Source organism: Lolium perenne, chromosome 2 (genome assembly GCF_019359855.2).
Source record: "Lolium perenne isolate Kyuss_39 chromosome 2, Kyuss_2.0, whole genome shotgun sequence".
In the NCBI taxonomy this organism is placed as follows: Eukaryota; Viridiplantae; Streptophyta; class Magnoliopsida; order Poales; family Poaceae; genus Lolium; species Lolium perenne.
Window position 1 is genome coordinate 211,095,083 of NC_067245.2, and position 72,089 is coordinate 211,167,171.

Below are 72,089 nucleotides of genomic sequence, written 5' to 3' on the forward strand. Positions count from 1 at the left end.
AACCATCACAACCATTTCCATGGTAAGTGCCTTACCAAGTACCATTACTGCACTTTTGGTAGTAAGGGAAAACAAAGACCTATTTTTTTCAAATAGGAGATTGTTATCCAATTAGTCCTCAATTAAGACTGTCAGGACCAGAAGAAGTCCTAATCATTGAATATTCAATGAGAAAGGAAACAAGATTATAATAGTTGGAAGAAATCAATGAATCAAAGTAAGAGCCATGGTTCGTAGACAGTATTATTAGATTCCCTAAGAAAATCATAGAACTGGAGTTAGAAACTAATGTTCAGAGACAAACCCTAATGGATTCCAGGAAGAATCTGGACAAGGGATATATTCAATTATATCCAGTGAGATCACCAAGGAGTTTGAGAAAAGATGTAGTCTGCACAAGACAGATCCACACTCCGAAACGTGAGAGATATCAAACTTCGAGGACGAAGTTTAGTTTAAGGGGTAGAGACTGTAATATCCTGTGCATCAAGTTACAAAAATAGAGGAAACAGATGTGTGCATTGCATACATGCATAGAAAATCTGGGGAATTTTCGCGCTTTAAAGTAAAACAGTCACAGTAACTGAAGTTTCACTTGACCTTGGTGGAATTGAAGTAGCTCATCAAGTCAAGCGCTATAAACCTCAATGTGACTTTACTAAAACCTTGTTTTGGGTAGAGATGATTTGATCTAAGGGGTTAGATCAAATGGAATTAAAACCAACACAAGAACATATGAATCAAGGATCAATTACTTGATCTTATTAAAGATCATAATATGGTAACCTTTGCCATAAAATAAGAACATCTGTTTAAGTACAAACCAAGTAACAATAAAATGGAGAAGCCATTCTTGACTATCTTCTCCATGCCTTAAAACTAATCCTAATCCTACCATGAAACCTCATGGTATTCATTCCACTTCCACATTGGAAATATAACAAGAAGATCCACTCCATAAATAGATATTCTTCTCCATTCCAAGTTATTACACATCAAACCTAGAGAGGTGAGAGTTCTATTATAATTATTAAAGAAGCAATAACAAACTTTGAGTTAAACCTTGGATATACATCCAAGTATTCAAATCATTATCTTCAAGACAACCCTAGATAGAGATAACCATTAATGTTAAACATAGATCTTGATGTTCACATCAACCTCTATGGAGCCTAATATTAGGTTAGTATTAAAGTCTTTCCCAAATAAGAGAGGGACCAATCATGCCAATCTTAGCTTTACCTATTTAAGAATAAAGGACAACCATTGCACTAAAATATTAGGAGTACACCATAAACCCTAGAATAACTATTCCTATATTAGGGAACTCAAGTTATGGTGTTACACTCAAATTAATGAGGCAACACTTGGACTTGGGAAAAAGAACTATCCATATACTCAGATGATTATATCATCATTCCCTGGAAAGAATCCTAAGAAATAACTCAGGCAATCTCCTGGGATATCAATTATAGAGGCCACCATAATAGCTCATCCTAGAAAATAAAATAGAAGTGCTACACCTTAGTTCATCAAGACAATGCTTGATCATGGAAGTGAGAAACCTATTTAATGAGAGATACACCAGGAATCCAAACATTGATCATTATAAATTGAGTGATGATCATAAACCCTAAGAACTTGAGGTAATGATATTAAGAACAAGTTGATTATGCCTAATCCATGATCATGCTCTTGAAGTATGTGAGGATAAGTTAAACCCTAATAGGATAAGCAGATATCATTAGCCACATGAAATTATAAGGAGATCAATAATAAGCAACCCTAGGCTTAGATCCCAACCTTAACTTGTGAACCACTTGGTGATCACAGGTATAATTCTACCACACTTACATTCCATCTATTCTTCATTTAAGAACCACATGAAAACCTCTAGAGTCAAACTCTATACTTTATATGGTGAGAAACCTTCCATCCATATGACCAAAGTTAACTATAAAAAGAATTATAATCAATGTAGTTACTTTAATGATAAATTGAGGATAATAATAGAAGTTAATTGGTAGAAGATAAAACCAATTCTCAAATCCTTAGTAACTAGAGAAGCACATGAAATATTAAGCAAGTAACCATTTTATCATGCATTGGGAAGAGTAAATCTAGCCAATGCAATATGGTGGCATTCCATCCCTATAACCAGAATTGCACCCTCAATACTATCTTATGCTTCAATTCATGAACATAAGAACCCTTGTGATATATTTTCTAATTAAAACCCATAAGTGGTGATCAACCACTTATCTCCATAACAAGACCCAACCATGATGAGGGTAATATCTACTCTTGATATTACATGGTGTATCAAAATATAATAGCAGTGCTAACCTTGAAATAGGGTTATTATAAACCTTACAAGACCCTAACAAATAAGTGCTCACATAAAATTATGTGCAAGTGCCAACATTCTCAAATAAGAGGTCAAGTTCTAAAGATAACTTCTAAAGTACTTGCAGTGGGAATTATCAACTCTTATGTTTCTAAATTGAATGGAATTAATAACAAAAAGGAAATTTAAGTGAAAATATCAATTCATGTAATATTGCTATTTTGAGTCAAGTTCACAAATATACAAATAATCTAATATAAGATATGAACTCAAAAGGAATAGTAATACAATAGTCAGTATACCAAATCTTGGTTGAATCATCATAATTGAAATATTTGCAAACAGTATTGAATTCAAATATGAATTCAAATAGGAAGTATAAAACAGAATTGAAAAACAGAAAATAAGAAGAAAAAAGAAAACAGAGAAAAAAATAAAGAGGGGCTCACCTGACTTACCTAGTCGGCCACCGAGCCCAGCAGCAGCACCGCAGCAGCCCACCAAGTACAGCCCATCACGAGCCCAACGCCACCACAACCCAGTCCAGCCCGACCCACGTAACGTTTCGTATAAAAAAAAGAAGAAAACCATGTTCTTCTTCTTCCCTGTGATCGACACGGAGGAGGAGCTCGCCGGCCACGTCCTCGTTGCCGATAAGGAGGATCCTGGACGCCAAGATCACGTCCAAAGTTCGATTCAAGTTGCTCCGGGTCCGTGGCTATCGCTAACGCGCCAAGATATGTGCCGAGACGTGCTCATCGACATCGCCGCATCCCGGCCGTCTCCGACGACGTGCCGCCGTTGCCGACTGTCCCAAGCCCTATAAATACTTCCCAAGCATCACCAAAGAACCCTAATGCCCCTATGCTCAATCAATTGCTCGCTAGTCCTCCATATCTTTCGCCACCACCTCACAGACGCCGCCGGTGCCGAGCTTGAGCTCGTCGGTGGAGGCCACCCTAGGGACCCATAGGTAGTCCATGAGAAGCGCACGAGTGTGGGGATCATTCTGGTATAAGGAATCAAGGAACGACGTGCTCAATCGGTCGAATTCGAGCGTTCCCTTCCGCCGATGCTCGCCGGAAATCATGTCCGTGAGGGCAACTCCGACCATCCCGGGCTTCGTCGAGCAGCCTATCACTTCAGGTGAGTGTGCGCTCCCATAGACCCCTTATTTGTGCATTTTCATCAATCGTAGCTCAATCTCGCTACTTGGCCGACGTGCGCCGCCGCAGTAGGGTTCACCGGAGCTACCTCCGGTGACCAATAGGTGGCGGAGACACCACCATCGTACTCGCCTTGAGTAGAGGATTCCAACGCAACCTCTCGCGCATCCCGTAGACCCCGGAATCGTCGTCGCCGTCAATCGCTGACCCGCCGGCGTTAGTTGACCGGCGAGATGACATGGCAGTGGGACCCTTCCGCTGGGTTGACCCAGTCATCTGCCAACGTGGCAGCTGACTCGGACCAGACCCACCTGTCTGTGTCTGGGGTACAAATCGAACCGGTATCTTTCGTATTTATAGTTAATTCTATATTCCTGAAAATAGTAGAAACTTTAGAAATTCATATCTAATTCATAAAAACTCAGAAAAATATAAATAAGATATTAAAATTCTTAGAAAAGAAAACTCTATTCAATAAAAATATAAAATGAAATTTTTATTTTTAATAAAAATTCACTTATTTAATACTTGTTAATTAAGCCTTTAATTTTAATTTCCAATCCAATTAAAATTCAATAATTAAGAAAGACTTCTAAAATTAATAAAAACCAGTAAGCCAATAAGGAAAATATTAAAACTAATTTTCCTTTGCTTATAATCTATTAAATCCTTAATAGGGGGATTTAAACCCTAATTAATAATTACCTTAATTATTAATTCTTTAAAAATAATAAAAGGACAAATCCAATATTATTTTAATTTCAAAGATATTAATAACCTCAACTTTATTAAGGAAGTTATTAATCCAAGAATTATAGAGTAATTAGGAAACCCTAGTTCAATTATAAAACAAAGTGATAACCCTATAATTCCATGTGGGATCCTAAAACCCTAATGACATTTAGAACCTAGCTCCACTATTTCATTTGAACCCTAATTTACTTCTAAAACCTAAACCCTAGATCCTCACATGTTATCATGGTGTTCTACTCTCATACATAGAATCATAATAGCAATTAAATACTTGCCATGCCACATAAAATGGTAGGAGCCCTATTCTCAATAATTTAGTACTCCATGTAGGCATACCTATCCAACCTAATTGATCAAATAAGGGCAACCAAATGCAAACCCTAACTCCTATACTTAGGGGCAACAACTTTAAATATCCATATTCATCATCACACCATGGTGATGAACCCTAATAGTAACCATACCTATTATTCTGCACTACATCCCCTGTTCCACTAAAACCTGCTAGTATGAGATATTTATTAAGCATCCTATTTAGGAAACCATCATTCCTATTTTAGTGGACCCAATAATAAAACCTAGTTAATTTCAACCCTAATTGATATACTTCTTATTATTTAAGAAGTATGTTCATCAAAAGTTATTCTTTTGAAGAAAATAAAGAATCATCATCAACCCTGCTTAAAAGAACCTATAAACCCTCGCTAGCAATCACCAGCCAGATGAATCAACCTTGATAGCAACCATGTATAAATACTTGCTTAGGATGCCTAGGCTTAACACAACCTTACAAGCCCTAGATGTTGATGAATCCAACTATGTTGTGATCCATCTAATACTTACTCCAGAAACTAACTGAAACCATAGTCAACCATAGAACCCCACCAACCTAATTATCATACTTGTTCTTTATTAAATAACATGTTCTTCAAAAGTTATTCTTTTAAAGAATATAACAAGTAATCATCAACCATGCCATATAGGACTTAAAATTGGCAACTGCTCTTTACTTATTATACAGCTACTATTCCTGGTAGTGTATGATTGTTACTATTCATTTTGCCATCTGCTTATAATTCTAAAACAACACAACCCTGAATAAGAACCTTGTTTGTGAATCACTTTAAAAGTGCAACACACCCTGAGCTAATCATTACAACTCACTGATCCTAAATCATCGGGGTTAGGTCACGCTTAGAGCGATTGCATCTCATTCTTATGCATTATTGCATCCTTGCCAATCTTTTAAACATCGTCCTTACCGGACGATGATGCTATTTCAGAATTTGGAGTTATTACGTATCGAAGACCTTGACTGCATAATCTTGCAGTCAAGAAAGGCAAGTTCATCACTTGCTCATGTCATTTGAGTATTTTTATCAAATTACTTGCAAAGTATTATGGTTATCACTATTGCACAAAAATCAAAACCACTACTTTCATAACTATGAATATGACTATGTGGTGGGCAATGGAACCATGGATTGTGTTGATATGGTGGAGGTTCCATTGCACGGGCTTATATCCATCTAGGATTAAACAACAAATGTCGCCAGTGATTCTTGTGCCGTAATATCCGTGTTAACCATAAGATCCGGAGTGGGACGGAGTAGTCAAAAGTGTTTCCACCTCTCGTTCATCAACGGATGCGCTTTACCGTAGACACTTGTATCTGTCAGGGCAAGCGGTGGGCTGGGGAAGCCTAAAGTCCCCACGGCATAGTCCGTAGACACTTGTCGCTCGAAGTGCAAGCGGTGGGCTGGGGAAGCCTAAAGTCCCCACGGTATTGCGGTCTATGATGGGTTGCAGCTACCGGCGAAGGAGTTTGGTTCGATCCCAGACTGTCGTCGTGGTCGGGGTCCACCCTGAAATATATGGGAATAATGGGACCGGCGAGGACCCAGGGTCGGGGCATGCAACAAAGGGTGGGTGTTCGAGGTAGCGGAGGAACATGATTGGCTAGACCTTATACCGGGCCTCACACCATAGGAAGTGTGGACAGGAATGTACACCTGGTTGGCACCAAGGATAAGATCTCTTATGGGTAAAGCAACACACCTCTGCAGAGTGTAAAGAACCGTGACCTGTCACTCCCTGTTCCGGGATATGGAACTGCGAACGCGGCCGGAAAGGAGCTCCATGAAGTTCTAGTAAACCGGTGAAGGCTGACGGACATAGTTCTTCTGAATAAAAGCAATCTTTTGAAGAAATGGTTACGAAAACTTGCATTGGTATTAGACTTTCTGGTCTAATGCTGTAGCTAGTGCATTAAACACCTCTTTCCTATAATGAACTTGTTGAGTACGCTCGTACTCATCCCACTCTTAAATCCCCTGCTTAGATATGGAGGCATCGAAGGAGGATCCACAGTGCAACTCGAAGGCCGAGGAGTCAACAACTACTTCAAGATACAGGACCCTGTCAGAGGAGTCAGATACCACATCCATCAAGGAGAAAACCTAGTTTAACCATAGAAGGGAACCAGCTTCCTAAACCTAGCTCCTAAGTAGCTAGAATCTATTCTTAGCCTCTGTAGCTAGTTAGATACTCTACAAATAGAGTTCGTGATAAGATTAGACTACGAGTCGTTCTTCTGGAGTTATTTGTAGTTTTACCTTATTGTAAAGTAGGAGGTTGTGATGATCTTATGTAACAGAGTCGGTGTTGTAATTCTATAGACATACCTTGGACCCGCATATGTTTCTGTTGTACCACTCTGAGCGATATAATACTAGTGGAACGGTGTTTCATTGGTGTTATATCAGACTTGCATACTACACCATGCAGTGGTATGCCGGGTCACCACACGCCCTAGATTAATTTGGCACTTAGAAAATAACATTTTGTTTTTGGCGCACTAACACAAATAGTAGTAGCACGGTCAACACTGTAGAGAAGTACAAAATAAATGTGTGTGGGAAAAATTGACTTAAAGTGACCATTACAATGAGAAAAAGGGTAGAACCAAGCATTGCACAGGGAAAAAGCAGTGTAGTGCCCAGAAGAAAAAAAACAAGTTGGGCTATACTCCATCCATCCTGAAATAATGGGTGTAGAGTTAAAATTTGTCCATAAAAGAGTGTACTTCTCGTTTTGCAATGCACTTCAAAATTTGTCCACAAAAGAGTGGTACTCCTAGTTTCTTCACGACTAGTACGTACTACCTCCATCACAAAGCTTAAGGGTTCCTTTGATTCAAAGGATTTACATAGGAATTGTGTAGGATTTGGTTCCTATGGGAAAATTTCCTATACATGTTGTTTGATTCATAGGAACATATCCTATAGGAAAAAATCCTAAAGGAATCTTGTAGTGTAATTCCTATAGGAAAAAAAGCATTATCTCATGCCTCATGGAAAAATTCCTTTGCTACAATCAAACAAACTTCATCTTCCTATAGGATTCAATTAGACATGCCATTCCAATCCTAAACCTTTCCTATTCCTATGCTTTTCCTATCCTTTAAATCAAAGGAGCCCTAAGTCTTTTTTTAAGAGTCAAAGCAAGTAAAGGTTGACGAAAATTTAGAACAATCTATCAACTAATATAATATTTTGTAGATGCCATACCAAAAAAAATTCATTGTCTATGTATTGATATTAATTTTGTATTTTGCATGATAATGATTTTTGGTAAAATCTTAGTTTACCTTGACATAGTTTGAGCTTCTAAAAATAATATAAGCCTTACGCTTTGGGATGGAGGTAGTAGTATTTAGCATAATATGGTTTTCTTATTTACTACATGCATTTAGCTCATTGGAGGTGGAAAAGTTGAAGAGGAAAGTGATGGTCGATGACAGTTTCCCAATGTAATAATAAAATCCTTAATATGCCTTGAAAACCCACACGTACGCTCTTTCTAGGACAGAGGCAGTATGAGGTAATGCACCCACGCGCTATCATCTGCCCGTTCGTGCTATGTCTCCCAAATCTTTAAATATCGTCAGTTATCCATTTCATGTCCACACTTCTCCCTCTCTCCACGGACTAGGAAAAAACCCTCTCTTCGCTTCCCCTTCCCATTCCACCGATGGAGAGCCCAACCGACGCCGTCAACGCAGCAAAAGCGAAAGCCGCGCGGCTGGCCTTAGCCGCAGAGGAGGCGTCCAGAGCCGTGACCGCAGCACGCATGGCCACAACGGCGGCGATCATCGCCGCAGCGGATGCCAAAGACGAAGCGGAGGCCATTGCCGAAGGTCGGGCCATCGGTCGCTCATCGGCATCTGATGCTGTTGGTAGATGGGTCCACTCTCTTGGGAAGCATCCCCTAGATGACGAGGACGAGGTTGAACTCATCTTTGAACCGCCGCCGCCGACCTTCGACGAGAATATCGTCGACGAGGGGGAGGAAGTATGTTCCGATTCACCTCTCTCCCTTATTCAACATAGCCCTGTATCGATTTGCGCTATGGTCTCTCCCTCTTTTTTTTTGCGCTATAGCGTTTTGAATTAGCGTTAGAATCTTTTTAGATTCATATTCAGTAGTTGCAACTGCTACATATTTGCTTCACATCCGATTCACCTCTCTCCCTTATTCAACATAGCCCTGTATCGATTTGCTCTATGGTCTCTCCCTCTCTTTTTTGCGCTATAGGGTTTTGAATTAGCGTCAGAATCTTTTTAGATTCATATTCATTATTAGTTGCAACTGCTACATATTTGCTTCACCTGTTTATTTGGCATGTATCAGGTTGCTACCGATGAGGTTGACAGCGATGTCGAGTCGCGTCATAGGAAGGCCAGGGCCACTCTCAACAAGCTTAAGGCGGGGAAGTTCGACAAGTATTGGAGTGAACCCTGGATCGGTGCCAGAACAGCCTGCCCCTTCGCACAAAGAGCATAAAGGTTGGCTTTCAAAGCGTCTGCCGCAAGATGCCGGCCGGTGGGTCCGGCTGTCTCAAAGTTGGGGAAACTGTTAACCGATCTGGCTTCATAGCCAACCACATGGCCTATGGGCTATTCCTAAGGAAGAAATTGAACCAAGCTATCGAGACCGGTTGTGTGCCTCCTCCCAAGCCCAAGCCACCAAAGATTAAAGGTATGGGCAGCAAGAAGCAGAAGAAGCGGGACCGGGAGGAGGCGACAGGAAGAAGATGGTAAATATACTCCGTAACTGTTGTGCATGTTTGTCTCTCCTACTGCTTCAAAAGCAGCATCTTTTGTTGAACTCTGTTTATGTTTGTCGCTCGCAGCCGTTTGTGGTGAACCTATTAGCTTAATTAGGGGTTGTTGAACTATATATGTCTGTGTTGAACCTTGCTTAATTAGGTTGTGTTGAACTCTGTTTGTGTTGGCGTGGGAAGGGGGCATGATGCTACCTGAATTTGCGGGACCCCAAAAAACTTGCAAATACGAGTGATGCATCCAAAAGGAACAAACTTTTACATGGTAGACCCCAGTCTGAAAGCAAGAAATGCGATCGGGTCCTTAACAGCCCACCGCCCTGGATTGATCGGGGATTTTGCTCGCCTACCGCATGTGACTTGTGCTCATCAAGTTTGGGACCTCATGCATGGGCACCACACGTAAGTGACAGACCTGTTGGTGTAAAAACTCGGGTGATTATTATACTGCATTAGTACAAAGTTTCCTATGGATTCAAGGGTTGGAAAGCCAAGTTAACTCATTTTCATGACTAAGAAGGAGCCAAGCTTACTTTTTCATTTGACCAGGATTTCATGTTTTAACTTGTTTAAATCTCGGTAAACAAAGGATTTGACCAGGATTCAAATGGGCATAAAAATTCAAAAAAAAAATAAAAAAAATCACATAAGCTTCTTATGTCATCTAGTAAGCATTACAGTTGATCAACAAAGTCTAGACATATTCAAACCAGAAAAATCATGTATATACCCCCTAACCCTAAACTCTGTCTTATGAAGTCAAGCATGAAGAAAAGTGGTTTTGGGTTTCAAACATTGGAAATTAAAAAAACTCCCAAAAGCTTCATTTTGGAGTGACTAAGAAGAATCCAGGCTTACCTTTTCATTTTCATGTTTTAAACTGGTTTAAATCTTGGTCAAACCTAGGATTTGACCAAGATTCAAATGGACATAACAAATTCAAAAAAATCAAAACCAAAACACATAGTCTTTTGATGTCATATAGTAAGCATTCAAGTTGATAAACAAAGTCTAGACATATTTAAACAAGAAAAATCATGTATATACTTGGCCCCTAACCCTAAACTCTGTCTTATGAAGTCAAGCATTAAGAGAAGTGGTTTTGGGTTTCAAACATGGAAATTTAAAAAACCTCCCAAAAGCTTCATTTTGGAGTGACTAAGAAGAATCCAGGCTTACTTTTCATTTTCATGTTTTAAACTGGTTTAAATCTTGGTCAAACCTAGGATTTGACCAAGATTCAGATGGGCATAACAAATTCAAAAAAAAACATAGTCTTTTGATGTCATATAATAAGTGTTCAAGTTGATAAACAAGGTCTAGACATATTCAAACTAGAAAAATCATGTATCTACCCCCTACCCCTAAACTTTGTCTTATGAAGTAAAGCACGAAGAGATGTCATTTTGGGTTTCGGACATGGAAAATTAAAAAACCCTCCCAAAAGCTTCATTTTGGAGTGAATAAGAAGGATCCATACTTACTTTTCATTTTCATGTTTTAAACTTGTTTAAATATTGGTCAAACCTGCTAGGATTTGACCAAGATTCAAATGGGCATAAAAATTTAAAAAAAGAAATAAAAAATTAAACCGAAAACCACTTCTCTTCGTGCTTGACTTCATTAGACAAAGTTTAGGGTTTGGGGTATATACATGATTTTTATTGTTTAAATATGTCTAGACTCCGTTGATCAACATGAATGCTTACTATAACTTAAGAAGCTTATGTGTTTTGGTTTTTCATTTTTTGAATTCTTTATTGAATTTTTATGCCCATTTGAATCTTGGTCAAATCCTAGGTTTGACCAAGAATTAAACAAGTCAGTAACATGAAAATGAAAAAGTAAGCCTGGATCCTTCTTGTCTCCAAAAATGAAGCTTTTGGGAGTGTTTTTGAATTTTCCATGTTTGAAACCCAAAACCATTCCTCTTATATGCTTGACTTCATATGACAGAGTTTAGCCTTAGGGGGTAGATACATGATTTTTCTGGTTTGAATATGTCTAGACCTTGTTTATCAACTTGAATGCTTACTATAAACCAAAAATTCATGTATCTACCCCTAACCCTAAACTATGCACGAAGAGAAGTGGTTTTGGGTTTCAACTGGATATTTCAAAAACCCTCCCAAAAGCTTCATTTTGGAGTGAATAAGAAGGATCAAGACTTAATTTTTCATTTTCATGTTTTAATCTTGTTTAAATCTTGGTCAAACCTAGGATTTGACCAAGATTCAAATGGGCATAATTTAAAAAAAATGGAAAATCAAGGCACATAGTCTTCTTATGTCATATAGTAAGCATTCAATTAAGTTGATAAACAAGCTCTAGACATATTCAAACCAGAAAAATCATGTATCTACCCCCTATATATCCCTAAACCCTGACTTATGAAGTCAAGCATGAAGAGAAGTGGTTTTTGGTTTCAATCATGGAAATTTCAAAAACCCTCCCAAGAGCTTCATTTTGGAGTGACTAATTAAGAAGCATACATGCTTACCTTTTCATATTCATGTTTTAAACTTGTTCAAATCTAGGTCAACAAGCCTAGGATTTGTTGACGAAGAATCAAATGGGTATAAAAAAATTAAAACCAAGGTCTGCTCATGTCATATAGTGAGCATTCAATTAAATTGATAAACAAGGTCTAGACATATTAAAACTAGCAGGAAAATCATGTATCTATATACCCCCTAACCCTAAACTATGTCTTATGAAGTCAAGCATGCATGAAGAGAAGTGGTTTTTGGTTTACAAGAGCATGGAAATTTCAAAACCCCTCCCAAGAGCTACATATTGGAGTGACTAAGAAGGATAGATGCTTAATTTTTCATATTCATGTTTTAAACTTGATTAAATCATGGTCAAACCTAGGATTTGACCAAGATTCAAATGGGCATAAAAATTCAAAAAAAATGAAAAACCAATGCACATAGTCATCTTATGTCATCTAGTAATTAAGTATTCAATCAAGTTGATAAACAATGTCTAGACATATTCAGACCAGAAAATTTATGTATCAAGCTACCCCTAACCCCAAACTCTATCTTATGAAGTCTAGCATGAAGAGAAGTACGTGGTTTTTTGGTTTCAAACATGGAAATTTCAAAAACCCTCTCAAGATAGAGCTTCATTTTGGAGTGACTACGAAGGATACATGCTTAATTTTTCATATTCATGTTTTAAACTTTTTTAAATCATGGTCAAACCTAGGATTTGACCAAGATTCAAATGGGCATAAAAATAAAAAAAAAACAATAAAATGAAAAACCAATGCACATAGTCATCTTATGTCATCTAGTAAGCATTCAATTAAGTTGATAAACAAGGTCTAGACATATTCAAACCAGAAAATTCATGTATCAAGCTACCCCTATCCCCAAACTCTGTCTTATGAAGTCAAGCATGAAGAGAAGTACGCGGTTTTTTGGTTTCAAACATGGAAATTTCAAAAACCCTACCAAAAGCTACATTTTGGAGTGACTAAGAATGATACAGGCTTAATTTTTCATATTCATGTTTTAAACTTGTTTAAATCATGGTCAAACCTAGGATTTGACCAAGATTCAAATGGGCATAAAAATTCAAAATAAATCAAAATAAATGAAAAACCAAGGCACATAGTCTTCTTATGTCATATAGTAAGCATTCAGTTAAGTTGATAAACAATGTCTAGACATATTCAAACCAGAAAAATCAAGTATCTAGCTACCCCTAACCCTAAACTCTGTCTTATGAAGTCAAGCATGCATGAAGAGAAGTGGTTTTTGGTTTCAAACATGGAAATTTCAAAAACCCTACCAAGATCTACATTTTGGAGTGACTAAGAAGGATATATGCTTATTTTTTCATATTCATGTTTTAAACTTGGTTAAATCATGGCCAAACCTAGGATTTGACCAAGATTCAAATGGGCATAAAAATTCAGAAAAAACAAAAAATGGAAAATCAAGGCACATAGTATTCTTATGTCACATAGTAAGAATTCAATTAAGTTGATAGACAAGGTCTAGATATATTCAAACCAGGGAAATCATGTGTCTACCCCCTAACCCTAAACTCTGTCTCATGAAGTCAAGCATGAAGATATGTGGTTTTTGGTCGGTTTCAAACATGGAAATTTCAAAAACCTTCCCAAGAGCTTCATTTTGGAGTGACTAAGAAGGATATATGCTTAATTTTCATACTCATGTTTTCAACTTGTTTAAATCATGGTCAAACCTAGGATTTGACCAAGATTCAAATGGGCTTAAAAATTAAAAAAAAACAATAAAATGAAAAACCAATGCACATAGTCATCTTATGTCATCTAGTAAGCATTCAATTAAGTTGATAAACAAGGTCTAGACATATTCAAACCAGAAAATTCATGTATCAAGCTACCCTTATCCTGAAACTCTGTCTTACGAAGTCAAGCATGAAGAGAAGTACGCGGTTTTTTGGTTTCAAACATGGAAATTTGAAAAACCCTCTCAAGAGCTTCATTTTGGAGTGACTACGAAGGATACATGTTTAATTTTTCATATTCATGTTTTAAACTTGTTTAAATCATGGTCAAACCTAGGATTTGACCAAGATTCAAATGGCAAAATTTAAAAAAAATGAAAAATCATGGCACATAGTCTTCTTATGTCATATAGTAAGCATTCAATTAAGTTGATAAACAAGGTCTAGACATATTCAAACCAGAGAAATCATGTATCTACCCCCTAACCCTAAACTCTGTCTCATGAAGTCAAGCGCATGAAGATATGTGGTTTTTGGTTTCAAACATGGAAATTTCAAAAACCCTCCCAAAGAGCTTCATTTTGGAGTGACTAAGAAGGATCCATAGGAAACTATGTACTAATACAGTATAATGATCACCCGAGTTATTAGAGCAACAAGTCTGTCACGTGCGTAAGGTCCCACACTTCAGTGAGCACAAGTCACGTACGCTAGGTAGGCAAACTCCCAGCCATCTTCTTTGTCAAGAGAGAGGCATCAACACACACACTCTCTCTCTCTCTCCAATTATCCACCTCCGTTGGCTGCCAGTTTTGGCAGGTCGTTTCTAGCTCAGCTCGTAGGCCATGGTGTGCAGGCTCTGTAGCCATGGCGATTTGGTCGAGCCAAGTGGTTCGTCCCCGGCTGGGACGAGGATCAATCCGGACGGTGGCTGTTAAGGACCCGATCGCATTTCTTGCTTTCAGCATGGGGTCTACCATGTAAATCTTAGGGATTTAGACGTAATTTCCTGTTAATTTTGTGTCCCGTCAGAACCGCGCTCTGATGCGTATTGGAAATCTGGGTCCTTCAGGATCGTTCGGTTGTCCCTCTAAAAAAATCTCTCTCATTCTCGGCCTTTCTCGCTCGCTCGCACGAGTTGCACCCCCCTGCGCACTGACAACCCTGCACAACAGTCAATATCACCAGAAAAAGGATAGACACCATAAATAAGTGGGGCCCCATGACTGCTCTCCCTTCATCTCCTCCCGTGTGATCCCTCTTCCTCCGACTCCCGACCTTGCGGAAAAGAAAAATGAAATGAAAGAGTTTCACTGGACGGGCAAACACATGTGCTGCCTAGTAATAATAATAATAACGTAAAAAAATCAACCTACGAATCTATTATTAAATAAGCTAAACTAGGGTTTTGCCCAGTACTATGGATCAATTTCTGAAAATCCAACTACGGGGTTCGATTTGGCCTGCTAATATAAAATTATATAATCCGAACTAGTATTCCTCTAAAAAATCATTTTGGTATGCATCGTTTGGTACTTTTCATAGCTAGAGTGCTTACTCCCTCCGTTAGAAAATAGTCTCCGTATGTCATATAGTAAGCATTCAAGTTGATAAACAAGGTTTAGACATATTCAACCAGAAAAATCATGTATCTACCCCCTATCCCTAAACTCTGACTTATGAAGTCAAGCATCAAGAGATGTGGTTTTTGGTTTCAAACATTGAAATTTCAAAAACCCTCCCAAGAGCTACAATTTGGAGTGGCTAAGAACGATAGATGCTTAATTTTTCATATTTATGTTTTAAACTTGTTTAAATCATGGTCAAGCCTAGGATTTGACCAAGATTCAAATGGGCATAAAATTAAAAAAACAATAAAATGAAAAACCAATGCACATAGTCTTCTTATGTCATATATATAGTAAGCATTCAATTAAGTTGATAACAAGGTCTAGACATATTCAAACGAGAAAAATCATGTATCAAGCTACCCCTAACCCCAAACTCTGTCTTATGAAGTCAAGCATGAAGAGAAGTACGTGGTTCTTTGGTTTCAAACATGGAAATTTCAAAAACCCTCTCAAGAGCTTCATTTTGTAGTGACTACGAAGGATACATGCTTAATTTTCATATTCATGTTTTAAACTTGTTTAAATCATGGTGAAATCTAGGATTTGACCAAGATTCAAATGGGCATAATTTAAAAAAAATGAAAAATCAAGGCACATGGTCTTCTTATGTCATATAGTAAGCATTCAATTAAGTTGATAAACAAGGTCTAGACATATTCAAACCAGAGAAATCATGTATCTACCCCCTAACCCTAAACTCTGTCTCATGAAGTCAAGCATGAAGATATGTAGTTTTTGGCCGGTTTCAAACATGGAAATTTCAAAAACCCTCCCAAGAGCTTCATTTTGGAGTGACTAAGAAGGATATATGCTTAATTTTTCATATTCATGTTTTCAACTTGTTTAAATCATGGTCAAACTTAGGATTTGACCAAGATTCAAATGGGCATGAAATTAAAAAAAACAATAAAATGAAAAACCAATGCACATAGTCTTCTTATGTCATATATATAGTAAGCATTCAATTAAGTTGATAACAAGGTCTAGACATATTCAAACGAGAAAAATCATGTATCAAGCTACCCCTAACCCCAAACTCTGCCTTATGAAGTCAAGCATGAAGAGAAGTACGTGGTTTTTTGGTTTCAAACATGGAAATTTCAAAAACCCTCTCAAGAGCTTCATTTTGGAGTGACTATGAAGGATACATGCTTAATTTTCATATTCATGTTTTAAACTTGTTTAAATTATGGTCAAACCTAGGATTTGACCAAGATTCAAATGGGCATAAATTAAAAAAAATGAAAAATCAAGACACATAGTCTTTTATGTCATATAGTAAGCATTCAATTAAGTTGATAAACAAGGTCTAGACATATCAAACCAGAAAAATCATGTATCTACCCCCTATATATCCGTAAACCCTGACTTATGAAGTCAAGCATGAAGAGAAGAAGTGGTTTTTGGTTTCAAACATGGAAATTTCAAAAACCCTCCCAAGAGCTTCATTTTGGAGTGACTAATTAAGAAGCGTACCTGCTTACTTTTTTCATATTCATGTTTTAAACATGTTCAAATCTAGGTCAACAAACCTAGGATTTGACGAAGAATCAAATGGGTATAAAAAAATTAAAACCAAGGTCTGCTCATGTCATATATAGTAAGCATTCAATTAGATTGATAAACAAGGTCTAGACATATTCAAACTAGCACGAAAATCATGTATCTACCCCCTAACCCTAAACTATGTCTTATGAAGTCAAGCATGCACGAAGAGAAGTGGTTTTTGGTTTTCAAGCATGGAAATTTCAAAAACCCTCCCAAGAGCTACATATTGGAGTGACTAAGAAGGATATATGCTTAATTTTTCATATTCATGTTTTAAACTTGATTAAATCATGGTCAAGCCTAGGATTTGACCAAGATTCAAATGGGCATAAAAATTCAAAAAAAATGAAAAACCAATGCACATAGTCATCTTATGTCATCTAGTAATTAAGTATTCAATTAAGTTGATAAACAATGTCTAGACATATTCAAACCAGAAAATTTATGTATCAAGCTACCCCTAACCCCAAACTCTATCTTATGAAGTCTAGCATGAAGAGAAGTACGTGGTCTTTTGGTTTCAAACATGGAAATTTCAAAAACCCTCTCAAGATCGAGCTTCATTTTGGAGTGACTACGAAGGATACATGCTTAATTTTTCATATTCATGTTTTAAACTTGTTTAAATCATGGTCAAACCTAGGATTTGACCAAGATTCAAATGGGCATAAAAATTAAAAAAAACAATAAAATGAAAAACCAATGCACATAGTCATCTTATGTCATCTAGTAAGCATTCAATTAAGTTGATAAACAAGGTCTAGACATATTCAAACCAGAAAATTAATGTATCAAGCTACCCCTATCCCCAAACTCTGTCTTATGAAGTCAAGCATGAAGAGAAGTACGCGGTTTTTTGGTTTCAAACATGGAAATTTCAAAAACCCTCCCAAAAGCTACATTTTGGAGTGACTAAGAATGATACATGCTTAATTTTTCATATTCATGTTTTAAACTTGTTTAAATCATGGTCAAACCTAGGATTTGACCAAGATTCAAATGGGCATAAAAATTCAAAATAAATCAAAATAAATGAAAAACCAAGGCACATAGTCTTCTTATGTCATATAGTAAGCATTCAATTAAGTTGATAAACAATGTCTAGACATATTCAAACCAGAAAAATCAAGTATCTAGCTACCCCTAACCCTAAACTCTGTCTTATGAAGTCAAGCATGCATGAAGAGAAGTGGTTTTTGGTTTCAAACATGGAAATTTCAAAAATGCTACCAAGATCTACATTTTGGAGTGACTAAGAAGGATATATGCTTATTTTTTCATATTCATGTTTTAAACTTTTTTAAATCATGGCCAAACCTAGGATTTGACCAAGATTCAAATGGGCATAAAAATTCATAAAAAACAAAAAATGGAAAATCAAGGCACATAGTATTCTTATGTCACATAGTAAGCATTCAATTAAGTTGATAAACAATGTCTAGACATATTCAAACCAGAAAATTTATGTATCAAGCTACCCCTAACCCCAAACTCTATCTTATGAAGTCTAGCATGAAGAGAAGTACGTGGTTTTTTGGTTCAAACATGGAAATTTCAAAAACCCTCTCAAGATCGAGCTTCATTTTGGAGTGACTACAAAGGATACATGCTTAATTTTTCATATTCATTTTTTAAACTTGTTTAAATCATGGTCAAACCTAGGATTTGACCAAGATTCAAATGGGCATAAAAATAAAAATAAATAATAAAATGAAAAACCAATGCACATAGTCATCTTATGTCATCTAGTAAGCATTCAATTAAGTTGATAAACAAGGTCTAGACATATTTAAACCAGAAAATTCATGTATCAAGCTACCACTATCCCCAAACTCTGTCTTATGAAGTCAAGCATGGAGAGAAGTACGCAGTTTTTTGGTTTCAAACATGGAAATTTAAAAAACCCTCTCAAGAGCTTCATTTTGGAGTGACTACGAAGGATACATGCTTAACTTTTCATATTCATGTTTTGAACTTGTTTAAATCATGGTCAAACCTAGGATTTGGCCAAGATTCAAATGGGAAAAATTGAAAAAAAAATGAAAAATCAAGGCACATAGTCTTCTTATGTCATATAGTAAGCATTCAATTAAGTTGATAAACAAGGTCTAGACATATTCAAACCAGAGAAATCATGTATCTACCCCCTAACCCTAAACTCTATCTCATGAAGTCAAGCGCATGCATGAAGATATGTCATTTTTGGTTTCAAACATTGAAATTTCAAAAACCCTCCCAAGAGCATCATTTCGAAGTGATTAATTAAGAAGCATACATGCATGCTTACTTTTTCATATTCATGTTTTAAACATATTCAAATCTTGGTGAAACCTAGGATTTGACCAAGATTCAAATGGGTATAAAAATTCAAAAAAAAAACAAAAAAGGTCTTCTTATGTTATATAGTAGGCATTCAATTAAGTTGATAAACAAGGTCTAGACATATTCAAACAAGAAAAATCATGCATGTATCTACCCCCTAACCCTAAACTCTGTTTCATGAAGTCAAGCATGAAGATATGTGGTTTTTGGTTTCGAATATGGAAATTCAAAAACCCTCCCAAGAGCTTCATTTTGAAGTGACTAAGAAGCATACATGCTTACTTTTTCATATTCATGTTTTTAACTTATTCAAATCTTTGTGGAACCAAGGATTTGACCAAGATTCAAATGGGTATAAAAATTCAAAAAAAACAAGGTATTCTTATCTTATATAGTAAGCATTCAATTAAGTTGATAAACAAGGTCTACACATATTCAAAACAGGAAAATCATGTATCTACCCCCTAACCCTAAACTATGTCTTATGAAGTCAAGCATGCATGAAGAGAAGTGGTTTTTGGTTTCAAGCATGGAAATTTCAAAAATCCTCCCAAGAGCTTCATTTTGGAGTGACTAAGAAGCATACTTACGTGCTTACTTTTTTATATTCATGTTTTAAACTTGTTCAAATCTTGGTTAAACCTATGATTTGACCAAGATTCAAATGGGTATAAAAAATGAAAACCAAGGTCTTCTTATGTCATATAGTAAGCATTCAATTAACTTGATAAACAAGGTCTAGACATATTCAAACCAGAAAAATCATGTATCAAGCTACCCCTAACCCCTAACTCTGTCTTATGAAGTCAAGCATGAAGATAAGTACGTGGTTTTTTGGTTTCAAACATGGAAATTTCAAAAACCCTCTCAAGATCGAGCTTCATTTTGGAGTGACTACGAAGGATACATGCTTACTTTTTCATATTCAGGTTTTAAACTTGTTTAAATCATGGTCAAACCTAGGATTTGACCAAGATTCAAATGGGCATAAAATAAAAAATATGTCTAGACCTTGTTTATGAACTTTTGGGAGGTTTTTGAAATTTCCATGTTTGAAACCCAAAACCACTTCTCTTCATGCTTAACTACACAAGACAGAGTTTAGGGGTAGGGGTAGATACATGATTTTTCTTGTTTGAATATGTCTAGGCCTTGTTTATCAACTTAAATGCTTACTATATGACATAAGAAAACTATGTGCTTTGGTTTTTCAATTTTCTGATTTTTTTGGAATTTTGATGCAAATTTGAATCTTGTAAAATCCTAGGTTTGACTAAGATTTAAACAAGTATAAACATGAAAATGAAAAGGGAACAATGTATCCTTCTTAGTCACTCTAAAATGATGTTTTTGGGAGTTTTTTGAAATTTCCATGTTTGAAACCCAAAACCATGCACTTCTCTTCATGCTTGACTTCATAAGACAGAGTTTAGGGGTTAGGGGGTAGATACATGATTTGTCTAGTTTGAATATGTCTAGACCTTGTTTATCAATGTTAATGTTTACTATACGACATAAGAAGACTATGTGCTTTGGTTTTTCATTTTTCTGTTTATTTTATTTTATGCCCATTTGAATCTTGGTCAAATCCTAGATTTGACCAGGATTTAAACAAGTTTAAAACATGAAAATGAAAACGTAAGCATTGATCCTTCTTAGTCACTCTAAAATGAAGCTTTTGGGATGTTCTTGAAATTTCCATGTTTGAAACCCAAAATGACTTCTCTTCATGCTAGACTTCATAAGATCGACAGGGGGTAGATACATGATTTGTCTGGTTTGGATATATCTAGACCTTGTTTATCAACTTGAATGCTTACGATATGACACAAGAAGACTATGTGCTTTTGTTTTTCATTTTTCTGATTTTTTTTTAAATTTGTGCCCATTTGTATCTTGGACAAATCCTAGGTTTGACAATGATTTAAACAAGTTTAAAATATGAAAATGCAAAGGTAAGCATGGATCCTTCTTAGTCACTCTAAAATGAAGCTTTTTTTATATTTCCATGTTTGAAACCCAAAACCACTTCTCTTCATGCTTGACTTCATAAGACAGAGTTTAGGGGTTAGGGGTATAGATACATGATTTGTCTAGTTTGAATATTTATAGACCTTGTTTATCAACTTGAATGCTTACTATATGACATAAGAAAATTATGTGCCTTGGTTTTTCATTTTTCTGATTTTTTTAAATTTTGATACCCATTTGAATCTTGGTCAAATCCTAGGATTGATCAAGATTTAAATGTACAAGTTTAAAACATGAAAATGAAAAGGGGAGCATGTATCCTTCTTTGTCACTCTAAAATGAAGTTTTTGGGAGGTTTTTGAAATTTCCATGTTTGAAACCCAAAACCACTTCTCTTCATGCTTGACTTCATAAGACATAGTTTAGGGGTTAGAGGGTAGATACATTATTTGTATGGTTTGAATATGTCTAGACCTTGTTTATCAACTGTAATGCTTACTATATGACATAACAAGACTATGTGCTTTGGTTTTTCTTTTTTTGTTTTTTTTTTGAATTTTCTGCCCATTTGAATCTTGATCAAATCCTAGGTTTGACCAAGATTTAGACAAGTTTAACACGTGAAAACGAATAAGTAAGCTTGATAATCCCATTTGTTGACTCATTTAACTAGTTAATCCCATTTGTTGACTATCTGTTGACCATCCACTTGAGGTGAAACTGAGTACGGAGTATATTGCACTAGCCAGTATTAGTACTCAAGGGGGAAACTGAGCACACAAAAAATGCTAAATTTCCAGGGTTAGACTCGAGTACGCGTGTTGCGGTGCAGAAGTGGAAGACGTACAATTGTTGATGCGTAGACGCGGGTCGCGGTGCAGAAGTCGAAGACGTGCAATCGTGGACTCGTGTCGCGTTGCAGAAGCCCAAGACGTGCAGATGATCAATGGTGGACGCGTAGGACGCGGGTTGCATTAACCACCCCTCGCCTTTATAGACGCCTCCTCGCACTCTCTCTGTCTCTCTCACTAGCTCATGCAACGCCTCCTCTCACGTCCCATCATCATCTTCTCCAAAGAGAAAAACCCTCTCCCTCTCTGCCGGCGAGATGATGTGCAAGGAGAATGCGAATCCCATCGTCCATGACGCCGTCGGCTCCAAGCGCGACGCCTCCCTCTTCGATGCCATCCCCTCAACGGCCGTCGCCGCTGCCGGTGGCGGTCGGATCCCGCCGGGATGGGACCCCTATTAGGAGGTGCCGTACATCCCGCCTCCGAACCCCTACGACACCTGCATGGACGACCCATGGAACGAGGTAACTATGGTTTGCTCCCTTTTTTGTTCCCCATTCCTCTTTGAACCCTATTTTTGTTGGTTCCCTAGTAACTATTAGTGCCAATCTGTAGATGGATGAGTATTGGGTTAATATTTGCGCCGATTTTATTCCATTTTGCTTTGACCCCTTTGTGGTGCCCCGGACTTACCAGTCCAGAACTCCTGTTATGCATACAATTTCACGATCCCAAGATCATTCCATCGTGAATACATAACCGAACTGATATCAGATTACAACATCCATTACAGTACCGAATTAAAAGTATTACGAAAGTCTTACATCATAGGCCATCAAGGCCGTATTTCAACAAATAGCAGCGGAATTTAGTTAACTCCAAACAGCGGTGGAACCCAAGTCAGGCCTTTACCCTACAGGCGGCCGACTGGGAGAGCGTCCTAGTTCGCGTCTTCGGCGTCGTACTCTTTTTCTTCGTAGTACTCCTCTTCAAAGTCTAGCCAAGTAAATAGCCAGGACAACAATGCCAATGAGTACGTTTGAATGTACTCGCAAACCACCTTAGAGAGAAGTAAAGGATATGCAATATGGCAGTAGCAAGGAACAGGCACTAAACTAAGGCGACAAGGAGCGAGAGGTGGTTTCTCTCGAGAGTATGAAATCTATATACCTTTGTTGATAAACCTTTTTGAAAACAAGTTTAATTGAAGACTAATAGGTAAGGAGGACTCATTTTCATTTCCGGTCATCGGAGTGACCAAAACACTTTCATCTTTCCAACGTACCTCCTAGGTACATCCCCACCAGTCCCACTGGTATCTTTCCGTACCTCCCAGGTACATTTCCAAAACCTTTTTGGAAAACACTTTTGTAAAACAAAACTTTCCTTTAATGCCAAGTACCGCCATTCCCATGTCCATAACCGCGGACACGGCTATTCGAATAGTTTTACACTCTGCAGAGGTTGTACACTTTCCCCACAAGATCCGAATACTCATCGTGTGGGCATCCTCCCTGCATAACAACATATGCCACGACAAGTACCCGATCGTAGTTTTTCGCCTGCCCGCCTTAGCCTAAGACCTGCCGAATGAGTTGTACCTCCCAACACCAGAGTCCGAGGGCTGTCCAGGAGTAGCAAGGTCCCCAGCACACTCGACCCTCCGGAATGCCATCCAACCACTTAGGCATCTTTCAATGGGAGCTCATAAGTTGTACCCCGCGTACCTAAACAGGCAAATGGGTTGCGTCCCTTCTCATGGGAAGAACCCCGGTCGAAGCGTCCATGGACGGACTGCCACTACACTTGCAGGACTCAAACTAAGGCGAGACAAACTACTACACTACGCCCCTTCCCACTTCAGGGTAATGTGGTTGCACTGGCTAGGTCCGGTTTCGTACTATGGTCACCAAAGTTTTTCGAAAACAATTTTTCTCCACTTGCCTCCAGCAATTTCTCTTTCCATAAACCTTTTCATTTTCATAAACTCCCTCTTGGGCAGGGCTACCCCTTTCCAGGGTTTTCGAAACACTTCTTTTCTGGAAAACATTTTCTCAAACCTTTTTAAAGAGGGTTCCCAACCTATAGTCCGACTTTTCTTTGAAAAGCGGCGACAAGGATGATAAGGTGTTAAGCACCATATCTCTAGCAAGTGTTGGATCTATAGGTATCACGAGGGCTGCACCCATAAGGGTGGAATCATAAAACTTCGAGTGGTGGAACCACTCACATAAATAAATAAAAGACATGCAATTTAACAAAACCTGTGATAATGCAAGAGTAAGATAATTAGGGTGAGACATGCATCAAGAGGTGGCTTGCCTTGATCAGCAAAGTGTCCCTGGCCTTCTTCCTCAAATCCTCCAAATTCACCTCCTCCTTTGTTTCCGGCGGCGTTCGAATCTAGCGTCGCAAAATAAAAAGAAACAAGCACACACCAAATCAACAAACCATTCCAGAATAGTGCACACAAAAATTTGGTAAAACCACAGTATGTAAAGGTTTACAAATGCAAGCTAGTGAAAGTGGTTTCACTAATTTATGATTTTTAAAACAAAAGATATCATTTTTAAAATTCCAGAAATGACTTAAGAACCATTTAAATGGTCTAAATCTTTCTGTGAGTCACAAAAATACATGCATCATACCTACTGAAAGCTAACAAAATGTACAACACACTTGCACAAGAATCACTTGCAAATAATTTTTTAAACAATTTAGACAATTTAAATGAAACAGAAACTAGAGCACCCAATTAGCTAGCCACGCCAGCGTCAGAGCATCTCCAACCAAAACCAATCATACCCCTGGATAGATAATGTTAAATATGATCCAACCCCACTGGTTTGGCATTTTTCTGATTTGTAAAATAATTTACAAAAATCATATACTGAAAAGGCATGCTATTTCAGTAATAAAATCCTCATAATTAAACTACCACTCTGGAAAATATTTCCTTTGGCACAAAAGTACCCTAACATTACATATACCAGTAGCCCTTGGGTTTGCTCCAAAATCATTTGTAGTTTTCAAAATAAAAATCACAGAAAAGCTCACTGGTTGATATTTGATTTGTGAACCAGACAATAACCAGCAAGCTTCTGCAAGAGGGACCAGTTCCAAAATAAAATTACTCACATCTACAGCACAACAAAATTTACCTCATGCAAAAAGGGTATATAAATAACTCATACTAATTAAAAAGCTCTTACGGTAACATTTTAGGATTTTATTTATCAGCACAAATATACAAGACTAAATCGCATGTATGTAATTGTAAATGGTTAGGATTTTGTAAAGGAGCACATAGAAACTTGAATGGCAATTTTTGAACAAACGAGGAATTTGTAGAATTTCAAAAACTATAGCCATATTTACTGGCAGATTTATCTAGATTAAACAGGAAAAGGGGAATGGGCCGGGGTCGGCGGCACGGCCCAGATCTGCCCAGGTCCGCCGCTGGGTGGCCCAGCAGGCGCCGCGGATGCGCGGATGCGCGGATGCTGCGTTTGAACGCGGCCCGACGTGGACGGCCACGCTGGCACGCGGGCCAGGGGCCGGGGGGGCATGCACCAGTTGGATTAAGATCCAACGGTGGCCACCTCCCTCGTCTACCTCGCGTCGCGGAAGGTTTGCGGGGCAAACCCCAGCGACTGGGGAAAACGCAGGGGCTCACCTCGGGCTTGCTGGCGACGACGGACAGAGGCCGAGGAAGGAGCAGCGGCTCAGGGCTGCGCAGGGACGGTCGCAGTTCCGACACGCACCACCCAAACGACGGCACGGTCGCCCACGACGGTGACGGCCGTGCAGGTGGGAAGACGATGGCGACGGCATCAGGGGATCCTCTGTCCAGAAAAAAGGCGTGTTAGTCGGGGATCGACCAGAGGTTTCCGGATAGCAAAAGAAAAGGGGAAGACATGGCGGGGGGCCGACGACCACCATCTCCGTGAGCGGAGGTGTCCGGCAGCTAGCACGGTCGTTCGGAGCAGAGGCGAGCTCTCTCCGCTTGAGGGAGGTCTGAGGAGTGGGAGGAGTGCTAGCAGAGGCTGGTGGCGAGAGGAGGCAGGAGGAGAGGGCCTGTGCCCTTCTTATCGGAGACAGGTGGTGCACGGTGCGCCGTGGTCGGCATGGGAGAAAGAGAGGCGGCAGCCCGCCATTGGATGAAAGGTGTGGTGGTGCTGCGTGTCTGTGTCGTGACGGGGGTTCTTGGAGTGATGCCAGTGTCGCGGTGCCACGAGAGGGTCACGAGGAGGAGAGGTCGCATCCATCTACGACGTGTTCGACGGAATGCTGGCGGGTGGCGAGGTCGGTGTCGTGTAGAGGGAGGGAAGGGAAACGACACTACACACGCTCCCGAGGTGCAGGCGTGCTCCTTTGACCGCCACGGCCGTCCATAGGCACCAGCGAGTGTTGAAGGAATGGTCGACGTGTGTGTGCCCGTGGCGACGTGCGAGGTCACCACCAGGGCTGGCAGGGCGGTTCGGTGCGAGGGAGGGCCCTGGAGGATATCTGGGAGTAAGAGGGAGGTGGGGTGATCGTCGACTTGGCTTGGTTCCGTGCGCAGGAGCAGCAGAAAGGAGAGGGGAAGGAGTTGTCTCCCGTGCATGTTTCCAATGGAGGGAGGTGACAGGAGCTTCTCTAGCTTGGTAGGGAAGGACAGTGAGGTGATACAGGGCGTGCAGACAAGCGCATGCTCGAGCTAGGTAGAGGTTGCAGCATTGTTTTTGGCTCAAGTCCAGGCCACCGGCGTGCCTCTCCTCTTGCTATTCCCTCCAAACACATGCATCCAAAGTGAGTACTGTAGATAGCTGAAGGTGCTGTCCAACACACAGAGAGAGAGGTGAGGGGTTAGTTTAGTCTTGTGCTCATTCGGGCCAGCAATATATGGAGAGGGAGTGAGATATAGGGCTCCCGATCATGCACACGCCCATGCCCGGCCATCCTCTTCTCTCATCTTCTCTCTTACTCCACCGGATGGAAAAGAAAGTGGGCAAGTATGCACACATGTGCTGAGGTGAGGGGAGTGAAGGAAAAATGAGAGAGAGAAATAATTGTTGACAAGGAAAGGGAGAATAGGAGGAGGGACAAAATAGTTAGTGCAATGTTTATGTGACCAAATATTGCACAATGCCGATTTTCGGATTTATGTCACAACCCACCTCATGAGCTATGGATCAAGACCAAGATAAATATGGGATAAGATCTTTAGCACAAGGCTCGGAAATTTTTCGGAATAAAATTGGGAGAAAGGAAGAGAAAGATTTAGTGGAGGGAAGTTGGAGGAAATCATGATCATAGAAGGTCAGGATCACATGTAAGGTAGATCACATGATCTTAGGGTTTCGCAAGGGTTTCTTAATTGAATTCTAAAGAAAATAAGAAGAGGATCAATGCACAAAGGGTTGTGGGGTTTTAGAGTTTTACACACAAGCGGAGATTCTCACAATCAACATACACACATACTCTACAATTAATGGCAAGATCAACTATACATGCAAAATGTAAAGTCAGAAAAAAAATTTTGTTGGCCCTAAATTTTGCATTCCAAAATTTTAAACGAAGGTGAAAACGTTGGGTTGTTACAAACCTTCCCTCCTTAAAATGAATCTCGTCCTCGAGATTCGGTGGCTAAGAACTGAAGAGTGCAGGGAAATCTTTCCGAAGTTGATCTTCTCATTCCCAAGTGGCTTCTTCCTCGGAGTGATTTGTCCATTGAACCTTACAAAATTTAATCTTCCTTCTTCGGGTGAGACGAACAGCTTCTTCCAGAATCCGAAGGGGTACTTCTCGATAGGTCAAGTCAGTGTTGAGGTCGAGGGTGCGAAAATCAATGTTCTTGAATGCCTCGGGCTTGTCAGGTACTTGGAGGCATCGTCGAAGGAGGGAGATATGGAACACATCATGGAAATCCGCTAATTCAGCAGGAAGTTCTAGTTGATAAGATACTTCACCTCGATGAGCGAGAACCTTGAAGGGCCCAATATATCTGGGGGCAAGCTTCCCTTTGACATGGAATCTCTGCATTCCCTTGAGTGGAGTGACGCGAAGATAAGCGTGATCTCCAACCTTGAAGGTCAGTTCCCGGCTCTTGGAATTAGCATAACTCTTCTGGCGGGATTGAGCGGCTTTGAGGCGATCTCGGATCAGTTGGACTTGTTCTTCAGCTTCGCGAAGATGGTCAGGTCCAAAAACTTGGCTATCTCCGGTCTCAGACCAGTTGAGAGGGGTTCGGCAGCGACGACCATATAGGGCTTCAAAGGGGGCCATCTGCAGACTAGCTTGGTAGCTATTGTTGTACGAGAATTCTGCGAAGGGTAGACAGTCTTCCCATTTTGCTCCGTAAGCGAGGACACAAGCACGGAGCATATCTTCAAGAATCTGATTCACTCTTTCTGTTTGGCCACCGGTCTGTGGGTGATAAGCGGTGCTGAAAGATAGCTTCGTTCTGAGGGCTTCATGCAGGCTCTTCCAGAATTTCGAGGTGAATTGGGTACCTCGATCTGACACTATCCTCTTGGGGACTCCATGGAGACTAACAATACGGGATATATAAAGATCAGCTAGCCGGGTTCCGGGGAAAGTGGTCTTGATTGGGATGAAATGGGCGACCTTGGTGAGCCGATCAACAATAACCCAGATGGAGTCATGACCACGCTGAGATTTAGGAAGTCCAGTAATGAAATCCATTCCGACTTCTTCCCATTTCCATTCGGCGACTTGGAGGGGTTGGAGCAGTCCAGCTGGTCGCTGATGTTCAGCCTTCACTTTCTGGCACACGTCGCAACGAGCGATGAAAAAGGCTATCTCGTGCTTCATACCATGCCACCAAAATTGTTTCTTCAGGTCTTGATACATCTTCGTTCCTCCGGGGTGAATTGAGTAGGGGGTGTCGTGAGCTTCCTTCATGATGAGTTGCTTCAGGTCTTCAATATTGGGTACACAGAGGCATCTGTTGTACCACAAAACTCCCTTGGCATCAATTGTGAAACCAGGAACTTCTTCCCTATCCATCCTACGCTTGATTCCTTCAATACTTTCATGTCCCATCTGAGCTTCTTTGATCTGATCAAACAAAGTAGGCTTCAGCTCAAGATTCGCCAGGAAACCATGGCTAACCAACTCGAGGCCGAACTCCGCAAGTTCTTCATATAGTTTGGGTTGAGCAATCTTGATCAGGGCGTTCAACGAACATGGCTCTCGACTCAGGGCATCAGCTACGACATTGGCTTTACCGGGATGATAATGAATACCGAGATCGTAGTCCTTGATAAGTTCCATCCATCTGTTCTGCCTCATATTCAGCTCTCGCTGAGTGAAGATGTACTTCAGACTCTTGTGGTCAGTGTAGATTTCACAGCGATTTCCCACTAGATAGTGGCGCCAGATCTTCAGGGCGTGAACTACAGCAGCAAGCTCTAAGTCATGCGTGGGGTAGTTCATCTCGTGCGGTCGAAGTTGTCTTGACAAATAGGCTATCACCTTGCCTTCTTGCATCAGCACGCTTCCCAAACCAAGTTTCGATGCATCGCAGTACACATCAAAATTCTTGGTGATATCTGGCATGGTCAAGACGGGGGCTGTAACTAATCTCTTCTTGAGTTCCTGAAAACTGGCCTCACACTTATCTGTCCACTCAAACTTTTTATCCTTCTTCAAAAGCTGCGTTAAGGGTCTCGCAATGCTGGAGAATCCCTCGACGAACTTACGATAATAACCCGCCAATCCTAGAAACGCGCGGACTTCGGTCTGGTTTGTTGGGGCTTTCTTCTCCATGATGGACTGAATTTTGGATGGGTCGACGGATACTCCTCCGGCAGATATGACATGACCAAGAAATCCTACCTCTTTCAGCCAAAACTCACATTTACTAAACTTGGCGTAAAGCTGATGGTCTCGAAGAGTTCCCAAAACAATCCGCAGATATTCAACATGCTCTTCTTCATTCTTGGAGTAGATCAGAATATCATCGATGAAAACCACGACGAACTTGTCGAGGTACTTCATGAACACCTTGTTCATGAGATTCATGAAATAGGCAGGGGCATTGGTTAGTCCAAAAGACATCACGGTATATTCAAAAAGTCCATACCGTGTGGTGAAGGCAGTCTTGGGAATGTCCGATTCTCGCACTTTGAGTTGATGATAGCCAGTACGGAGATCAATCTTGGAGAAAACTCGGGCTCCATTCATCTGGTCGAACAGGTCTTCAATTTTCGGGAGAGGGTATTTGTTCTTAATGGTGACATCATTAAGCTTCTGGTAATCCACGCACAGGCGGATGGTACCGTCCCGCTTATCCACAAAGATAACAGGAGATCCCCAGGGTGATGCGCTCGGGCGAATCAACCCTTTCCTCAACATGTCATCCAACTGCTTCTTCAACTCGACTAATTCTTGGGGGTTCATCCGGTAGGGTCGTTGAGCGATAGGAGCAGTTCCTGGAACTAGCTCAATGACAAACTCAATATCCCGATCAGGGGGCATACCGGGTAATTCGTCAGGAAAAACTTCAGGGTATTCACAAGCTACGGGTACTTCATGCAGGGCTGGACTGGCGACACTCTTCTTGCATAGGGCCTTCGATGATGGCATGGTGGCTACATGCTCAACTACTTCACCGTCCTCAGCAGTCAGGGTTATAGCTCGGTGAACACAATCTATGTATCCCTTATACTTCAACATCCAATTCATTCCGAGGATAACCTCTAAGCCTTGCTCTCCTAATACGATCAGATCCGCGTGAAAACGCTTTCCCTGAATTTCTATGGGAACCTCCTTGCATGAACTTTGGGTTTTGCTGGTGGATCCAGGGATTTGGACTAACATAGGTCGCTTCATGGGGGTGGGGGTTAAACCTCCTTTTCTCACAAAAGGCTTGGTAACGAAGGAATGCGAGGCTCCGGAATCAAACAGAACAGTTGAGGGTACCGAGTTGACAAGGAACGTACCCAGAACAATATCTGGAGCTTCCTGAGCTTCTTCAGCGTTGACATGGTTCAGGTGTCCTCTAGGTGGTCCAGCTGGTTTCATATGGTTCTGGTTCCTGCCAGAAGCAGTGCGTGATTTTCCTTGATTTGGCTTGGGCGCATTGGGGCACTGTCCGGAAGTCACCTTGTTGGGGCACTCGTTAGAGTAATGATCCGGGTGTCCACAAGCGTAGCATCCATTGGGGGGTTTGCGAACAGTGTTGTTCTGGCGGTTGTAGTTGGGATTTCGGTTGAGGTGGTTGGGACGTGGTGCAGGGGGAGGGGTCCACTGTTGCTGGGGTGCCGGCCTAGGTGGGGGCAGACTGCGGGGTTGCTGAGTGCTGGAGCTGCCTTGCAACATCATTGCCTTGCGCTTGCGATTCTCAAATGCATTCTTGCGCTTGCTCTCAACCATGATGGAAGCATCCACCAGAGACTCGAGGTCGGGGTATGGGACAACTACTAAGATACTTTGCAGCTCATCGTGCAGACCGTTCAGAAAGCGGTCCTTCTTCTTCTCTTCAGTGTTGGTATCCTCAGGAGCATACCTAGACAGAGTGGTGAACTTGTCCAGGTAATCCACCACAAACATACTTCCTTGCCGCAGGTTCATGAACTTGTCCTTCATGAGCTTGATCAGCCCAGAGGGGATATGCGTCTTGCGGAACTTGGCCTTGAATTCTTCCCAGTTGATGACGTGTTCTTCAACTTGCATGGCTTTGATGTTTTCCCACCAAGCACGCGCAGGTCCAGAAAGAAAGTGAGTGGCAAACAACACCTTCTCATCATTGCCGACTCTGGCGACCTCCAGGTTGTTTTCTATGGTACGAAGCCAATCATCAGCGTCAAGAGGTTCAGTGCACTTGGCAAAAACAGGTGGGTTAGTGCTCTGAAAATCCTTCAGCGTAGAGCGGGGGTCTCCATTTCCGTTCCCGCCATTATCGTGGTTGGCGTTTCCGGTAGCAAGTTGAGTGAGGTGCTGAAGGGTAGCAAGGTTAGCTTGGCGCTCCTCACGGGCTGCCTCACGGTCTTCCATCATAAGGCGCAGAAGTTGCGCCATGGTTGGGTCCGGAGGTGGAGGGGGGTTTTGGTCTGACCCGCTGGCGCTTCCTCTACGGGTGTCGACCATCCTGAAGAAGGGTGGATTCAGATATTAATGGGGGAACAAGGAGATGGGCAGCCACCTAAAAGGGGAGGGTTTGGTAAAAACGAAAGTTTTGAAAACGGAAACAACAATGCAAAAGTAGGCGAAAACGAAAGCATATCATAGCAGGCGTGCCAAAGGCACAAAATAGCATCACACACCAATCACATCCAAACAATCAAGCTCACACTTCGGAAACTACAACAACTACGGGAGTCGCGCATAGGACTAGCTTCAAGGGACACCTAATATTTGGGTATCCTATTCGAAACAACTGGGCTTGTCATGTCTTCAATACCTCGAGTCCTGTGAGTCTGAGTTGGGGAACCTCGTTAAATATATATGTTTGGAAGAAGATGAGACAGTAGAATAAGAACTTTCAAATTTGCTAGACATCAGAGAGGTGAGATTTAGAAGCTTTTGAAAAGGTAAGAAGATAGAAGCCAAACTTCTAGTATTTAGGAAAATAGGTTTAGTAAATAATTTTATCAAAGTAGTATTTTTCTAAATAACGCACATGCTAACTAAGGTCTCCTACAGTCAGGATGGCTCTGATACCAGCTCTGTGGTGCCCCGGACTTACCAGTCCAGAACTCCTGTTATGCATACAATTACACGATCCCAAGATCACTCCATCGTGAATACATAACCGAACTGATATCAGATTACAACATCCATTACAGTACCGAATTAAAAGTATTACGGAAGTCTTACATCATAGGCCATCAAGGCCGTATTTCAACAAATAGCAGCGGAATTTAGTTAACTCCAAACAGCGGTGGAACCCGAGTCAGGCCTTTACCCTACAGGTGGCCGACTGGGAGAGCGTCCTAGTTCGCGTCTTCGGCGTCGTACTCTTTTTCTTCATAGTACTCCTCTTCAAAGTCTGGCCAAGTAAATAGCCAGGACAACAATGCCAATGAGTACGTTTGAATGTACTCGCAAACCACCTTAGAGAGAAGTAAAGGATATGCAATATGGCGGTAGCAAGGAACAGGCACTAAACTAAGGCGACAAGGAGCGAGAGGTGGTTTCTCTCGAGAGTATGAAATCTATATACCTTTGTTGATAAACCTTTTTGAAAACAAGTTTAATTGAAGACTAATAGGTAAGGAGGACCCATTTTCATTTCCGGACATCGGAGTGACCAAAACACTTTCATCTTTCCAACGTACCTCCCAGGTACATCCCCACCAGTCCCACTGCTATCTTTCCGTACCTCCCAGGTACATTTCCAAAACCTTTTTGGAAAACACTTTTGTAAAACAAAACTTTCCTTTAATGCCAAGTACCGCCATTCCCATGTCCATAACCGCGGACATGGCTATTCGAATAGTTTTACACTCTGCAGAGGTTGTACACTTTCCCCACAAGATCCGAATACTCATTGTGTGGGCATCCTCCCTGCATAACAACATATGCCACGACAAGTACCCGATCGTAGTTTTTCGCCTGCCCGCCTTAGCCTAAGACCTGCCGAATGAGTTGTACCTCCCAACACCAGAGTCCGAGGGCTGTCCAGGAGTAGCAAGGTCCCCAGCACACTCGACCCTCCGGAATGCCATCCAACCACTTAGGCATCTTTCAATGGGAGCTCATAAGTTGTACCCCGCGTACCTAAACAGGCAAATGGGTTGCGTCCCTTCTCATGGGAAGAACCCCGGTCGAAGCGTCCATGGTCGGACTGCCACTACACTTGCAGGACTCAAACTAAGGCGAGACAAACTACTACACTACGCCCCTTCCCACTTCAGGGTAATGTGGTTGCACTGGCTAGGTCCGGTTTCGTACTATGGTCACCAAAGTTTTTCGAAAACAATTTTTCTCCACTTGCCTCCAGCAATTTCTCTTTCCATAAACCTTTTCATTTTCATAAACTCCCTCTTGGGCAGGGCTACCCCTTTCCAAGGTTTTCGAAACAATTCTTTTCTGGAAAACATTTTCTCAAACCTTTTTAAAGAGGGTTCCCAACCTATAGTCCGACTTTTCTTTGAAAAGCGGCGACAAGGATGATAAGGTGTTAAGCACCATATCTCTAGCAAGTGTTGGATCTGTAGGTATCACGAGGGCTGCACCCATCAGGGTGGAATCATAAAACTTCGAGTGGTGGAACCACTCACATAAATAAATAAAAGACATACAATTTAACAAAACCTGTGATAATGCAAGAGTAAGATAATTAGGGTGAGACATGCATCAAGAGGTGGCTTGCCTTGATCAGCAAAGTGTCCCTGGCCTTCTTCCTCAAATCCTCCAAATTCACCTCCTCCTTTGTTTCCGGCGGCGTTCGAATCTAGCATCGCAAAATAAAAAGAAACAAGCACATACCAAATCAACAAACCATTCCAGAATAGTGCACACAAAAATTTGGTAAAACCACAGTATGTAAAGGTTTACAAATGCAAGCTAGTGAAAGTGGTTTCACTAATTTATGATTTTTAAAACAAAAGATATCATTTTTAAAATTCCAGAAATGACTTAAGAACCATTTAAATGGTCTAAATCTTTCTGTGAGTCACAAAAATACATGCAGCGTACCTACTGAAAGCTAACAAAATGTACAACACACTTGCACAAGAATCACTTGCAAATAATTTTTTAAACAATTTAGACAATTTAAATGAAATAGAAACCAGAGCACTCAATTAGCTAGCCACGCCAGTGTCAGAGCATCTCCAACCAAAACCAATCATACCCCTGGATAGATAATGTTAAATATGATCCAACCCCACTGGTTTGGCATTTTTCTGATTTGTAAAATAATTTACAAAAATCATATACTGAAAAGGCATGATGTTTCAGTAATAAAATCCTCATAATTAAACTACCACTCTGGAAAATATTTCCTTTGGCACAAAAGTACCCTAACATGACATATACCAGTAGCCCTTGGGTTTGCTCCAAAATCATTTGTAGTTTTCAAAATAAAAATCACAGAAAAGCTCACTGGTTGATATTTGATTTGTGAACCAGACAATAACCAGCAAGCTTCTGCAAGAGGGACCAGTTCCAAAATAAAGTTACTCACATCTACAGCACAACAAAATTTACCTCATGCAAAAAGGGTCTATAAATAACTCATACTAATTAAAAAGCTCTTACGGTAACATTTTAGGATTTTATTTATCAGCACAAATATACAAGACTAAATCGCATGTATGTAATTGTAAATGGTTAGGATTTTGTAAAGGAGCACATAGAAACTTGAATGGCAATTTTTGAACAAACGAGGAATTTGTAGAATTTCAAAAACTACAGCCATATTTACTGGCAGATTTATCTAGATTAAACAGGAAAAGGGGAATGGGCCGGGGTCGGCGGCACGGCCCAGATCTGCCCAGGTCCGCCGCTGGGTGGCCCAGCAGGTGCCGCGGATGCGCGGATGCTGCGTTTGAACGCGGCCCGACGTGGCCGGCCACGCTGGCACGCGGGGGCCGGGGGGGCATGCACCAGTTGGATTAAGATCCAACGGTGGCCACCTCCCTCGTCTACCTCACGTCGCGGAAGGTTTGCGGGGCAAACCCCAGCGACTGGGGAAAACGCAGGGGCTCACCTCGGGCTTGCTGGCGACGATGGACAGAGGTCGAGGAAGGAGCAGCGGCTCAGGGCTGCGCAGGGACAGTCGCAGTTCCGACACGCACCGCCCAAACGACGGCACGGTCGCCCTCGACAGTGACGGCCGTGCAGGTGGGAAGACGATGGCGATGGCGTCAGGGGATCCTCTGTCCAGAAAAAAGGCGTGTTAGTCGGGGATCGACCAGAGGTTTCCGGATAGCAAAAGAAAAGGGGAAGACATGGCGGGGGCCGACGACCACCATCTCCGTGAGCGGAGGTGTCCGGCAGCTAGCACGGTCGTTCGGAGCAGAGGCGAGCTCTCTCCGCTTGAGGGAGGTCTGAGGAGTGGGAGGAGTGCTAGCAGAGGCTGGTGGCGAGAGGAGGCAGGAGGAGAGGGCCTGTGCCCTTCTTATCGGAGACAGGTGGTGCACGGTGCGCCGTGGTCGGCATGGGAGAAAGAGAGGCGGCAGCCCGCCATTGGATGAAAGGGGCGGTGGTGCTGCGTGTTTGTGTCGTGACGGGGGTTCTTGGAGTGATGCCAGTGTCGCGGTGCCACGAGAGGGTCACGAGGAGGAGAGGTCGCATCCATCTGCGACGTGTTCAACGGAATGCTGGCGGGTGGCGAGGTCGGTGTCGTGCAGAGGGAGGGAAGGGAAACGACGCTACGCACGCTCCCGAGGTGCAGGCGTGCTCCTTTGACCGCCACGGCCGTCCATAGGCACCAGCGCGTGTTGAAGGAATGGTCGACGTGTGTGTGCCCGTGGCGACGTGCGAGGTCACCACCAGGGCTGGCAGGGCGGTTCGGTGCGAGGGAGGGCCCTGGAGGATATCTGGGAGTAAGAGGGAGGTGGGGTGATCGTCGACTTGGCTTGGTTCCGTGCGCAGGAGCAGCAGAAAGGAGAGGGGAAGGAGTTGTCTCCCGTGCATGTTTCCAACGGAGGGAGGTGACGGGAGCTTCTCTAGCTTGGTAGGGAAGGACAGTGAGGTGATACAGGGCGTGCAGACAAGCGCATGCTCGAGCTAGGTAGAGGTTGCAGCATTGTTTTTGGCTCAAGGCCAGGCCACCGTCGTGCCTCTCCTCTTGCTATTCCCTCCAAACACATGCATCCAAAGTGAGTACTGTAGATAGCTGAAGGTGCTGTCCAACACACAGAGAGAGAGGTGAGGGGTCAGTTTAGTCTTGTGCTCATTCGGGCCAGCAATATATGGAGAGGGAGTGAGATATAGGGCTCCCGATCATGCACACGCCCATTCCCGGCCATCCTCTTCTCTCATCTTCTCTCTTACTCCACCGGATGGAAAAGAAAGAGGGCAAGTATGCACACATTTGCTGAGGTGAGGGGAGTGAAGGAAAAATGAGAGGGAGAAATAATTGTTGACAAGGAAAGGGAGAATAGGAGGAGGGACAAAATAGTTAGTGCAATGTTTATGTGACCAAATATTGCACAATGCCGATTTTCGGATTTATGTCACAACCCACCTCATGAGCTATGGATCAAGACCAAGATAAATATGGGATAAGATCTTTAGCACAAGGCTCGGAAATTTTTCGGAATAAAATTGGGAGAAAGGAAGAGAAAGATTTAGTGGAGGGAAGTTGGAGGAAATCATGATCATAGAATGTCAGGATCACATGTAAGGTAGATCACATGATCTTAGGGTTTCGCAAGGGTTTCTTAATTGAATTCTAAAGAAAATAAGAAGAGGATCAATGCACAAAGGGTTGTGGGGTTTTAGAGTTTTACACACAAGCGGAGATTCTCACAATCAACATACATACATACTCTACAATTAATGGCAAGATCAACTATACATGCAAAATGTAAAGTCAGAAAAAAAAATTTGTTGGCCCTAAATTTTGCATTCCAAAATTTTAAACGAAGGTGAAAAAGTTGGGTTGTTACACCCTTCTTGATTTCGTCGAAGATTTGGAGTTCGGCCGTTCGGTTAATTTATGCAAGTAATAATGAGATCTCAATCAGTTAATTTATGCAAGTAATCATGGGATCTCAATCAGTTATTTTATGCATGAATCAAAAGATATCAACCGTTTAATTTTGCAAATAATCTGGAATCTGTTCAAATTCAGATCTGGAATCTGTTTCTTTGCCTATGATGAATCGTTGGGCACAAATTTTTACAGAGTGGGTTCAGCGAACCATTGCTGTGTACAAATCTGTTGTGCATGAGCTTTGGTTCGCTAACACCATCCCTGTAGACATATAATCGTCTCCACTCTAACTGAGGCTGGCTCTGTTTTTTCCTTACTTTGTTATCATGCACGTTAGACATCGTTGCAACTCCTTCACTCAAGTTCCAGTTTGATATGGATCAGGTGTCTGGCAGCGACGTCGGCAGCGACGATGAGGACCATCACACCAAGACTCGCCAGGTGCTGCGGAGGCTGCAGGTCGGCCAGTACGTCTCCTACCTCGATGTCGCCAAGGGTGTCTACAGGTGCCCCTTCTGCACTAGGAGACTCGGCGGCACTGACTTCAACTGCCTCCTCACGCATGCCGAGAACATCGGCATCATCTTCCCCAAGGTCGGCGCGTCGGTGAACCCCTACTCCTTCCGCGCCAAGCATAAGGCGCTCGGCATGCACCTCCGCAGCGTCCAGCGGGTGGAGATCTCCGCCGGGCGCATGCCTCCACTCAAGCCCAAGGCTCCCAAGGGGAGCAACAAGTGGAGCCAGAGGCAGATGGGGTAGGCGGAGTCCTGGACGTGTGCTGCTGCTGCAAAGCAGCTTCTATTTTGTTGTTAGCTAGGGATCCCTTGTTGTTATGTTGTTAGTATGATGGTGTTGTGAAGAACCTCGAACCTATTACTATGTTGGCTGCTATGTATGCAGCTTATTATCTAGGGAGGGATCCCTATTCTACTATATTTTGTTGGCCCTACTATGTTTTCTAGATTTACTATGACTGTGAATTTGGCGTACATTACCCTGGAGATTTGCTTCTAGATTTAACTACATACATATGGACCAGAGGGAGTACTAGATTTGCTGCCATATTGGGCAAACAATGAGGGCCAAAAGGCACAAATAATTGAAGAAAGACAGAAATGCAAGCTTCTCTAGATTTGATACTAATTTGGTTGAAAAAGACAAAGAGACATAGGGGGAAAAGGTGCTCTTTTTTTTTAGAGAGAGGGGAAAAGGTGCTCTTAAAAATGCCAATTCGCGCCGAGAGAGACAGAACCCAGCTCCTGCTCACGTACAACCAAACGCGGTCTCGTCCTGTCCCACGCGGTCCCTTTCTACTAGCCCCACACGTCAGCACGGAACGGTCAACTAAACGGGAATCCTCCCGTCTGAGCTCCTTCTGCGGGTTACAAATAAGGGCTTGCGATAACTGAGGAAAAACATAAGGCAATCTTATTGACTAATATAGCTGCTTAATTAATAAAAGGATTAGCTACAACATGCTCAGTTTGCCCATTTATTAAGGTATAAGACTGGCAGGAGAGAAAGTAATCGCTAGTTTCCTCATTTTTCCCATGCATGCTCGCACGATTAAAGCACCTTCCGCAAGCTCTGGACTCCTCGTTTCCTTAAACCTCCTCGTTTCTCGGGATAGACCAACAGTTTTTCAGGATCGTCGGTTAATGTGACCCTCATGCTCCTGGTCCTGTTTAAAGTTCAGAGCGAGGGAGTAAATTAAACATGGCATCTCGTGCATGAAGCTTGACAGATCGATCAGGTTGGCTAGAATAGCAATACAATGCTGCTCATTAGGCTAGCCATAGTGGTAAGTATCATGCATATGATACTACTACATGATACTATCTCTATAGTGGGTACTATCATGGAGTAGTATCATAGTCATGTTATATTTATTTTTTTTAGAATCTCAATGCAAATTTGTGTACAAGATTTGTTTAGCATTAACTTTTCTCGTTATTTGCGCTATGATATGGTATCTACCTATGTTACTCTAATCTTCTCTCTCCTCTTTAATTAGCTGCCACATCAGCATTTTTGTGGGACTAATCTGCATGATACTAGTTATGATACTAGCACTATGACTAGCCTTAGGCAAATGCATGCCATGTACGATAGTATACATCCAGACATGTTAAGGAAATCGGTAATCGTTAACTGCTCGGCCGGCTTGGGAGTAGCGATTAATCGGAATTCAGACGATTAACTGATTTAATCGGTCGGCTATTAACCGGTGCAACCTACACAAATTAGCACTTAAAACAATTTATATAAGAAAAATGAAAAACCAAAGCACACAGTCTTCTTATGTCATATAGTAAGCATTAAAGTTGATAAACAAGGTCTAGACGTATTCAAACCAGACAAATCATATATCTACCCGTAACCCTAAACTCTGTCTTATGAAGTCAAGCATGAAGAGAAGTTGTTTTGGGTTTCAAACATGGAAATTTCAAAAACCCTCCCCAGAGCTACATTTTGAAGTGACTAAGAAGGATAAATGCTTAATTTTTCATATTCATGATTTAAACTTGTTCAAATCTTGGTCAAACATAGGATTTAACCAAGATTCAAATGGGCATAAAAATTCAGGAAAAACAATAAAATGAAAAACCAATGCACATAGTCATCTTATGTCATCTAGTAAGCATTCAATTAAGTTGATAAACAAGGTCTAGACATATTCAAACCAGAAAAATCATGTATCAACAAGCTACCCCTAACCCCAAACTCTGTCTTATGAAGACAAGCATGAAGAGAAGTGTTTTTTGGTTTCAAACATGGAAATTTCAAAAACCCTCCCAAGAGCTACATATTGGAGTGACTAAGAAGGATAGATGCTTAATTTTTCATATTCATGTTTTAAACTTGATTAAATCATGGTCAAACCTAGGATTTGACCAAGATTCAAATGGGCATAAAAATTCAAAAAAAAATGAAAAACCAATGCACATAGTCATCTTATGTCATCTAGTAATTAAACATTCAATTAAGTTGATAAACAATGTCTAGACATACTCAAACCAGAAAATTTATGTATCAAGCTACCCCTAACCCCAAACTCTATCTTATGAAGTCTTGCATGAAGAGAAGTACGTGGTTTTTTGGTTCAAACATGGAAATTTCAAAAACCCTCTCAATTTCGAGCTTCATTTTGGAGTGACTACGAAGGATACATGCTTAATTTTTCATATTCATTTTTTAAACTTGTTTAAATCATGGTCAAACCTAGGATTTGACCAAGATTCAAATGGGCATAAAAATTAAAAAAACAATAAAATGAAAAACCAATGCACATAGTCATCTTATGTCATCTAGTAAGCATTCAATTAAGTTGATAAACAAGGTCTAGACATATTCAAACCAGAAAATTCATGTATCAAGCTACCCCTATCCCCAAACTCTGTCTTATGAAGTCAAGCATGGAGAGAAGTACGCAGTTTTTTGGTTTCAAACATGGAAATTTCAAAAACCCTCTCAAGAGCTTCATTTTGGAGTGACTATGAAGGATACATGCTTAATTTTTCATATTCATGTTTTAAACTTGTTTAAATCATGGTCAAACCTAGGATTTGGCCAAGATTCAAATGGGAAAATTTGAAAAAAAATGAAAAATCAAGGCACATAGTCTTCTTATGTCATATAGTAAGCATTCAATTAAGTTGATAAACAAGGTCTAGACATATTCAAACCAGAGAAATCATGTATCTACCCCTAACCCTATACTCTATCTCATGAAGTCAAGCGCATGCACGAAGATATGTCGTTTTTGGTTTCAAACATTGAAATTTCAAAAACCCTCCCAAGAGCTTCATTTCAAAGTGATTAATTAAGAAGCATACATGCATGCTTACTTTTTCATATTCATGTTTTAAACATATTCAAATCTTGGTGAAACCTAGGATTTGACCAAGATTCAAATGGGTATAAAAATTCAAAAAAAACAAAAAAGGTCTTCTTATGTTATATAGTAGGCATTCAATTAAGTTGATAAACAAGGTCTAGACATATTCAAACAAGAAAAATCATGCATGTATCTACCCCCTAACCCTAAACTCTGTTTCATGAGGTCAAGCATGAAGATATGTGGTTTTTGGTTTCGAATATGGAAATTCAAAAACCCTCCCAAGAGCTTCATTTTGAAGTGACTAAGAAGCATACATGCTTACTTTTTCATATTCATGTTTTTAACTTATTCAAATCTTGGTGGAACCAAGGATTTGACCAAGATTCAAATGGGTATAAAAATTCAAAAAAACAAGGTATTCTTATCTTATATAGTAAGCATTCAATTAAGTTGATAAACAAGGTCTACACATATTCAAACCAGGAAAATAATGTATCTACCCCCTAACCCTAAACTCTGTCTAATATATGAAGTCAAGCATGCATGAAGAGAAGTGGTTTTTGGTTTCAAGCATGGAAATTTCAAAAACCCTCCCAAGAGCTTCATTTTGGAGTGACTAAGAAGCATACTTACGTGCTTACTTTTTCATATTCATGTTTTAAACTTGTTCAAATCTTGGTTAAACCTATGATTTGACCAAGATTCAAATGGGTATAAAAAATGAAAACCAAGGTCTTCTTATGTCATATAGTAAGCATTCAATTAAGTTGATAAACAAGGTCTAGACATATTCAAACCAGAAAAATCATGTATCAAGCTACCCCTAACCCCTAACTCTGTCTTATGAAGTCAAGCATGAAGATAAGTACGTGGTTTTTTGGTTTCAAACATGGAAATTTCAAAAACCCTCTCAAGATCGAGCTTCATTTTGGAGTGACTATGAAGGATACATGCTTACTTTTTCATATTCATGTTTTAAACTTGTTTAAATCATGGTCAAACCTAGGATTTGACCAAGATTCAAATGGGCATAATTTAGTAAAAACAAAAAATGAAAAACCAAGGCACATAGTCTTCTTATGTTATATAGTAAGCATTCAATTAAGTTGATAAACCAGGTCTAGACATATTCAAACCAGAGAAATCATGTATCTACCCCCTAACCCTAAACTCTGTCTCATGAAGTCAAGCATGATGATATGTGGTTTTTGGTTTCAAACATGGAAATTTCAAAAACCCTCCCAAGAGCTTCATTTTGAAGTGATTAATTAAGAAGCATACATGCATGCTTACTTTTTCATATTCATGTTTTAAACTTATTCAAATCTTGGTGAAACCTAGGATTTGACCAAGATTCAAATCCGTATAAAAATTAAAAAATAAAATAAAAAACAAGGTCTTCTTATGTTATATAGTAAGCATTCAATTAAGTTGATAAATAAGGTCTAGACATATTCAAACCAAAAAAATCATGTATCTACCCCTAACCCTAAGCATGTATCTCGTTGTTTGCGCTATGATACAATATCTACCTATGTTACACTAATCTCCTCTCTCCTACTTAATTAGCTGCCACATCAGCAGTTTTGTGGGACCAATGTGTATGATACTAGCTATGATACTAGCACTATCATGTGGGTACCTAAATCTCGAATCGAAGTTTGACACGAAACCGATGTGGACTTTATTAATGGTGGAAGGGGGTAACAATCATAAGCACATTATTATTATTGATTGAACAACATTTTATTTGATGTGCCATAAGAAGTTTAGAAACTCCTAGCCCCTGGAGGTGGCGTTTTGGCACACGCGTGCATATGCACCCATTATTGAAAATAATAAAAAACAATTATATAAATGTTAAAAAAATCTGACATAATTTTTTTGGTATACATTGTGACATCCTATGTTCGTTCATAAGTTTTTGTGGAAAAACAACATTTTGTGTGGTGTGTACAAAAAAGGCAAAAAATGTGTTGTACGTAGTCGTGTTACAGCATCAAAATTTGTCTTTTTTACAGGAAAATTTTAGTTTAGAATTTTTTGACACTTTGAAATGTGGATTCACATAATGGATTCCTCTACCTCGACCCCCTTGGATTCCTGAACAGACTTACAGTACTACTAGTAGGGCCTACTATTTTTTATTATTATTACCTACTGCAGCCAAAATTTAATCTCATCGAGCGGTAAAATTCCCCGCCAACGCCCAAATATCTCGCGCCGCAAAGTTTCAGATCTGCGGATATTTTTTCCCCTCAAAAGAAGGACTGCGAAATTCCCTTTTTATCCTCTATCACCCAGCTTCGCCCTAGTTTCGCCCGCAAGCCCTCAGAGAAATCGCCCCTCTTACCTACCTCCCACCTTCACGGCCGCCGCACCGGAAAATCACCGCCGCACTTCGCCGTTCAAGCGGCCACGGCTTCAAACCTCGAGGCTGCCCTATCCGCTTGATCCGCACCTACTCCGGCGTCCACTTTACCGTATCTCTTTCGTCGACTCTATCGACCACCGCACCTGACCAGCTTCGCCGACACCGACATCCCCGTGCACTGCACATCATCTGCTTCACCGACCTTCTACTTCGGCCGGCGCGCTGAACAATTCTTCGACCGCCCAGATCTGCTTCCCCGGCACCCACCGCAACAGCAGTCCCCTCGCCGACCTCCACGTCACCCGTAAGAACGCGGAACACGTCTAAACGCCGCCCAGAAATAGGTAACCAGACATCCCTGCGCGTTTTGTTCTGTTAGGAGTATTGCAGCTGACTGTATTTCTGAATTCTTGCTATATTTTTAACTTACAAGTGCTTTCGTTGGTAACCACCTCATCCTTTAGATTTAAACATGACGCATAAGTATTTTTTCCCTGACCTAACCCACCCATTTGCTGAAACTCTACATGGTATCAGAGCCTAGGTTTCCTTCCTGCTAGTGCTAGCCGCCCCAAACAGTACCATACAAGTTCTTCCTTTGACCACAAAAACCACCGTTGAGATGTAGAAATCCCGGCGGCGGGAGGCCGCATCAGGTGCTCTGCGTGGGTTGCGGCTATCACACACAGCGATGTGAGTTGTGTGAGATCGGCGGCTGCTCGCGCGGGGACAAAGAAGAGGGTGAAAATCATTTTGGTTTAGAAAGGAGAGAAGAGGAAGTTAATCCGTGGCAGAGAGATCTGGATCCGTGCGAGGGGGAGATGTTGGAGGCGTGCGGAGTGGGCCGAGCCTTTGAGCGCAGGGCGGAGCCGGAGGTTGGTGCTGGACGTTGACCAGCGCGAGCCGGTCGATGTGGCCAGGTGCGGTCTGCCAGGTTGGCCAAGGCGCGCAGACGAGGCGCCATCCGAGTGGAAGTGAGGAGAAAATGGAGATGTGAGGCTGTGAGGATATGTTGTGATGGAGTTGATGAGGCTGCGGTTGAGTCCTAATGGAGTTGATGAGGCTGCGGTTTAGTAGTGATGGTGATGGTTGTGGATATGTCCAGGGGAAAGGCATGCGTGCCTGAGGTGAGACTGGTTGAGGCCTGACCGGGGGATAGGCATGGGTGCTTGAGGAGTGGATGGTTGAGGCAGGAGTTGGCTGGGGGTTTGTGGGAGAGACGGAAGAGGTCAGTGGCCGGGCAGTGGAGAAGAGAGGCTGAGGACATTGAGGCGAGTGTGGATGGTTCTGCGGAACTTGTGTGGTGAGGCAGCCGGGGTTGTTGAGGACGTGTATGGTTAGGAGTTGTGCCTATCCCAGATGGTTGAAGTTGGATGTCTTCGCTGCTGATGAAGAGATGAATCGAGATGACAAGATGATGGAAAGTGCAATGCTATCATGTATCCTAGGAGTTATGCTGAAAGTTCATTACTCGTCGTTGTCATATGTGTCATGTTGTTGTTGCAAGATGGCCATGGTTGTTTACCCATGATCATCTTGAGGGGGTGTGTTGGACCATGAGTGAGTTTAGTAGTAGCGCTGTAGTAATATTGTATCCAGTGTGAGGCCCATAGAGGCCCATGTCCAGTGGTATTGTAACCCTAACTCAGATTATATAAATACAGAGTGTGGTGGTCTGAGTGATTTAACCCACCCATTCGCTGAAACTCTACAAAATATGAGCCACCAATCATGAACCGTTGAATGCTCTACATGTCCACGATTGACAACAACAAAGCCTTTATTCCCAAACAAGTTGGGGTAGGCTATACAAGTCCACCATTGACACGATTACAATTTCTCACTATTTGGCCGTAGGCTACTGCTCTACTTACATCATGTTTGATATCTTTCTGCGATCCTGTATTACATGTTTATGCACGTCATAATGCTTCTACTACTGTTTGGTGTTAATTTAATTATAGCAAATCCTTGACTCGTAACTGTTTGTTGTTATTACACGTGCAGCATGCACATCTTACACTCAGAAACGTAGAGTAAAGCTCGCCTATAATCATGTAAGTACCTGCTGTTTTTTGTATATTGCTTAATGCAAACTTCTATATCTTGGATCCTGTTTCTGTTTACAATTGGCCTCTCCTTCATGCAGAGGAGAAACAAGTGAGGCACTGTGTTCTTCTGTCCAAGTACCTGATGAGGTCCGTGTGACTCAAAAAAAAGCTCACGTAAGTTCCCTGTTTTTTTGGAATGTTAATTTACCTCCTGTGCGTAGTTCAATTGCATCATTTTTCTGTATGTTGCACTACCTAAGTTTCCTAATGGAATCTAATAAAATATAAACAATTACCATATGGAACATTGCACACTGCCTTTGACCCATCTAGCATCCGGCATGCCTGGGTATAAGATACATGATTTGGCTATGTTAAACAAGTCCTGAAATTCTATTATGTTAATTTTTTGCCTGTTGCTTCATTGAGTTTGCCTGTTGTTCCATGGCTAGTGCATGAAGTTTGATAGAAATGATCCTAGCTGAAATGATGCACTTCGTGTTTTTTATTGCTTTATTCCTAACCTAGCTTCCTATTCTACTTGAAACATGATTGCTTTATTCCTAACCTAGCTTCCTATTCTACTTGAAACATGATTGCTTTATTCCTAACCTAGCTTCCATTCTACTTGAAACATTGTGAAAAAATAGTTATATTACTTGTTTAAATGTCTAGCTTTGTTTTTCTGAGTCCCATTGACATGATGTGGTATATCCATATTCAAATGATCTGGCTGTTTATATAATACGCTCCATGTTCAATTGCTTCATTCATTTTCTAGTAATCTACTAGTAAGTAGCACGTGCTTTGCACGTCACGACATATCTAATTTTAAAATATATTTCCATATTTTATTTGATGTTGATAATTATTATTTTTTGCTAAAATTACTCACAAAGCCTAAAGTTTGGCTTTTGAAAAACTAATACACCCTAAAAGAAGTAATGGAAGGAGTAATATGTGAGTTCACTACAATTAAGTTTTTTAGTCAGTATGAAATAGAAGTATACCCTAATACGAAAGTGACAAAACTTTTTCATGGACACCCCATTAGGATTATGTATATTTTTGTGATTAGAGTCGAGAATTTTTAAGGATCTATCTTACCTTTTGCGGCATGCATATTGCACGGCAAGACTATCTAATTTATATATTTCTACTCCGTCCCATATTTTTTGAAATTTAAAATACATTATCCAATATCTATGTATAAATTTACTACCTCAATACTTTTTATGTGACCCACACATGGCCACCGTTAGATTTTATATCAAAACTGGTTTGTCATGGGAAAAAAAGTTCGACCTTAATATGAGTAAATACGAAATATTAGTACTAAATTAATATATAATATTTTATCAACCTTGGTTGGTGGACCAATGAACTTCGTATCTTCGAGCTTGAAGATGGTTCTTGTAACATAGTAATTGCTATTTGTTTTCCTAGCACAGAATTATATATCAATATCTTCACATAACCATGTAAGATGAAGATGATATTTTTCATAACACAGTGCCAATGTAGACAATGGCTTGTGCTTCTATAAACTCCCAAAACAAAAATGTTTTCTTGAGTAAAACAAAAGAACGGCTGAGATTAAATGATACATGTTTGGTATTAGGGGTGAGATGGCTGAGATTAAATGATACCATGATACTCTTTCGGGGGATTACACTATTTTAAATTTTGATGGTATATGAAAGCTAAAGCCTTAGATTTTGTTGGCAAGTGAATGTTGTCATTGGCCCTGTTATGGATTTTGCATTTCTATTGCCACTACTTGTACTGACATCTCGCTTCATTCGTGTTTAATTCGGTCCCATTGGTACTTGAACCCGGGTGGGCTGGCTGTGCACTCGCAAGCCTTGCCACTGAGCTAGCACTCAGTTCTCAGATTAAGCAATGCCTCGTTATGCTTAATTTAAATGTTATGGCACTTCATACAAGCCATACAATTAATTGTTGCATTGACCTTCTACGTTGTCGAAGGCACTATCTGAGTCATGCTTAAATCAATCATACATTATTTTCCTAATTGTATCCAATCCAACATGCACATGTTTTGACTGTATTTGGCTATTTGCTAGATTTATTCTGTGCAGTGACCTGGCTTCGTTATTGGGCACATGATGTCTAGTTGCTTGGTTCATTGTATACATCATCACCATGATCTAGTTTGGTTTGTTCTAAGAGGCATGTGGCTTAACTGGTTTCTTTGTTATATCTGCCCATGGTTCTTTCAAAATTATGTCAACAGTGTTGTTTGTTTGCCGTGTATTGTATTGCATTTTAACTTGTTTTGTCTTAGTTTCAGCCTGCAAACAAAGCTGTAATGTCAGTAGGGACAACCCATTTATCAAGTGTTGCGGTCATTTCACAGAGCAACAGTGACAGTGGCATGTGCTCTCATTGGTCCACTGAGTCCAGTACACCAACCGTTCTAGAAGAAATAGATGTACGAGGCTCTATTTTGGATTGCTTGCTATGTTATATCAGCTCAATGATGCTCTTGAAATTGGAGGTCTTTTATTGCATCATATGATGTTGTAACTTGTTTTATCTAAATTTCAGGCTTCAAATAAAGCTACAAAGCTAGAAGCAAGGGCCAATGCCTCAAGTATTGATGTTTCACAAAGCAGCAGTGAGAGTGCATATTGCTCGCATAGGCCCATGGTATCTATTGCTCAACTTAATCCGGCACAAAGAGATTTGGGGGATGCACTCCAAGAGGCAGTTGATATATTTGGGCGGGAAAACAAAGATACTGATGAAATAATTGCCAACACACGCCAAGAGATACATGAATTGAAAAATAGGCAAACTTTGACAGAAAATGTTCTAAAGAATCTCCTATGCACTTGTCATGGTAAGCCAGTTGTGATGTGTCTGGGAATTGAAGGTGTCTAAATAAACTTTGATTCTGTTGTTCAGTCAAGTGGATCATTGATGCCAATCTTTGTAATTAATTACTGCTCAAAATTTCGTTCAAAATTTCCTGGTCTGTAATAATTGCAAATTTTGTTGTTGTACTAAAATTAGATATGTTCCATGTGGCTGCTGTATTTTGTGTGAAATAATATAATGATGTGTACTTCAATTAAACCATAAATCGGCTGCATGCTGAAAATTTGAATCTGAGCGCACGTGTGAACTGTTTTCTGCTCGTAATGCAATAAAGGTTGTTTCTTCGAAGACTATGAACATGGTAGCCCATTAATAATACCTTAATAATTATGCCTGCTGGCAAGATAGATGGTCCTTATTATAGTCAGGCATGCCAACTTGTATGATTAAAAGTCGTTCCTACACATTAAATCTACCATCTGCATTTTTCTCTGTAATAACTTTTCTTTTTACACAACTCAAAACTTGTCATGCTAATATGAAATTCGAGATGGCAAAACATGGGAAAGATAAAGATATCACCAAAAACTCTTTCCTGCGAAATGCTGGGTTTTGAAGCCCAAGTCCAAGTCTTTCTCTGCTCAAGTTTTGGAGGAACAACTCCAAGTAGAACGAGTTGCAACAGCTATGCTAAGAACAAAAGTTGACATGTTGAGATTGAGATTAGAAGCATGTGATGCCCTACTGCACGAGGCTAATCAAGTTCGTTATAATCTCCCAAAGACTAAGAAAATGCCATAGATAATTGGAGATGAACACTACATAGTGAGTACATTGGTCTTGTGAAATGTTTCCTTAGATTATGGCACCTTTCCTACTTTTGTTGGTGGATGCATTTATCTGCGGTTGGGATCAACTTGGTAGTTGTTCCTGTGGATGTTATATAAATTAATTGCATAGCCTTTTTCAATCAGTTCGAACTTAAATGGTATCATAGCCAAGGTCTCAAGTTTGAATTGTCGAACGTGTGGTTTAATTTAATCTCAGTCGGGCGGCAAAATCTCCCACCAATCCTGAAATATTTCAAACGCATTTTTGAATTGGATTAAGAAGATAGGGACATAGATCCAGTGCCCCCACGTTCACAGGGCACAACGTGACCTGAGGCTTCCCATCCACCATTCGTTTCAATCCAACGGCAAGGAAAGCAACAACGTGACCCGATTAATTTCTGCTGAACTGAAGAGCTGCAGTGTTCTCTCGAACCTGGAGAAATAGAGAAGGGAACATAAGATGATTTCGGTCCGAGCGCATCTGGCCGGGCCAAAAATGCGTCTGGTACACGCTCCAGCGGAGCGACGCATAGTGACTGGGCCGTTCACAGCGACGCAAACATGCCTAAATATGCTCCTCAGATCCGTCGCGCGGACGTTGCGTGGACGCGTAAAGTGTCCGCTCGCGTCTGGCTGACGTTTCGTTGGGCCCGCCTAGAAGTGACCTAGCGTCGATGCGTCTTCTCAGCGGCGCCGCTTCGGCAGTCCGCAGTCGCGTAAAATGGCGATGCCTCGCATGGCACGAGTTGTCACCTACCTCTGCGAATGGCGATGCCATGCGTGCTGCGGCCGCCGCGTGCCTCCGACCTATATAAACAGGAGCGCACACATATCATCTCCTCCCACACTAAACAGCGGTGAGTAGGAGGTTGAGCGACATCGGCTAGGGTTTAGTGTGGGAGGAGACGATATGCGCGCACCCCTGTATATATATGTCGGAGGCAGGCGACGGCCGCTGCATGCGTGGCGTCGCCATTCGCAGAGGTAGGTGACAGCGCGCGCCACGCGAGGCATCGCCATTACGCGGCCGCAGACTGCCGAAGCGGCGCCCTAAGAAGACGCATCGACGCTGGGTCACTGCCAAGCGGGCCCGACGAAACGTTCGCCAGACGCGAGCGGACACTTTACGCGTCCACGCATCGTCCGCGCGACTGATCCGAGACGCATATTTGGGCATGTTTGCGTCGCTGCGAACGGCCCAGTCACTATGCGTCGTCCCGCTGGAGTTTGTACCAGACGCATGTTTGGCCCGGCCAGATGCGCTCGGAACCGAAATCATCTTCTGTTCCCTTCTCTATTTGTTCAGGTTCGAGAGAACACAGCAGCTCTTCAGTTCAGCAGAAATTAATCGGGTCACGCTATTGCTTTCCTTGCCGTTGGATTGAAACGAATGGTGGATGGGAAGCCTCAGGTCACGCTGCGCCCTGTGAACGTGGGGGCACTGGATCTCTGTCCAGAAGATAGATGATGATCATGGTAGTAACCGGTATTTAATGTGATGATGATTTGATTTTGCACTCGACCATGAACAGAGGTACTAGTACGGTCTCACAATTTTTTATCATTATAGTTGGACCTTAGCCAAATTCAAAATCTCATAGCGGCAAAACTTCCCGCCCACAAAATACAAAAATTTCACACGCTTCCAAATTCCCATTCTACCCCTGCGGAGATGACAGCAAAGTCGGTTGGTGGGGGGGGTCTGCCCGTCATTTTTTGGATCACCACCTCCCTAGCCCGGAAACCCTCCCCCAAAAAATTCATTTCCCTCAGACCACCCACCGGAACTTCCCAAGTCCCTCTCTCCCACCTCCACGACCACCGCACCGGAACATTCCCGCCGGACTTCCCTGGCCTACCCGAGGCCTCGCGATCCTCGTCATCCGGCTGCCTGCTGGAGCCGCTTCATCGACGCCGTCATCAACCGGACCGGATCATCCCCGCCGAACCTCGAAAACCATATGCTCATCCAGTAGTCTACCGCAGTCGCTTTAGCTGCGGTATCGTCCACCCCACCGGAGCCGCTTCGCCAGATCCGTCATCCACCGCATCGGATCTTGCTCACCGACACCGCTATGCATGAACCGGATCTGCTTCACCGGCGCCGTGCATGATCTAAACTCTTCTACTGTCGCTTTTCTATTGCTTGCCTGCAAGTTCTTGTTTAATCTTGGGGGAACCTGTTTGTGCTAACGACGCGCCGTTACGTTTTTGCAGATGAGATGAGTAACCATGAAGTGTAATGGCCGTCTCTCCAACCCCAAGTAGCACATGTTGCATACTTCATCACCGGATCTATCAACCCCAGGAAGATCTGTTGTGACTCCCACAGAGTGCTTCTCCTAATGTAAGTCCCTTGTTTTAGCGCCATGTTCTGGGTTCAGATGCTTGTTTGTCTGAAGCTCTTTTAGTTCATTCCTAGCTATGACCGTAACATCTTGCTATTTTCTAGTTCATTGCTAACTTTAAGCGATTGAACATTTTGGTTTGCATTCCCTGCTCTGTAGATGTAGCCATCATAACTTCTATCTTGCTCAGTCGTTGTTACAAAAATTATAGGTATTATAGTAACATCCTGCTATTATTTAGTTCATGGCCAATTTTAAGTAATTGCACATGTTGGTTCGCATTCCCTGCTCTATAGCTTTTGGCATCGTAACTTCTATATTTGGTTTACATTGCCTGCTCTGTAGATCTAGCCATCATAACTTTATCTTGCTCAGTCGTTGTTACAAAAATTATGGCCTGCTACTATGTTGTTTGTGCCAATTTTTTACTCCATGAACATGTTGGCTTGCATTCCCTGTACTACAGGTGATGCCATTGTTTTGTATCTACTTCATTGTAAGCTAACAAAGTAAGGACTTAGTTTGGCATGCTATCACTCGCTATCTAGCCTCGTAGTACAAATAAACTTGTCATATTACTAGATAATAATTTTGCGTGCCATCTTGTTCTTCAAAAGCTGCATTATTGACTTGTTTCTCACGACTTGGCATGACGCTCACATATGGAATGCTGAACATATTGGTTTGCATTCCCTCTTATACAAGTTCACAGTGATCCCACTATATTCGTATCCGGTCCATCCTAAGCTCCAGCATTAACTATCCTCTATGTGTTGCTCATTACAAGTTTATATCCCGAAACATCTTGATTTGCATCCCCTTCACTATAAGTTCAGGAGTATTATTTAGTTCACGGCCAAAATGAAGTAATTGCACTTGGCACATGTTGGTTCACATTCCCTCCTCTTTAGCTTTTGCCATCGTAACTTCATCTTGCTAGATCGTTGTTACAAAATTTATAGCCTCGCTACTATGTTTGGTTTACATTCCTGCTCTCGTAGATGTAGCCATCATAACTTCATCTTGCTCGATCGTTGTTACAAAATTTATAGCCTACTACTATGTTATTTGTGCCAATTTTGTACTCCCTGAACATGTTGGTTTGCATGGGACTCGACAAAGAGTAAGTCTGTTGTTTCATTCTAACATGCTCTGTTATATTGGCTGTTGGTATGCGGCATGCAATCTTTGTTTGCTTATTGTGCGCATTACAATGATCTTGTTATAACGACGAAATGATGACTTCCAAATTCTTTGGCAAACAATATTGTAGTGTATTTGCCTTTCCATTGTTGCTGTCTTAACTTGTAATGTCTTTGTTTCAGATATAGGTGCTGCATGGACAACTTAAAAGATTGCCGGATCGCTTCATTGTATTGCTAGGTTTAATTACCATTCAATTTCGGGTTACGTAATATTTTTTCAAAGCCTTGCACGTGATGTAATATTTAGTTAGTTTTTATAGTTCTTTCGCGCATTTTTTCTTTGGTGCTTGTGGTAAGTGAGGTTATCCATTTAAATCAATGCTGCGTAAATATTCTAAGTATCTAAATCACGAATTCCCATCCCTTAAACGGCCCAATTAAGCGAAATCACATATGTGCCGGCCCGCAAAATCCTAAAGCGCCTATTATGCCGGCATATAAACAGCAACTAAACGGGCTGGCCCACTTACTTATTGGGCCAGCCCACTTGATTTATGGTGGACCCCACACACTAATTGGGCCGGCCCACTTACTATAAGGTGGACCCCACAAACTACTGGGCCGGCCCACTAACTAGTTGGGCCAGCCCAATTGCTTTTGTGGTGGACCCCACATACTAAATGGGCCAGCCCTTTAAGAGGAAAGTGGGACCCACCTGTGCTTTTGGCCCGGCCCACTATCTTGTTGGGCCGGCCTACTTGCTATATGGTGGACCCTACGTTCTAAATGGGCCGGCCCTTTAACAGGAAAGTGGGACCCACCTGTGCTTTTGGCCTGGCCCACTATCTTGTTGGGCCGGCCCACTTGCTACATGGTGGACCCCACATACTAAATGGGCCGGCCCTTTAAGACGAAAGTGGGACCCACCTGTGTTTTTGGCCCGGCCCACTATCTTGTTGGGCCGGCCCACTTGCTATATGGTGGACCCCACATACAAAATGGGCCGGCCCTTTAACAGGAAAGTGGGACCCACCTGTGCTTTTGGCCCGGCCCACTATCTTGTTGGGCCGGCCCACTTGCTATATGGTGGACCCCACATACTAAATGGGCCGGCCCTTTAACAGGAAAGTGGGACCCACCTGTGCTTTTGGCCCGGCCCATTTGATCTAATGTGGACCCCACGTACTGAATGGGCCGGCCCGATAGCAGTAAAGTGGGACCCACATGCTAATTGGGCCGGCCCGATAACTTCTTGGGCCGGCCTAGTTGTTTTAAGGTGGACCCCACTAGGTAAATGGGCCGGCCCGATAACAGGAAAGTGGGTCCCACATGTCTTGTGGGCCGACCCTTTTGCCTGTTGACCGGTCAAACGAGTGCATTCGGCCCGGCCCACATGCTTAGTGGGCTGGCCCATTAATGTTTTGACCAGTCAACCTTAGAGGTTAGGCCCGGCCCACGTAACTAATGGACCAGCCCAGCTACATAGTTGACCGGTCAAACTAAGTCAGCTGGCCCGGCTCGCAAACTTAATGGGCCGGCCCGCTTAAGACGTGGCAGGCCTCGTGTGGGCCTACCATCTACCACGGGGTTTCAGCGGTTAACGCCGTTAACTGCCAGTTAACGGCGTCTGCCACGTGTCAGTTTGCATGACGTCAGCAGTCAACGGGCTCCCGGAAACACTTCTGCAACGGTCCGATTTTCCGTGGCGGAAGGGCACCCAAGCGCGACGGACCGGAAAAAACGTGGTAGGACTTTGCCTGACGCAGTTTCGACAACAGAACCCATATCGTCGGGTTAGGCCCATAGGCGACGAAAAACACCCCTTAGCGGACGATTTTGAGACGTTGTCTATCAGAACTTTTCTTGTAGTGATGGCCCAACTAAGTATCCCCTGGTAGATAACATTAGAAAGAGGAAAAGTGCATAAGTTTGGAACCACAAACATTTATATTTTATAATCAAACATTTTTGGAAAAGCACAAATCATTCTTCTTATCTTATTTTGTTACAAAACACTACCAATAAAAAGGAAGTAAACAATTATTCCACACCATTTGAAAACTTAAGCCAGATAATAGAACTAAGGATAAGTTGCAGAGGTTTTGTTTTGCAAGAATAAAACATTGGTTGACCAATTTTTAATGCAAAGAGGTGGTTAAAGTTTTCAAATAAACCAAAAAGTTTTGCTTCAACAACCCATGTCACACATACACATTACTAACAGTAACAAATATGCATGAACAGAGACTAAAACTATTTTTCCTAGGTGTCCAGTACTAAAACAAGACTAACCTAATTGGACTCACCCAAAAATATTAATTCTACAATTTTAGGAATTTGCTAGAGTCTGCCGTACACATAGAACAAGTTTAATTCACCAAAACTCTTACAAAAATCCTAAAAATATGGGACCAGTGGCATTGGAAAGGTATTTAAATTTTTGAACAAATGCAATTGGTTTCATTAGATTTGGGTTAATAGAACTCAAGTTATGCTCAGATTAGTTTCTCTGGTTTATAACACATTTTAACAGCAATTTCGAGTTTTTAAAAGAATAAAAAGGGCGGGAAACGCCTGGGCCACGCGGGGGTGCAAAGTGGGCCGGCCCAGGAGATTTGCCAGGTGGGTGGGGAAAAAAAGAAGAAAAAGAGGAGAGGGCCTGGGGCGGGGCCCAGCTGCATGGGCCGACGTGGCCGGCCATGCAGTGCATGCTGGGAGGATCGGGATCGTCTCCCTCCTCGCGACCACGCACGCGCGGGCGGCCGGGAAAAACAGAGATCGGCCGGGGGGGCTTACCGGCGGGCGCGGCGGTTGCTGGCGGCGGCTGGGCGGGGGTGCGGCGGGTCGAGGCCATCCCGGGGCGCGTCCGGCGGCCTTCTTCTTCGTCCGCGGTAGCTCCGCCCGAGTTGTTCTTCCCCGCAGACGTTTCCGGGCAAACGACGGCGACGGCGGTCTCCGGCGGTCCTGGACAATGCGGAGGCGCTTGTTAGAACCAGAAAAGGATGGGGAGCATGATGGAACTGAGAGAGAGGGGAGAGAACGGCGGGGGCGAGCCCGAGCTTGCCCGTCACCCTCGCGGTGACCACGGGCAGCGGTGGCCACGCCGGCGTGCAGCGGCTATGGGGGCGCCTTGGCGTGCTCTACGGGGCTCTGGAAGGTGGAGAGAAGTGGTGTGAAGTGGAGAGGAGAGGGTGCAGGGGTGAGGCTTCTTATAGCCGACGCTGGGTGCAGGGGTGGTGGCAGTGGCCAATGGCGGGGCGCGGTGGGGGCGTTGGCCAATGCCTGGGCTCGGGTGATGTTGTGGGCGGTGGGAGGAGTGACGTAGGGGTGCTGGCGTCAGCAGGGTGGGCACAGGCGCGGGAAAGAGGGAGGGGTCGAGCGGGAGAGGGTTCCCTGGGTGCGTGCGTTGTCCTTTTGGGGTCGTGGGGTTCATGTGGGCTTGTGGCCTGGTCATTTTTGGAGAGGGAGGGAGGGTCCAGGGATAGTGTGTAGATGGTTTGGGGTTGGGCCAGAGGAGGGGATGCTTCAGCTGGTGCCCAAACAGCTCATGGCCCGGCCATGAAGAAGAAAGAAAAAGAAGGAGGGTTGGTGCACTTCTAGGGTTTTGGCAAGAGGGGAAAAAAGAGGGAAGGGGTTGCTAGATGGTGCAAGGTGATGGAGTAGGGTTGGTCCAAGATTTTTTTTAAATGCATGAGTCAAATGGGATAAGAATGAATTCAAGTGGAATTTTTGAATAAAGAGAAACAAATTTTTGGTGAGAAGTAGTAGTGGGATACATAGAAAGATTTTGGGTAAAAGTGAAACAAAGAGATCTCCTAGAACTCAATTTTGGAAAGGAAGAGATAACACCTTCCCATCTTTAATTGAGAAACTATTTTTGAAAAGGTTTGGTAATACTAGAAATAGTTGTGTAAGGAGATGGAGGTTTTCTAGGGTTTTAGGTTAAGTTGGAGGGAAACCTTAAATTTGAGAATTTGGATTAATGCCAAGGGTAGAGTTGGATAATTTTGGAAAGTTGGATCAATTACCTAGATCAAACATAGAGGGAATGATGATGTTTAAAAGATGGATCGTTGAGGTGTATTAGTGGCAATGACAATGCCATGGATATTTGATCACATATTCAAATACCCTTTTATTTGGTGTCTACGGCCTTGATTTGATTTAAAACTAGGTACATAGGGTTACTTGAAATACTTGGAAAGAGGAAGGGTTTTTTAGAGAAGTATGATGATCCATAGAGGAAATAAAATGAAATATGGATCATTCCATTTTATTTGAAGAAACCAAAACTACAAACAAAGGCTTTCACAAGATTTTAAATTCACATAAAGTAAGGGTAAGCCATTTTGTAAATACTTTGTGCCAAAATAAACAATGTCTTTTTAGAAACTCTTTTGTGATACTATGATCAAAGATGATCATAGTCAAATTTAAAAGAAGGGTTTTTGACAAAATCCTTGAATTAAGATTTTGGTTCATAGGTCAAAACAAAAAGTGGTTTTGGGGTTTAGGTCAAAAGATTCAATTATTTGAAAGAGAGGAGGTTAAGGTAATACAAGAGTGACCATAGCTTCACTATTTTCTGGAGACTAGAAATTGTGTGTTGAGGTAGTTATGGGGAAAACACCAAACATAGGGTTTATGCATTGGTAAAGAATGGAAAAGTATTTTCCAGGGCCACACACGTGTTTTATTAGGTGATTTGCTGGTTTTACCACTAGGGGTGTTGTTCTTTGGGGTAGCTCAAAACAAAACTCAATAAGCAAAACAAGACAATTCATCTACCAGTAGATCAAGGTAATTCATATTTAACAAACAGATCAAGGCAATTCATCTAATTAGTTTTTAGAAAAAGTTTTTGTTCCCCCTAATTTTTGCACTAAGAACAACTAATCATGGTTGCAAAAGTTGGGGTGTTACAGATCTTCCACCCTTAAAATAATCTCGTCCCGAGATTACTAAGCGTAGAACTAAAGGGGTTGTAAAGTTTAACTAAAGTTAGACTCCATTCTTCTATAGATGTGCCATTGTCAAGAAGGTCGTTGCTTCATCTTCTGGGAGACATGATGGATTCCTATCGAGGGCAAGCTTCGTGAAGAGGTTGACTACTCCATGCAGGTGTTATATCTGTAGCTCCTTGACGGTCCTAGAGGAGTCCACGATTCTAGGAGTGTCAGTGCACCCCAATGGTGCTTTAGCAGGGTTGATTTTTTTTAGAGTTAGCTTAATTTTAGTGGAAGACGAAGTCTTCCACCCTTAAGATTGTTCAACGGGGGTTCTGGAAAAACTTCAGAGCTTCTGCCACGGGTCTTGTCGGTTCTTTTCGAAGAAGTGATATTTCCCTTCTTGAGTTGAAACATCTTCAGGGGGCGATGCGTAGTCCACAGCTTCAAGAGGCACTCATGGTGTTTACTAGGTCATATGAGGGGCGGTAAGTTAGTAGGTCGATGAAACTCCTGGTTGGTATCCATATGAAGCAGCCACGAAGGTCGTCAGAGACAATCTTGAGCTTGAGGGTGGGTGCTGACTTAGACCAGTTGAGAAGTGAGCGGTTAAATTACACCTAATCTTGAGTCTTGAGGTATCTTTAGGGGCTTCACTTCATGAGGACCAGATGAACCATGGGATGTAGCTTGGCTTTGACGCTATTGTTCTTTCAGCTGGTTAGACGGTGTGTTAGAGGGTGTTTTTTAATAAGTTATCCTCAAGGTTAGCGCGATTACTCTAAGGTTAGACCAAGTTAGTATGTCTTCTCACAGAGGTGCAGTCACTCTTGAAGGTAGGGGCTTATGCTTTCCTGGCGTAGTAGAGATGCTTCAGTTGATCTTGAAGGTATTGGCTTCTGCTTTGTTGGCGTAGTAGAGATGCTTCGGCTGATCTTGAAAGTAGTCGGCGTAGATAGGGGTCTAAGTTAGTTTCTCTGATGGTTGAGAATTGATGGTTAACAGAGTTAACTTATCCAGTAACTAGCAGTTAGTATTCTAACGGTGAGGTAGATGAGGGTGAAAATATCTTAGGGAGGCTTGCTACGCGGGTTTATTACACTAAAGGTGTTTTTCAGACCTAAAGACCGAGTCAAACATACACACAACAAACAGATAAATACACTCAAAGCGGCACACTGGGGAACTACAAGCAATCATCACACCAAACAAAGCACTCTAAGCATCTAGGGATGCCTAATACGTCGGGGTAGATCAATCAAAGTGATTGAGTTTGCCCTATCCATCCTATAGGTCTGGGGCTGGTCACATATTTTTGCGTCTTCACCTTTTTGACATCATCTTCAACAAGGATTCTCGAAGCAGTTGGTGGTGAAACAGCCTGGTGTTGAGTCATCGAGGTTGAAGTGGAGGCGAAAACTACGTAGAACTTATGGTCTCAACATCTATGGGACGTGAGGTCTAAGGAGAGGTAGCTACTGAGGTACTCCCAAAGTCGAGATCTTCTCGTGGCTGGCCTAAAAATTACTAGTCAAAAACTGAGGACTTGATCCCAGACGACTGCAAAAGTGCAAGTCCATGAAGGAACAAGGTCAGCTCCTTGACATACTTTGGTGACAACCAAAGACATGATCTTGTTATTCTTTTATGTGCACACTAAGTCGGACTCCAATCTTCAATAGCTGCTGTTGGAGATACATGAGTCTTCCTGAGGGATTGATCCATCTGTGAGTTTGAGTATCCGGTCTGAGTTGGGGACATCGTCCCATATGTAGGTTTGAAGTGGATGAGACAATAGAGTAAGAATTTTCAAACATTCTTATAAAGCGGAGAGATAAGAATTTAGAAGTTTTGAAGAAATAAGAGGAGTAGAAGCTATGCTTCCGACTAAAGAAAGAATTTGTTTGGTAAATAGTTTTGCCCAAGTACTTGTTTCCTAACTAACGTCCATGCTAACTAAGGTCTCCTACAGTTGGGATAGCTCTGATACCAGATCTGTGGGGACCCCGGACTAACTGTCCGAAATACCCTGTTATGTATACAGTTCACGATCCCATGATCAGTGCGCCGTGAACACATAACCGAACTGATACCAAATTATATCATCCTTTACAAAACGGAATAAGAAAATTACAATGAGGTCACATGACCAATCTTTACATAATAGCCTTGAAGGGCCTAATCTAATCATCAGAGTAGCGGAAACACTTCAGCAGCGCAGAGCCCAAGCCATCTGCCTTAACCCTACAGGCAACTGACTGGGAAGACGTTCCTAGCTCGCATAAACGTCATCAACTCCTTCTTCACCTGTCGAGTTCCTCCAAGTCTGGCCAAGTAAATAGCCAGGGACAAAGCCGTGAGTACATTAGAATTGTACTCGCAAACCATCAAGAAGGTGATAACAATTCTAACTAAAGAAGACAAGAGAGAAATAATAGTTTCTCTTGTGGATATAGCATGTGGAAGAGAATCAGTTTCTCTTGTGGATATAGCATCCCAACTTCGCAGTTAAAGGGAACACTAAGAGGGTTCTATGACATCTCTATATCTTTGTTGAAGAAGATACTCTAAAAGATATCCTATGACATCTCTATATCTTTGTTGAAGAAGATAATCTAAAAGATATCCTATGACATCTCTATATCTTTGTTGAAGAAGTTACTTCGAAAGAGTTCCACAACATAAAACACTAGGATGGGGTAACCCAATTTTATTTATCCTTCCCGACCATCTCCATATGGTCGACACATCCTTTCCCGTACCCTTCCGGTACTTCAAAACAAGTTCTTTCCTTTCCTTTGTCAAACAATTTTGTAAAACAAAACTCATCAGGCTAAGCAACAGCCATTCCAACCGTCCATGACCGCGGACGCGGCTATTCGAATAGATTTTTCTCTGCAGAGTTTGCACACTTTCCCCACCTCTATTCGGATACCTATCGTGTGGGCATCATCCCCGCATAACAACATATGCCACGACGGATACCCGAACATAGCCTTTCGCTCATTCGACTTAGCTAGAGGTCCTACCCTATGGAGTATGTACCTCCCCGGCACCGTGGCAGCTCACCTCCTCTTGAGCGTGGCTCCACCGCCAAGCCAGGAGACCCATAGTGTCTTCCGGACGGGTCAGCCCCGAAGGCCTCCCGTTATACTATTGTCCCAACAATGACAACCCGGACTCGAGGGTAACCGTACCCTTGTATAGTTGTGCGGTGCCTCATGCTAAGAAGAACAAACGTCAAGCTAAGCTCCGTGCCCACGTTGGAGTAGCTGTGGTTGCGCGGGTTAATTGTCACGGGTGAATACTTAGACGCCAAAGTTTTCATAAACAAGATTCTCTTTCCAACCATCTTTGCCAAGATCCTTTTCTTTCATAAAACACACACTTAGGTAAGTCCAACTCACCCAAGGTTTTTCAGAAGTTCTTTTCAACAAGGTATTTTTCCAAGGGGTTCCCAACCTATAGTTTCATGTAAGAACTAAGAGACAACAATGGCGTGATGCTAGCCATCATACCACTAAGGAGATGATAATTGAGGTGTCAAGGGGATCATACATACTTAGGATAAGCATGCATATGGACATCATAAATAGCATGATTCAACAAGGGTCATGATGTTAATCATCATACCACTAAGAAGATGATAATATAGGTGGTCAAGGGGGCATACATGCTTAGAGTAAGCATGCATAAGATCAACAAGGGGTTCAACACACTGGAGAGTAAGTATGTATAACAGCAACAAGGGGTTCACAAACTTGGGAGTAAGTATGCATGGCATCAACAAGGGGTTTAAGATACGACAAGGGCATGATGCTAACCACCATACCACTATGGGGTGCAAAAAGGGTGTCAAGAGGTCGACACACACAAGACAAGTGGGCGTACCCATCACACTTAGAGGGGTACACCAAGAACATGATGATGAAGACCACCATTTCACTAAAGGGGGTTGTAGGTGAGGTGTCAAAGAGAATAAACATGCTCATGGTGAGCATGCTCCATCAACATAAGTAGAAACAACACAAGATAGATCGAGAGACAAGAATAACAACATAGTGACCACAATATGTGATTAAACATTCAGAGATCAAGAGATGGCTTGCCTTAGCTTATTTGTCCCTGGACTTCTTCAACTCCATCAATATAAGAATCCCAACAATAAAAATAAAATCCTCGCCCGAACCACTTCTCCTTCTTCTCCGAATTGTTCGCATCTAACGCCGGAAAATATAAAAGAACACAATCAACACATTGCACCAATCATAACAAGCATGCAACAATCAACAATCAAAAGCTAATCACTCTACTAAGTCTAACATATTAAGTACTTATATATACTACCAAGCAACTAAAAGAGAACCCATTTTATTTACCTAGTAAAGGTATGAGAGTATCACACTTAGCAAATGCCTCTCTCGGCATCACCATGGCCCAACTAAGTATCCCCTGGTAGATAACATTAGAAAGAGGAAAAGTGCATAAGTTTGGAACCACAAACATTTATATTTTATAATCAAACATTTTTGGAAAAGCACAAATCATTCTTCTTATCTTATTTTGTTACAAAACACTACCAATAAAAAGGAAGTAAACAATTATTCCACACCATTTGAAAACTTAAGCCAGATAATAGAACTAAGGATAAGTTGCAGAGGTTTTGTTTTGCAAGAATAAAACATTGGTTGACCAATTTTTAATGCAAAGAGGTGGTTAAAGTTTTCAAATAAACCAAAAAGTTTTGCTTCAACAACCCATGTCACACATACACATTACTAACAGTAACAAATATGCATGAACAGAGACTAACACTATTTTTCCTAGGTGTCCAGTACTAAAACAAGACTAACCTAATTGGACTCACCCAAAAATATTAATTCTACAATTTTAGGAATTTGCTAGAGTCTGCAGTACACATAGAACAAGTTTAATTCACCAAAACTCTTACAAACATCCTAAAAATATGGGACCAGTGGAATTGGAAAGATATTTAAATTTTTGAACAAATGCAATTGGTTTCATTAGATTTGGGTTAATAGAACTCAAGTTATGCTCAGATTAGTTTCTCTGGTTTTTAACACATTTTAACAGCAATTTCAAGTTTTTAAAAGAATAAAAAGGGCGGGAAACGCCTGGGCCACGCGGGGGTGCAAAGTGGGCCGGCCCAGGAGATTTGCCAGGTGGATGGGGAAAAAAAGAAGAAAAAGAGGAGAGGGTCTGGGGCGGGGCCTAGCTGCATGGGCCGACGTGGTCGGCCATGCAGTGCATGCTGGGAGGATCGGGATCGTCTCCCTCCTCGCGACCACGCACGCGCGGGCGGCCGGGAAAAACAGAGATCGGCCGGGGGGGCTTACCGGCGGGCGCGGCGGTTGCTGGCGGCGGCTGGGCGGGGGTTAGGCGGGTCGAGGCCATCCCGGGGCGCGTCCGGCGGCCTTCTTCTTCGTCCGCGGTAGCTCCGCCCGAGTTGTTCTTCCCCGCAGACGTTTCCGGGCAAACGACGGCGGCGGCAGTCTCCGGCGGTCCTGGACAACGCGGAGGCGCTTGTTAGAACCAGAAAAGGATGGGGAGCATGATGGAACTGAGAGAGAGGGGAGAGAACGGCGGGGGCGAGCCCGAGCTTGCCCGTCACCCTCACGGTGACCACGGGCAGCGGTGGCCACGCCGGCGTGCAGCGGCTATGGGGGCGCCTTGGCGTGCTCTGCGGGGCTCTGGAAGGTGGAGAGAAGTGGTGTGAAGTGGAGAGGAGAGGGTGCAGGGGCGAGGCTTCTTATAGCCGACGCTGGGTGCAGGGGTGGTGGCAGTGGCCAATGGCGGGGCGCGGTGGGGGCGTTGGCCAATGCCTGGGCTCGGGTGATGTTGTGGGCGGTGGGAGGAGTGACGTCGGGGTGCTGGCGTCAGCAGGGTGGGCACAGGCGCGGGAAAGAGGGAGGGGTCGAGCGGGAGAGGGTTCCCTGGGTGCGTGCGTTGTCCTTTTGGGGTCGTGGGGTTCATGTGGGCTTGTGGCCTGGTCGTTTTTGGAGAGGGAGGGAGGGTCCAGGGATAGTGTGTAGATGGTTTGGGGTTGGGCCAGAGGAGGGGATGCTTCAGCTGGTGCCCAAACAGCTCATGGCCCGGCCATGAAGAAGAAAGAAAAAGAAGGAGGGTTGGTGCACTTCTAGGGTTTTGGCAAGAGGGGAAAAAAGAGGGAAGGGGTTGCTAGATGGTGCAAGGTGATGGAGTAGGGTTGGTCCAAGATTATTTTTTTAATGCATGAGTCAAATGGGATAAGAATGAATTCAAGTGGAATTTTTGAATAAAGAGAAACAAATTTTTGGTGAGAAGTAGTAGTGGGATACATAGAAAGATTTTGGGTAAAAGTGAAACAAAGAGATCTCCTAGAACTCAATTTTGGAAAGGAAGAGATAACACCTTCCCATCTTTAATTGAGAAACTATTTTTGAAAAGGTTTGGTAATACTAGAAATAGTTGTGTAAGGAGATGGAGGTTTTCTAGGGTTTTAGGTTAAGTTGGAGGGAAACCTTAAATTTGAGAATTTGGATTAATGCCAAGGGTAGAGTTGGATAATTTTGGAAAGTTGGATCAATTACCTAGATCAAACATAGAGGGAACGATGATGTTTAAAAGATGGATCGTTGAGGTGTATTAGTGGCAATAACAATGCCATGGATATTTGATCACATATTCAAATACCCTTTTATTTGGTGTCTACGGCCTTGATTTGATTTAAAACTAGGTACATAGGGTTACTTGAAATACTTGTAAAGAGGAAGGGTTTTTTAGAGAAGTAGGATGATCCATAGAGGAAATAAAATGAAATATGGATCATTCCATTTTATTTGAAGAAACCAAAACTACAAACAAAGGCTTTCACAAGATTTTAAATTCACATAAAGTAAGGGTAAGCCATTTTGTAAATACTTTGTGCCAAAATAAACAATGTCTTTTTAGAAACTCTTTTGTGATACTATGATCAAAGGTGATCATAGTCAAATTTAAAAGAAGGGTTTTTGACAAAATCCTTGAATTAAGATTTTGGTTCATAGGTCAAAACAAAAAGTGGTTTTGGGGTTTAGGTCAAAAGATTCAATTATTTGAAAGAGAGGAGGTTAAGGTAATACAAGAGTGACCATAGCTTCACTATTTTCTGGAGACTAGAAATTGTGTGTTGAGGTACTTATGGGGAAAACACCAAACATAGGGTTTATGCATTGGTAAAGAATGGAAAAGTATTTTCCAGGGCCACACACGTGTTTTATTAGGTGATTTGCTGGTTTTACCACTAGGGGTGTTGTTCTTTGGGGTAGCTCAAAACAAAACTCAATAAGCAAAACAAGACAATTCATCTACTGGCAGATCAAGGTAATTCATATTTAACAAACAGATCTAGGCAATTCATCTAATTAGTTTTTAGAAAAAGTTTTTGTTCCCCCTAATTTTTGCACTAAGAACAACTAATCATGGTTGCAAAAGTTGGGGTGTTACAGTCACCGTCGGGATGCACCCTCAATCTCGTCCCCTCATTCGATCACTGACACACCAGAGATGCCGCCGAGGCCAATTCCGAACGTACATGTTGATGCCAATGCCGAACATGCATGCACGCCGCTGTGGGCACGACCACGCCACCCCGCTATGCTGGACACCATAGACCACCGCGAGATCTTTCCCTTCGCCACCACACTCTTCTAGCACCCATCTATACACGCCAGAAAGGAGAGACACTAGTTTTCTCTATATTGCTCGCGTTCGTGTCCGACACGGTCAGTCAAAGTTTTGAGATAGTAGTCGATGTCGTCGACCATTTATTATTTTCTTTGCATGGTTAAACGCGTCTAGTTCATATCTATCTAATGTGCCTGGTCTCGCCTCATGCAGTTCTTTGTGGACGTCGATCTCATCTCGGCACCCTGCAAGCCACCTCCTCCGTGCCATCGTTGTAGAGCTCCGTTTAAAAATCTAATCCTACCCGTGTATTGCCCCTTGTATCAGCGTCATGGCCCCACTTGTCATTCGATATACCGAAGCCCCACTCGTTCGCGTTTTGGTCAGGGATACAGCGATGCTTACGGTCAAACAAAGATGGATGGTCCGACGTGTCTTTGTGGGCTCTACGTGGCCCCACTAGTCAGAAGATAACCGTCAATCGTTGGGCAACCAGCCATTACATCACCTGTGATGGTTTCAGACAAGGTCTTGGGGAAAACTGAGGAAAAACTAAGGAGCTGGGGAAAACTGAGCACAACTAAGGACCCGAGGGCACGAAAATAGAAATCCCTGATTGCTTTGGTGGGATTTGAATGTGAAGGATTTGAACACTCTTGGTGTTCTTGCTTTTCCATCCTTACATAAGTGTTGAGATCTCCATTACGACTAGTTCGAGTGATGGACCGTGATCTTGTTACTCTTGGAGGGGTTACCTCCTAGTTGGCTTGGTGGTTGGTGCTCCGGTGATCTCTTCGTGGAAGATTGTGAAGAGGCCCCGGCTTCTCCTTCGTGGAGGTTGTGAAGTGGTTGTGGAGCTTGCCATCTCCGGAATGGAGGAAAAGCTAACCATAAGGGAAAGTAATTTTTCTTTCATGGTATTTGCATGGAGAATAAGGTGAGCCTTCGAGGTGTTCGGGAGACCTTCGTGGTAGCCCGCATCCCTCCAACGTGGCATACCTCACTTCGTGTGGGGAACACAGGAATATGTCTTCGTCTCCGCGTGTGACATAGGCATCCCAAATGGGCCTGCCAAATAAGGTACCCGAAGATAACTGAAGGCCCGCAACTCGTAGATTATGAAGTCCCGAAGCCCAATAAGCATTGATATGGAAGAAAGAGATAGATTAGGAATAGTCTTGTAATAACACGGGGCGGACTCAAGTAGTCTCCCGGATTTTGTAACTTGTACAATAAGAAAGTCTCGGCTCCACCTCCTATATAAAGGGGAGCCGAGGGAGAAAGAAAGGATCGAATCATTGTCAACACGAACCCTAGTTTTCATAATCGAGCACCTTTTTCGGCTGAACCTTCGAGATCTACTTGCCCTCTACTTTCCGCAAAACCCTAGTCTACAACTCGTAGGCATTGACAAGTTAAACCCTTGTCAAATGGCGCCGTCTGTGGGGATTGGAGGCGACAAGGAGCTGATCATGATGGCATCGTCAACATCGAAAAAATCATCAGTAGCATGCAACGCGATGGATGGAGGTAAACAGGTCAAACCTGATCTCGTCGATTTTGTTCCTCACCCTCCCGCCCGTTTGCATGCATATGCCTATCTGGAGGAGTCGACGGAGATGACGTTCGGGAGTTTCCACTTCCTTGTCCGGAAAGAAGGATCGCACCATTTAGCGGCGCCGATTTTTTCGGGACCGTCGGTGGACGATTCCCACTTTTCGGGATCATCAACATCAATCATCGAGTCGGGGGACGAGAAGGTTTCGTCGTCAAGCTTCACCAAGCCCGCCATTGGCGGAGAACTTGCTGACATGTTTGGCAACATGTATTTCGGGTCGTTCACGGGCTCCGATCTGAGCAGCGACTCGGAAAGCATCGAAAGCTTTGACTTCATCGACAGATCTACTTCTATTTGGGAGGTCTTCGCTGATCTATCATACGGTGTCACCAACCCTGAAGAAGAAAACAGAGCGACAATATATCATCAAATCTGTGTAATCGGTGAATCAAGTCATCCAGAAGAGGCGTCAGACGCTTTCAATGATCTGGGTAATCCATACATCAATCCCGCTGATCTTACGCGAGGAACCGGAAATAAGTACGTCGGCACCACACCTCGCGAAAAAGTGCAACTTCCGCAAGCAGCTTGGGATAGAGCTGGGAGAGCCATGAATGGCACAGAGCCGATGACCACAATAGCCACAGTAGAAGAATTGCAAGCGTATCAATATAGACTCGCTCGTGCCGGACGAGAGTTCGAAAAACAAAGAGTTATACTTGATCAAAGAAAAGTTGCAGCTTCCGCATTAAGTGCGTGCAGGGCCAACCTGAGCCGACAATCAGGAACTTTGGGAGATAGTCACAGAGCGGCGCGTACAAGAGGAAGATCTCGACTCGCGAACGTGCCTGAGAACGAACGCGAGAATCTAATGCAAAACCTTGAGACGTCCTTTATGTCGATAGATACAAGAGTGCACATCATCCCCAAATCACCGGAAGCATGATATATGGCGACTCATGCCTTCATATTGGCATCCAAGCCACCTCCCGGATATCCTAGAGAAGTTTTCTACCAGATTGCCATGGCAGGAGTTGGTATCATGGGGACAACGATAGCAGGATCAAGTACGCTGCAACCCGAGAGCACACCAAGAAAAAATAATCATCGGCCTACTACGGCAGCGCGAGATCCTCCACGAGAAGGTGACACAAGAAATACAACGATACAAGCATGAGTCGATAGAGCATGGCAGGAGAGAAGAGAACATCGGCACTCACTAGAAGTCGATGAAGAGGATATGTGTGGACTCCCTTGCTTTACTCGACGAGTTCGTAAAACTCGAGTGCCTTCTGGGTTCAAGTTACCTGATAACTACAAAAAGTTTGATGGCTTGCAAGAACCAGAGGATTGGTTGACCGACTACCTAGAGACAGTGATATTGACGGGTGGAACTAGAGTAACTGCCATGCAGAGCATTCAGGTTCACCTGCGCGGAGCCGCAAGATCGTGGATAAAGAAGTTATCAGAAGGATCCATCGATAGCTGGGAGACTTTCGACGACTTGTTCGTGAAAAAATTCCATTCCACATGCAAGAAACCTGTATCAATAGAGTAACTGAGGGCCTGCTAGCAGAAGTATGATGAACCAATGAGGATGTATATCCAGCGATGGAATATCATAAAAAACTCGGCAGAAAATATATCTGATGAAAGAGCAATAGATGCATTTGTTGCGGAAATCCGGAGAAGAGACTTACTCGAGGATTTGGGTAGGTCCATCCGAGAACAATAGCAGAGCTCATGGAGATAGCGAATCGCTGGGCGGACTGCAAAGATGTTGTTCAAAATAAACGGCACAGATCACCCGAGGAGGATCGCAACAGAAACAAAAACCAAAATAGGCGATGATTTTCTCGCTAGTTCTCAGATTACGACGGTCCCAGCCAAGTGGTGGCTGGCTTCCGAGGAAACAGTGGAGGAAATCATCGGGATTATTATCAGAGGAGCAACGAGCAACGCAATGATCATAGAGATGCGCCAAGCTCCAGCAGGCAAAATAATCGACCAAGGTTCCAGAGGCCATACAACATATCACCCGAAGATCTTCTGAACGGGCCATACCAGATGCACTTCTACCTCGACGGCAAAGGGAAAAGACAGCCAGTCCATCTTTAGAAGGACTGCCGAACTTTCCAAGCTTTGCATAGATATGGAGAGCACACAAATACACAAGCAGCGAATAGGGGCACGGACAGGGGCCAAGGAGTCAAGTCTATCTGCCACCACCACCCTCAATTACCAGCTCAAACCAACGTCAGTTGCAGTTGGCGGCAGCTCTAGCCAACAATGGCCCTTACATTGACACAATGGGACTAGTGTCGATGATTCAGAAAGGCAGACCCTCGAATAGGACGCAAAAGGTAATTTCACGGCAAGTATACATGGCAGAGAAGATGCCTCCACCAACCATCGAGTACCTCAATTAGTCGGCACAGGACATAGGATTCACTCAAGTGGACCACCCGCCTCAAGTTTCACGACCGGGACAATCAGCTATGATTTTACCAGCAGTGATCGCGGGATTCGAGATCCCGCGTATATTCATAGATGGGGGAAGCAGTTTGAACCTCATGTATGCAGATACCCTAAGGAAGATGAATATTTGTCTAGCAAATATAATACCAACAGACACGCGTTTCCATGGTATTACACCGGAGAAGTCGAACTACCCCCTGGGGAAGATCTTACTCGATGTACAGTTTGGAACCCGAGAGAATTTCAGGAGGGAGAAGTTGGAGTTTGAGGTTATCGATTTTCCGTCACAGTAGCATGCTCTATTGGGACGACCCGCGTAATTCTAGATTCATGGTTGTGCCACATTATACATACCTATTATGGAGGATTCCTGGTCCCAATGGCCCAATCACAGTGAAGGGAAGCTTCGCTTTAGCAGATAAATGCAACAAGGATTTTCATAAGCTTTCTGGAACCTTCGGGATGCAGGCTGAGTATGAAGCGTCTAAGCTCACCACCAACTATGACGTGCTACCCGACGGAGGAAGGCCACTCAAGGAGCAAACCTTCGACACATCCAACAATTCCAAGGAAGTGCAGATTCACCCGGCAGATCCCAAGAAGACGATAGCCATCGCAACAAACATAGATAGCGCATAGGAAAGCGCGCTCGTCGAGTTCCTCTGTGAGCGCTAGAAAATCTTCGATTGGTGTCCAGCCGACATGCCAGGAGTACCCAGGGAACTTGCCAAGCACCCTCTTAATCTAGATCCAAGAGCTAGACCAATCCGACAACCTTTGCAGCATTTCTCCGAGCCAAACCGCAAAGCTATGCTATCCGAGATTCGTCGACTCAGAGAAGCGAATTTCATCAAGGTACTACACACCGAGGCCACATGGGTCGCTAACCCAGTGCTGGTCCCGAAGAAAAAACACTAATGTCCTTCGCATGTGCGTCGACTTCACGTGTCTCAATAAACATTGTCCAAAGGATCACTTTCCCCTCCCGAGGATCGATCAAATTATCGAATCCATAGCGGGATGCGGACGTCTTTCCTTCCTGGACATGTATTCTGGTTACAACCAGATCCGCTTAAAAGAAGAAGAAGAAGTCAAAACAGCTTTCATAACCCCTTATGGCGTGTTTTGCTACAGAACAATGCCCTTCGGGTTGAAAAATGCGGGAGCTACATATCAGTGGATGATGCAGAAGTGTCTCGCCACACATATTGGCAAGAATGTCCAAGTTTATATTGACGACATCATCATAACAATAAAGCAAGGATCATCCCTGATCGATGATCTCAGAGAAACCTTCGACAACCTCGACAAGTTTCACCTCAAGTTGAACCCGACGAAATGTTCCTTTGGTGTTCCTGCGGGAGAACTCCTCGGATACTTGGTGTCAGCCAGAGGAATCAAAGCAAACGCCAAGAAAATACAGGCTATCGTGACGATGAGGAAACCAACCAAGCTCAAGGAGATACAGCAGTTGACAGGCCGTGTCGCAGCTTTGAGCAGGTTTGTCACCAGGTTAGAAGAAAAAGTGTTGCCTTTCTACGCACTCATCAAGCAACGAGATAAGTTCGAGTGGAACGAAGAAGCATACAAAGCTTTTGAGCATCTCAAGCGCACAATCTCAACGCCTCCAATATTGGTGGATCCAAAAGAAAAAGAATCTCTCCTGTTATACATAGCGGCCACACCTCAGGTGGTCAGCACAGTCCTCGTGGTGGAACGAGAAGAAGAAGGGAAGATCCATGGAGTTCAGCGGCCAGTGTACTTCATCAGCGAAGTAATGTCACCATCCAAGCAGTGTTACTTGCATTACCAGAAACTTGCATATGGAGTGTTCACAACAGCAAGAAAGCTACGACACTATTTTTCGGCACACCCGATAATAGTGGTCAATGAGGCACCTCTATAGAACATCCTAAACAATCCAGAAGCCACGGGATATGTCTCCCTATAGGGAATCAAGCTTTCCCCTCGGGACATCACATATGAAAAAGAAAGGCAATCAAGTCGCAAATTCTGCCGGACTTTGTCGCAAAGTGGATGGAACTCCAAAACACGGGACCCCCAGATTTATCGAGTACATGGCATATGAACTTCGACGGGTCCAAGAGGTTGGAAGGAGCTGGAGCAGGCGTGATACTCGTGTCACCCCAAGGCGACAAAATGAAATATATATTGCGGATCATGTTCCCCAACGCGTCCAATAATGAGGCAGAATATGAAGCCCTCATACACGGGATGAAGATGGCAAAGGCATGCGGTGCCACTCGGTTGAAAATCTTCGGCGACTCCCAAGTGGGTAGCTCAGGAGGTGATGAACAAGTGCGATGCAATCAATGACATCATAATAGCGTACACGGAGGTGTACAATGAACTTTAAAAACTCTTTGATGGTTGTTAAGTCAATCATATCAGCAGGCTCAGCAATGACTAGCTGACGTTTTGGCAAACATCGGCTCGTAATGCCTGCCAATAGCACCTGGCGGTTTTTGGGAAGAAATCAGTCAGAGAT

The 72,089-nt window shown here is 42.5% G+C and overlaps 1 protein-coding gene across 1 annotated transcript; it reads right to left on the reverse strand.

The window, feature by feature from the left end:
- Nucleotides 1-3,597: 3,597 nt before the first annotated feature.
- Nucleotides 3,598-31,907, reverse strand: LOC127329119 (uncharacterized). The gene is made up of 5 exons (XM_071825582.1): nucleotides 30,035-31,907; nucleotides 28,840-29,719; nucleotides 28,515-28,640; nucleotides 25,558-25,726; nucleotides 3,598-3,834 (listed from the first exon to the last, which is right to left on the reverse strand). Exons 1-5 carry the CDS (start codon nucleotides 31,905-31,907, stop codon nucleotides 3,598-3,600), a joined length of 3,285 nt encoding a protein of 1,094 aa, XP_071681683.1.
- Between the last annotated feature and the right edge of the window lie 40,182 nt (nucleotides 31,908-72,089).

Bases quoted from the DNA above. Each gene is read 5' to 3' on its own strand.
- LOC127329119 (XM_071825582.1), bottom strand. From the start codon at position 31,907: ATGGCGCAACTTCTGCGCCTTATGATGGAAGACCGTGAGGCAGCCCGT. The intron at 29,720-30,034 runs GTACTGGCTATC...TGAAAGAGGTAG, and splicing joins TTTCTCCAAGATTGATCTCC to GATTTCTTGGTCATGTCATA. The intron at 3,835-25,557 runs GTGAGCCCCTGC...TTTGTACCCCAG, and splicing joins TCGTCGCCAGCAAGCCCGAG to ACACAGACAGGTGGGTCTGG.